At 37.3% G+C, this 72,089-nt stretch overlaps 1 protein-coding gene across 1 annotated transcript; it reads right to left on the reverse strand.

Moving 5' to 3' along the window:
• Positions 1–22,047: 22,047 nt before the first annotated feature.
• LOC121415172 (elongation factor-like GTPase 1) lies at positions 22,048–60,199 on the reverse strand. Its single transcript, XM_041608318.1, has 19 exons — positions 60,073–60,199; positions 56,537–56,646; positions 55,891–56,049; positions 53,767–53,897; positions 52,537–52,731; positions 51,086–51,264; positions 49,625–49,748; positions 47,831–47,910; positions 45,743–45,879; positions 44,465–44,587; positions 43,533–43,632; positions 42,334–42,479; positions 41,034–41,200; positions 40,521–40,659; positions 39,024–39,155; positions 27,539–27,686; positions 24,722–25,935; positions 23,285–23,469; positions 22,048–22,305 (listed from the first exon to the last, which is right to left on the reverse strand). Exons 2-19 carry the CDS (start codon positions 56,625–56,627, stop codon positions 22,117–22,119), a joined length of 3,639 nt encoding a protein of 1,212 aa, XP_041464252.1. The 5' UTR covers positions 56,628–56,646; positions 60,073–60,199; the 3' UTR covers positions 22,048–22,116.
• Positions 60,200–72,089: the final 11,890 nt, after the last annotated feature.

The following is a 72,089-nucleotide window of genomic DNA, read 5'->3' on the forward strand; positions in this document are numbered from 1 at the left end:
ACGATAAAAACATTAACAAAGATAAAAAGCTATTTGCAATCGGGCCCTGTAAATCAAAATGCATACAAATTATAAAGTACATAATATGCATTTCACTAAATCTAATGATGCTTTCACTAAATCTAATGCTTTTCACTAAATCTAAATCTTTTCACTAAATCTAATGCAATTTGTAATGATAAGTAATTTTTTATCTAATTACTTTGATGAAACTGAACATGATGCTTATGACCTGAATTCAGAAAAAGATCCTTCAAGACAGAGCTTTGGAAATAGTTCTCCAGCTTTACAGTAATCGTTATCACTGTTTTTAACTTCTTCCTGAGTGATCACATGAATGATATTTAATTTAATGGAAAATGAAAATAAATCGTTAATGAAATAATAATCGTTAAAACAAAGGTACAGTGTATTGACAAACTGCATTTATACATCGAAAATGATATTCAGTGGTTTAAGGTCTAACGAATATACGTCTGGTTGCGTAATTATACACTCCCGGTATTAGCAACGGGTTTTAGCAAAGTTTTGGACTTAAATATCGAATCATCTTCATGAAACACTGTAGTAGCTTTCTTACACTAAAGGCCAAAGAGGTAGCACAATGTGGAATGTGTAAAGAAGAAAAGTGACTGACATTTTTTTTTATTAAAACATTGAAAAATAAGATCAAAATTAAAGGATTTGCTTGACGCTTTTGTATGATTCTGGGATCTTTAAAATAACAAATTAACGATTTCATGACATCTGTGGGCAACTGCCCCGCCCCAGTCCACTCTGTAAGGGCATGCGATAAGCTTTGTTATGACCATTTAACAATAAAATGTATAACCAGGTGCCGCTGATCATTCTTGACCGGCACCGATTTAGATTTGGTTGGCAATCGCAATTAGGGCCTTCTTCATTATTCTACCGGCGCCTATTTATTGGAAACAGGGGACGCTGATTATTCTTGACCGGCGCCGATTTAGAACAAGTAGTGCTGATTATTTTTACCGACGTCACGTAAGATTCAGGCAGCGGCAATTCATAATCGACTGGCGCCAATTTAGAACCAGGAGGCGCCGATTATTCTTGACTGGCGCCGATTTTTATCCAGGTGGTGCTGATTATTCTTGTCCGGCGCCGATTTAGATTTAGGTGGCGCTGATTGTCCTTGATCGGCGCCGGTTACGAACTCAGGCAGCGTCGATTTTTCTTTACCGGCGCCAATTTATAACCAGATGGAGCCGATTTAGGTAGCGCAGATTATCTTTGATTGTCGCCGGTTAAGACTCTGGCAGTGCCGATTTTTCTTGACTGGCGCCGATTTATAACCAAGTGGCACTGATTATTCTTGTCCGGCGCCGATTTAGATTAAGGTGGCGCTGATTATTCCTGATTGGCGCCTGCAGGCAGCGCACTGCTGATTATTTCTAACCGGCGAAGTTGTTAGGGGAATATGGTAGTTAAAAGCAAAGATAAGGAAGATGATATGATTGTGCTTTGCTGGGTGATAGTCTCTCCTTTACTGTTGCTATATATCAGAGTATATTTTTTTAAGCGGCGCCTTTTCTTTCCTTTCCTTTATCTTTTCAAGCAGCGCCTTTTCTTTCTCTTACTTTTACTTTTTTTGAGCGGCGCCGAAGGGGGGGGGGGCCCTGCGCCACCCCCTGGATCCGCCAATGGTAGGTACAATTTTATCCACGGCACTGCGTGGAAATTTGTTCATCCGCCACCCTTTTTGCATACCCAACTTCTGAAATGCGACCAAATGCATAACGTAAATTTACGAGAAATGGATTTTAGTGAGAAAATAAATTTTTGATTCTCATAATATCGTTTATATAGAATTTAGGTAACTCCTTGCTGTGATAAACGACATGCAAACGCACATGCATGGTTACGCACTTGGGCGAAACGATCGAGAGCACAATGGCGGGAACATTTTGAATAGCTGATAGGCATGCAGGTGAATGTGGATGTATTTTGCCGGAAGGAATGCAAGCAGGACGCCTCTGGAAACAACAATGGCATTTTGAATGTCCGACCAAAGCGGCACACGACAACAAATTTTAACACCGGAAATTTGTTCTCAAACTGTATACCAGCCAGGATTTCTTCTCCCGAAATTGTGCCCATATTTCAAGAGGGAAGATGAAAAGTGCACTTTTGAATACCAGGTAAGTGAAACGTGTGAAATACGGTTACTTTCTAACAATTATAACAAAGTTTTTATCACAAAAATCGTACAATATCTTATTTTTAACCTGTTGGTTTAGTGACTACACAATCCAACATAAGTTGGTGAAGTACAGCAAGTCTGACTACAGGCTGACCGAACGCAAGATAAAGACGAGAGTTGGACATTTTGCATGGAAGGTTTAAATTGGCTAAAAAATGAAAGTCTGTAAACGGCCTTTTGCCAACACCAAGTACCAATAAATCAAAACAAAAGGGCAGCCATAATTGTCAGTTATATACGGACATATGGAACTTGTGAGGAGGAAAATCCATGATATATGGATGATGATCTTATAAGATCATCATTTCGGAGGTATAAGATGAACTTAGAAAAGCACAGAGGGGTACAAGGGTAAAGGAACTTACGGCCCAAAAAAAACTATGAAATGGTTAAGCTTCTTCGAAATAATTTCCTTTTCTCATTAGATGCAAGGTAAATATAAGGGCAGAGGGAAAGGTGGCAAGGGTAAAAATGACAGAGATAAATGGACAAAGATAAAAATGGCAGAGGTAAATTGGCAGAGGTAAAAATTGCGGAGGTGAGAATGGCAGAGGTGAAAATGACAGGTGAAATGGCAGAGGTAAAAATGACAAAGGTAAAAATGACAGAGGTAGTAATGACAGAGGTAAAATGGCTGAGGTAAAAATGGCAGAGGTAAAAATGGGAGAGGTAAAAATGACGAAGGTAAAAATGACAGAGGTAAAAATGACAGAGGTAAAAATGGGAGAGGTAAAAATGACAGAGGTAAAAATGACAGAGGTAAAAATTACAGAGGTAAAAATGACAGAAGTAGTAATGGCAGAGGTAATAGTGGCAGATGTGAAATGGATGGAATATTATATTTTTTGTATATATGATCAAACCTATCACAAAATCAGATTTTTGTATGTCAAAGGTCGACATTTTTGCTCACTTTAAATTTAAAGCAGCTTTCAGAAATCTTGCTCCGTTGCCCCCCCCCCCTCATTTTTAGGGGGGAGGATGGGGGCTCATATCTCTATTTTGTATAGGTTTGACCATAGTACACAAAGTTTATACGGTAGGAAAAACAAAATGACTTCACTCGTATCCATATTGTGTCCACATGAAAACATTTTACAATATTTGTAGTCGTTTATTTATCTCATGATTCATGTAATGATAATTTCTAGTCGATATCACAATGAAAATACTTTTTAAGGTTAAATAGACTCAATGATATTATAGGGGCGTCGATCCATGTTTTGGATGACGGGAGGGGCAGAAGCGAGAAATCGTCCGAATTTTCGGCGCACTTTGCGCGCTAAATTATGTAACAGAATTTTCACAAAATAATGGTAAGTTTATAATTAAATGTTTGATTGTATTTTAATGTCAGGTTTACTGGTTCTATAGCAGTGGATAATGCTTTCCCATGCTGTTTAAAACGTACATTTGCATTGCATTTTGTAAACATTTATAGTTATCAAAATAAATTATTGGGGGAAATATCCCCATATTCTCCCCCACCAGGCCAGGATCGACACATCCATATCGCTAAGATATTAGGCCCCATTCATAACTGAAATCACGATTTATTTCAACATGACTTCTTTTACTCGACCAACCCTTCTGGTAACTTTACCATCGTAGCAAACTGTCATCACGATGGCAAAAGGGCAAATAAAATCACAGGCTTCCCATATTACCAATGTTATATTAAACTTATGAAACACACTCCTTGATTAATAATCCTCTTACAATGAATGCACTATTTCATTTATAAGGAGAACGATATTTTCACTTCCGAAAAAATCTCATTATCATCTTCATATCAAAGGAAATATATTTTGAGTGAGGCCGCCACTTCCCTTTGCCTCATAAAGACAACGAGGCTGTATGTGCCACAACCGCCACAACCAAATTCGGAGAAATCTTTATCTTTCTTCTTGTGAGATTCGCCCCCCCCCCCCACAAAAAAAAGATTGCATAGTATAACCAGTGACCTATTACAAATCACAAACATTGACAAAAGACATACTTTGAGAATAAATAATAAGACATGTTAGGTTTCGAACCCCATAGAATCAGAGCTTGTGAAAGGGGCCCATTGTATAGAACATTAACACAAGAATATTGATGACTAAATATTTACAATGCTAATCCAGAGAAAATACATAAAGAAATCCACACATACACACGCAGAATTTAACCAGTTATGTTTTCTAAATTTTCATAAATGCTTTGAGGCCGGTATGAGGGATTCTGCATAAGTGAATCTAAAATATGCAGTGCTTATCAAAAAAATTACACTTTGAAAAAATCCTGTAAAATTATACATTTGTAATATTCTGAAAATTTGTCCACATTTTAACATTGATACAGATCCATTTAAGTAAATGACGATATAACTGTCGAAAAATATTTCCGCTTGAGTGAGCACCACTTACTTTGGAAAGGTTAGTGAAAAATGATTTGCGCAGAACTCTGAAATATTTATGCGAATAAAAGTAGACCTTAATCATGAAGAACATGTGGAATTCCTCGAGTAAAATTGATCTGAAGATACATTTTTTACCTTTTAAAAAAAAAAATGTCTGTGCCCAAAACAAGAAGAGTGCATTTTGCCCCACCCAACTCCTCCATACACCGAGGCCATTATGACGATATTTGCTTTACACTGAGCTGTGATTTACATGGAATTCCTTAAGCCTGATTTTCATTTTGTTAATCATTGCCAAGCATGGGAAAAGTGTGGAGGAATATGTGAACCCACTTTCGATGATAAAGATTTATTGAAAAAAATGCTGGAGATGTCTGATATAAACTTTTGTTCAGATTTAGTTATGTCCTCAGATCCAGCTGGCACAAAAAGGGTAAAAGTTGTGCTTACTAAGTGCTGAAATTTCAATTTGGGTGGCAAAATTGTTACAAAATGCTTGAATATATCCGTTTTATTTCAATTGACTAAAAGTGCATGGGAAATGTATGAAAAATATTTCGCATGTTTAGTTTGATTTCGCCCTTTCCCCTTGACACAGCGTGAAAACAAGCATTTCTGATCCACAATGTGCTGCACTCAACCCAGGTGAGGTAAATGGGTACCTGGCAGGAATTTATTCCTTGAAACGCAGCGCGCGTAACAGCTGCACTGCTAAAGCCAGGGTAATTATGCTGCATATACTGTAGAGCGCTTAGAGACTTCTGACAAAGTAAGTATTAAGCGCTATATAAGCAAGTATAATTATTATTATTAGTTCTGCGCCGAACAGATTTCTGCGAGCTTTACAAAAATGGACAGTGCTCACTCAAGTGTAACATTCTGACAAAACTTTTACTTTCATTGGATAGATGAGACCCAAACCCAAGATTATATGTTGAAAAATTACCCACATGTTGTATAGTATTTATATTCCTTCTTTTTTCGATACGCACTGTATACCGGTAAACAACTTCAATAACTGCCAAATTGATTTTTTACAATTACTCAACATTTCACTGGATTTTTAATTTCATTTTCTATATCAAAGGGAAATATTTCAATTTATCAACTCTCCGGCAACTCTCCCAATACCATGTATATATATATTTGTAAAAGTTAACTTTATTGATCTAGCGTTTTATTTGCAGCGGCGTAACAGTGGTAGGTAGCTGTTGAGCTAAAGGTACAAGGGTGAGTAGATATACCAGAGACAAGAACCCTTTGGTAAAAACAAAAAAGCTGCAATGTCAGGCATATTGACGTATCACTATCGAGAGAAAATGTATATACAGTGCGTCCCCCAAAAAATAACGAAACCAAGATTTAGCGATGATTTATCATATCTTGATCATAAATACAATAGAGAAATGACATACCAATGTAAAGCGTAAAATCTCCTCTTTTTCTAAAATAATTTAGATTATTCCTCATTCACGCATGAGTGAGCAAAAAATAATTTGAAGAAAGGATACCAAAAACTCATTTGGTGGGGGGGGGGTATCTGAATTAAAAAAAAAATCACATGCCTGAAAAGTTCAATATCTGGGGCCCGTTTCATAAAACTTTTGACTTGCAACTGTAACAACTCCCATATCTATTGCAGTTGCAACTCGTCATAGTTGCAAGTATCCGTTTCATAGAAGCAATAACAAATTGTTACCCTTAATGAAAATAAATAAATGACAAATAGTTCGCGAACGAGCCTGATATGCAGCTCACGGCCGTCTTTTTTTTCGTCACGCACGTCGTCTGCAAGAAATTGCCTAAAAAGTTCAATATCTGCTCTTTTATTTGATACCTTTAAGCTCTACAATTTTTTTACTCATGCGTAAATGAGAAATAATCTAAGTAAATTATGATGAAAGAGGAGATTCTAAGCTTTACAATTATAGGTCATTTGTCTATTGTATTTGTGATTAAGTTTTGATAAATCATCGATGAATCTCGGTTTCATTTTTCGTGGGACACACTGTATTGTACAGATATAAAGCATGGAAATTTTTTTATAGCTTTTTAAGGATTCTGCGGTTATTTTATTTATAAAATGTTCTGATTGAAGACTGACATCAGTGTAGGATTGAGATCTGGAACTTTTTGGAAAGATCTCGTTTAGCAAGTTGATAAATAATCTTTTATGAATTATACAATTACGAAACAAATATTTTTTTTCAATAGGAATCAACTTTAATCGGACTGGATACTTGGGCCCCGTCGTACAAAGAATAACGATTGATCCGATCAATCACAACTATGGAAAGCCAGCAAAGTCAACATATTAAATGCATGTTTTAAACAATTTCTAGATATGAATGTATATCCATTAATTCATTGATTTCTTGACAACTTGGTGTGTTCTCCTTCGTTTACAAAGGACATTTTGCAAATTTCCTGTAGATAAAAATTATGACTTTATTGGATTTCCATAGAGTTACGATTGATTGGATCAATCCTAACTCTTTGTAAGACGGGACCCAGACGTCCTAATCATGTTTTCTTTTAATTTGGTATTATTGTAATTATCATTGAAACTTTGAGTGTGGTTGGCTGCAGATCCCTGTTACCTTAGAAGAATGGGCAATACATGGTCTGTTGTTTTGTTGGATAATATAAATTTAAAAGAGAAACGGAACATGATAATATAAGAATGTTTCGCTTGTTTTCTTTTCTTTGAGGTACATCGGCGCAAGTATTAACTGGTGTCGGCCTCCTTCGATCCTAACCTACAACTGAATGTGGAACCACCGATCGTGCATGCAATCTGGTCAGCGAGGAACTTGGGAAGCTTTCATCAGGAGGTGATGGCGGGTTGGGCGAATGTAGGAGAATGCTGTTTGGAAGGCATCCATTTCCATTGACGAGCGGATACCATGCGCGACCATGGTGTCTCGAAAAGCACCCTGAATAATTATTTTCCATATTCTGAAAATGCACCCCTTAACAAGTATTGACGTGTGAAACCATACCCTGAATAAGTATTGGAAACAAAACGATACCCTTGGCAAGTATTCCCTTAATTGAACCCCTAAACAAGTACAGCGATATTTCAATTGTTATATGTCAAGGACGTCGGTTTAACCTTGACCTACATTTTTTTAATACAAAAGGTAAATGCATCTTTTATAAAGTTTTAGGAGTTTCAAATTTCACCTTTTTTGGGCCCAATCTCCTTGCTCACTCGCAAGATTTTTTGTTTTTGTTTGGGGGTTTCAGGGTCTCATAAGATTAAATATTTGCTACCGTTACTAAAAAAAAACTGGCCTTTATTGCCAGTTTAATTTAATTGATTCTTCTCCAAATCTGTAAGCACAATAATGAAAAACGAAAACAACTTCTAAAATATTTTTACCGTCTCTACTCCATGAGCATAAAAGCGCAAAAATCGCGTTTTGCGAATCAAAAAATTTGGATTGTCACCTGGTAAGCTTTAAATTGACAAACAAAAATATTACAAAGAAATCATGCATAGAATTTGAGAAGTAAAAATGTTTCATTTTACATGTTTTATGTATTCAATTGCTGGTATCTTCCGCAACCTTATAAGACAGGTCTATTTTCTACACTTTGTAATTCGAATTAGTAGGACCTACAAGTTCCTGTAAAAAAAAAAAGATATTTGCGCTAAATTTTCAAATTCGTTATTTTTTTGTCTGGAGTGTTGTTGCACACAGCCTTTTGTAAGTTACGAAACTGGTGACCCTTTGTTGTGCTAAAATGATATATCTGAATCAGCTGACTTAGCACCTAAAAATGTGTTCCAGTCGTCCGTAACTTACACAGCAAAAAACTGTGGTGTTAACCGGCGTACATAGGGGACCACACCAGTTATCTTACACTGGTGTCAAAGGGATAGTCCAGGGGAGCGTTTCATCAATATTTTCATCCGACAAGTTGTCAGATCTGACATCTTTCCTTGATTCTGATTGGCCGAGAGGCACTGTTCCTATGGTAACTGTCGGATAAAATGGGACTTGTCGGATAAAACGTCCGACAAGTCCTTTCATGAAACGCCCCCAGGCTGGAGATATTTATATCTCAATGATTTGAGTAAAATTCACAAGGCAAAATGCTGAAAATTTGATCAAAATTGCATGACAAATAAATTTATTGAATTTTAAAGATTTGCATTATTCCGGAGATATAGTACTAGGCATGTCTTTATGAATATTCATTAGGTGGGGTGATGATGTCATATCTCCACTTGTTCATTTGTCTTTTACTATAGGAAATTCGGTTTATTCCGGGGGTTTATTAAAACATTTTCTACCAAGAACTAAAACAATTGGATTGACAACTGATTAAGTGCATTAGATATTTATTGCCGCAACTTATTTCATCATAATGGAGACAGATCAGTAACACATGTATGAAAAAATGAAACATTTATGATTTCATGGAATATCATGAGAAAGCGGAAAGTGGGGATGTGACATCATCAGCCCACCTAATGAATATTCATGACGATGTGCATTTACAAAATATTGCTAAACTTTAAAATTCAATAACTTCATTATTTGTTATCCGATTTTGATGAAATTTTCAGCATTTTGCTTTGTGAATTTTACTCTATTTATGTAGATATAAATATTTTCAGCCCGGACCATCCCTTTACATTTACGGTGTTAGTTTAACACCTATAGGTGTTATTACAACACCTTTGGCTGTTGCATTTACACTCTTTGGTGTTACGCTGAATCTCTAGGGTGTAATTTTAACACCTCAGGGTGTGGTCCTCTATTAACACCAACTGGTGTCAGTTTTAACACCACAGTGTTTACAGTGTACAAACAGCTTTATGCAACAACACCCAGGACGATTGATTAGTAAATGATCGTGTTACACCTTCTTTTGGCTACTTGTATTTATTCTTGTTCCTGTTCCTTATAAAACCTTTGTCCCTCTCTCACCCCTCCCACCGTCTCTCCCTCTCTCACGATATCTCTCTTCATATCTCTCTCACGATATCTCTCTTCATATCTCTCTCACGATATCTCTCTTCATATCTCTCTCACGATATCTCTCTTCATATCTCTCTCACGATATCTCTCTTCATATCTCTCTCACGATATCTCTCTTCATATCTCTCTTCATATCTCTCTCACGATATCTCTCTTCATATCTCTCTCACGATATCTCTCTTCATATCTCTCTTCATATTTGCTGTTTTTCATCACTAAAATATGCAATCTCTCATTTACTTCTATATTAATGATATTGCTCAAGAGTTTTCTTGAATCGTATTTCTTACCCTCTGTATCTATATACTTCCTCACATCTTATTAGCATTAATCTTTTCAATACTTCCCTTCCCTGTAAATCTTAATCTCAACTTTCTTTCCTGACCCATTAAAACTACCCCCTCCTCCCTCACTTCTTTACGTAAGATCATGGAGCTATTATCTTTCCGATCAACTTCTAAACAATAACCATTTATTCTTCTGCCCATCATTATTAATTCAAACTCAAACTTCATTTACTAATATCCCCCCTCAGGACCCCTCATCATTTACCCTTTATCCCTCTTCACATTCAGCGCCATTATCTTGAACGCCCTATTGTATTTCTCATCCCCTTTTTCATTTTGCATTTCAACTTCGGTAATCCTTCACCTCTTCCCACTTCAAATACTTGGAAATATTCTTACCCTTTTATATTGGTCCCAGTACACCAAACTTAAAGGGATGCTCCAGGCTGAAAATCATATGATTTCAACAGATTAAGGAAAATCAGACAAAACACTAAAAATTCGATGAAAATCGGACAAGGAATAATTCAGTTTGGCATTTTAAAGATTTGCATTTTAAAGATTTGCATTATTCCGATGAAACAATTCTAGGCATATCTTCATGAATATTCAATGGGCAAAGTGATGGCCAGTTGTTCTTTTGTATTTTAATATATGAAATTAGGTTTATTCAATTTTTTTCGACCAAGAACTGAAAAATTGGATTGACAAGTGATTTAGTGCATTAGATATTCATTGCTGTAACTTATTTCATTATAAAGGAGACGCATCATTCACACATGTATGAAAAAATGAAACCATTATGATTTCATAAGAAAAAGGAGAGGGGATTTGACATCATCAGCCCACCTAACAAATATTCATGATATTGTGTATATAATTGTTTTTACAACATATTACTAAACATTTTGAGCAAATTTTCAGCATTTTGCTCTATTATTCAGCCCGGAGTATCCCTTGAACTCATGGAATTGTTACTCTCCCGTGTAAAAAAAAATCCATCCCATTTACCTTCATTATGACAACTTTTCTTGATTTCTTTTCCTTCCATGTTTCTTTCCACTCACATCTTCATACCCCCCCTGTCTCTCTCTCACCTCTCTCCCTTCTTCCTCGGCAGTTCTGTTTTGCACATGAACAAAGAAGATGATGAGAGTGAACTTCATGAAATGAATGTTTACATTGATAAACCTGATCGAATAATAACTTCTGCAAAGGAATTGAACAAACTTCCGATTTATCCTCAGATCCAAACCCTATGATAAATGTAAACATAAACTATATAACATTGCTAATTTGAAATGATTATTCTTGCTTTGTATATTCCTTACAAAATAGAAATACAAATAAGAAGTGTAGTACAGCTCATTGTCAGAAAATACTATTTAAATATATCTAAATTGTTATCAAATTCAAAACTTTCAACAAAATCATGTTCATTTTCTGAAGTTCACTCTCGTGAAATAAAATAAGATGATGTACCCCATATTTTCAATTGTAATTATAGCTGGAATATTGCAAAGTGGTTTGTTATTGCGGCATTCACCTATGACTAAACAAAAAAACAAAAAAATTGGGATTTACTTTCATTTGGGTTGAGATATTTGATGATACAAAAATAAGGGGATAACGAAGTACTTACTAGAATCAAACTATCTTTTGTAATAAAAGTTTGCTATCAATTTCAATCCATTTTGCAACATTTTACAGAGACAAGAATCTGGATAAGAGGCGGATGGGGCTAGCTAATTGAAGGTCATTTGGCTTGTACAGTGCAGAAACAAATCGTGAGGGTCATTGAAAATAAAAGCAAATTTCTTAATAGTGATCACCAAAATATCACTCTGTGAAGGCATAAAAAATATATATTTCTTCTGAAAACTTGAAAAAGATAGAAAGTGTACCAGTAAAATACAGTCCTACTTAGGAATTTCCTTTGAAAAAAAAGGAAACCTATATTTTAACAATTTGAATATACATCAGCCTTCTACATTATGATTACCTTCTGCATATTTACAGCAGCCAAGACAACCTAAAAGCTGGCCGGTAATCTGAAATTTGTTTTATCTTTTGTATGACATTTTCTGTGTGATTTACCCAAACAAATTAAAAAAAAAGTTTGTGTGGTTGCTTAACAAATAAGACCTATTCACAGAATAAAGAACTTCACTGTGCGAGGAAATGACATAAGTGCTAACTAAAGGGTTGCTAAGATCACGAAATTTTCAGAATAATGGCCCTGGGCCCTGTTGCATAAAACTTAATATGAATTAGTAATATGGATCCTTATCATATCATTGGCCAGGAAAAATTGTTATGGAGTTTTGAGATGGTGATTGGACTTGGGGAAGTTTCGTCGTTATTAAAATGCCCGAGAGTCCTAAAAGATTCATCCGTTCACTGCGATGTTAAAGCTTGTCCAATGCTGCAGATTCAGGCAGTAGGTTGTGAAAAGTGGCCCCAAAAATACCACAAAAAAAACCTACTGAGATTAGAGTGGCTTATCAAATGACAAGGATCCACATCACTAAACAAATAATACACATCATTTTGCTTGAAATAATTACACACACTTGCGACCTATGAGACTGTCCTAATACCCTCACTCAGCTCTGCCTTGGGCATATTAGAACTCTCCCAAAGGTACACTGTGTTTGTAATTCTTACTAATGCCCTAGATGTGTAATGCCTTTGTACTATTGATGTAAATTTGCTATCCAATGGTATACCATGGACTCCCCCTCTAAAAAAAAATGACAAAAAGAGTTATATTGGAACGGTAAAAAACTTTACCCATACACCATTTCTGACCCCCCCCCCTTAAAATTTTTGGGGGTCATTACACCACTGGATGGCAAAATTACTGTAATAGTAGATTTCATGCAATTGGGCCCACCCAGGGGGTTTAAAGGGGAATGAAACCTTTGGAACAAATAGGCTTGTGTAGAAACAGAAAAATCAAAGAATAAGAAAGTTTGAGAAAAATCGGACAAATAATGAGAAAGTTATGAGCATTTGAATATTGCAATCACTAATGCTATGGAGATCCTCCCATTGGCAATGCGACAAGGATGTGTGATGTCACTGATGAACAACTTTCCCTCTGGTGGACTATAAAATACCCTCAAAATGTCTCTTTTTGCTTTTTCTAATGATGATACAAACTCTTTATCCATGATGTATTCTTAAAAAATATGTAATACATGCCCTCATGTAGAAAGAACACATGATCTATGGATAGATGTGATAAAAGAGGCAATTCAAGTGAAATATATACTAAAGTAATGGGGAGAGTTGTTCACAAGTGACATCACACATCTTTGTCGCATTGCCAATTTGCTATCTCCATAGCATTAGTGATCGCAATATTCAAATGCTCATAACTTTCTCATTATTTGTCCGATTTTTCTCAAACTTTCGTTGATCTGTTTCTTTGATTTTTCTGTTTTCACACAAGCTATCTTGTTCCAATGGTTTCATTCTCCTTTTAGGAACAAAGTTTGCATGGGGGGAAAGGGGGGGGGGGGTCATAATGGATGAAAAGGGGTAGGCGTGTAGATGATATTCACAGGCTACAGAGTAAGCATAGTTGAACAGCAATGAATTTTCATTTTCCAAAAACTTTTATTGAATCTTTCAAAGAAAAAACCGGCCAAAAAAAATGACCAGCAGCCCAGAAGATTCATTCAAGTATACAAGATACCATAGCAGCTAATGACCTCTTGATTCGATGGGGCAAACCCCAACCCTCACATGACCAGCAGCCTTGTCTGAGCTGGGGCTCTTCTTGACAAAATCACACAATATGTGACATTACTTTGAGACCTATTTTTTTGGTGCACAAAGAAGCAGATTGGATACTGTTGTGCATGGTATCAACTTTCCATAATGAAAGTGCTTTGTTAATATTTTGTGTAGCCAATAGTATGCAAGACAACTTTCCAATTGATTATGTTCTTAAGGGCAACAATTTTTTTCTTTATGGGGAACTTTCATTCACAAAAAGAAATCTCCCCATCCTCTTTTCCAACTACTCCCTCTTCCTTGCCGGAAGAATCTATCAATCTCCTTTGTAGTCTTTTCTTTTACCCTTGGACAAAACCACAACCTATTTTCTTTAATCCTTACAACCATCTTCCCCTCCCCCCTTCTCCACTGATTGTGCTTTCTTCCCATACCTCCCTGTACTATCCATCCATGGAAGCATTTCATGAAGACTGCCCCTTATTTTTCACCACCAATCCCTTGCATCTGATTGGCTAAGAGCCAATTAATGATAATCACTAACAAAACTTGTCATGAAATGCTCCCTGTATCTGCCCATTTTCAACTGTTTCACATCCTATCAACATTAACTATCCATGACTGACACTACAATGTTTAAATTTTTACATAATAATACATTTAAAGAGCGCTTACTACGGATGTTTCTGTTTATGGTTTATACTTGGGAGGAAAAAATATTTTTTAGTATTACAAATCATTTTTTCACATGTCATTTTTATTATTATCAAATTCATATCATTAAAAAAAATCTTCATTGGCTAGGTTTTATTTTTATTTTTTTTTTTGGGGGAGCTTTCGTTTTAAAAAGAGCAAGTGGAATATATTACGATTCTGCAAATAAATATACCTTTTTCTGTACAGATGCAATTTGGTTTCTATGAATTTCAGTGAATACTGTATTTCTATCAAAATAGAAACCAACAGGAAAAATAATTAAGTTTTCTCCTATCAAGCTAATTTATTCATTCACCATCATACATACAAGAACCAAATGTTTGCTTGCATAATGTATCCATCATGCCACCATGAACTCTGAGTGATCAGGCGAGGCACCGACAATGATAGATAGATCTAACGAGGTTAGGACTTCAAAATAGGCTTGTCCTGAGGGAGTCCAGTTCATATCCCACAATGGTTTATAATTCCCCATCAATCATTACAATACAATGCATGAACCATAGTAGTGAAGTGAAATGTCAAATTTCAGAGATGGCACCCAATAAAATTTCCCCAAAAAAAATGTTTTCATGGATATAAGAAACCATTTCTTCAGCCGAATGGTCATCAGGAACCAATGAGAACTCTCACAGACAGCACCCAATAAACTTGCCCAAAGTTGAGGAAACCACTTCTTTCGCCTAAAGGTCATGGAGCGTTAGGAAAATCTACCAAAACATGCACCGTCAAATCTGACAGACCGCACCCAACAAAATTTCTAAAACTTGTTCCATGCTGGATAGAGGAAACCATTTCTTTAGCCACAGGGACACTGTTGGAAAAATCTACCAATCACTGCCCTGCCCAGACCAGAAGATGGATAAATGAGCAGCCTAGCATCACTTCATGTCAAGCTTCAGGACCTGGCTGACAAACTTCTCTGACATGATCATTGGAACTACATAAGCAAGAAGGAACTAATTCTAGGATGGCCTGCAAATGCATTGTATGGTCACTGCAAAGAAGTGAAAGACTCACCAATTCGCATGAAGAGACTTTTAAATAGCACCATATCATACACAAATTGATCATTGAGTGGAGGCCCTTCTCCAAATATAACTGGCAATGTTATGCAAGTACCTTAACCATATCTAGCCCGGGTGGCGGGGTGTTGTTTTTTTAGCCCAACATATTTTTTTGTGATAAAGATCAGGACACAACATTTAATGAAATTTTTCTCATGCAAATTTTAAGACAAAATTCATAACGCGATGGTATGCAGTTACAAAGTTAGACAAAGTGCATTATCAGATCCAAAATTGCTAAAAACTGTGATTTCATTTGACAAATTTCAATGCAATTTATGGATGTAGCCAAGCCCCTGATTTCATGTATTTATGACTGAAAATAGAGATTACAACTTTTATTGAAAAAAAATATGAAAATCCACTGTCTATGTAATTTCAAAATAGCCTGGGCTATGTAGGGTTAAACACAGTGGCCCGTATTCTGAAGTCAGGTTTGACTTAGACCATGGTCTAACTCTATGCTAAAATTATGGGAAGCCAACATTTTGTATTATGTTATATGTTTCTTATGTTTTCTGATTTTTCAATGGTGAAGACAATCATCTATTTATACTTTCTAGACAATTATGAATGATTTGAGAGCCAAATGAGCTGAAATATATCATATCTCTACTATTAGTGATTTATGTAACAATTGGCTATCCATACTCAAACTACAACTTTAAACCCGAGTTTAAGTTAAACCCGACTTCAGAATACAGGCCAGAAAGTTCCCTTCACTTTTAGGGATTACATTTCTGAATGCCTGAACATGATGAAGATTCCTCTGAACAGGAAATCTATTCAAAATTCATTGCAAAGAAAGAGTTTTCTCCTGCATCGAAAATGAATGTTGACAAAGACTTAGAGAATCTGCCTTAATAGAATTCAAACAAATATCAAAATTGTGGTTTGAAAAGTAGAGTTACAGACAAAGCCAGAAATGTATCAGATGTATTCCCTTTTTGTGTCAAGATCGGCATGCATGAGGAGCAAAAAAAAGGGTCTTTACTAGGCTAGTCTTTACTGTCTCTGAATCTATAATACCAAGACTTCAGATTGCCTTTCGTTTCATCAGAGTCAAACGAATCCGGGACATTCCAATAAACAGGAAAAAATCAAATGGCTGGAAAAGACATAAAGGCAAAAGCGATTTTGTGTCTCGCCCACTTACAAAAATAACCAGAAATATTGTGATTTGTGAGGGCACGCAAAAGAATTGTATTGAAACTTTATTGTGAAACGACTGGGATGGAACAACACTTGTCATAAGAGCCTTGCACGAAAACTTAAATGTTGACCTGAAAATGACCTTTGACCTTACCATGTGACCTCCCACTGCAGCAAAACATGCAGGTTGCCTAAGTATATCTACCATCCAAGTTTTGTTGAAAAGTGACTTGCGGTTGTGGAGTTAGGTGTCATAAGAGAGCCCTTACATGGAAACTTTAACATTGACCTGAAAATGACCTTTGACCAAACCATGTGACATCCAACTGCAGCATAACATGCAGGTCCCCCAAGTCCATCTACCATCCAAGTTTGGTTGAAAAAGCAATTTATGGTTGCAGAGGTAGGTGCCATGAGAGAGTCTTGTAGGTAAACTTCAACATTAACCTGAAAATGACTTTTGACCTTACCATGTAACCTCAATTGCAGCATAAGATGGAGGTCCCCCAAGCCCATCTACCATTCAAGTTTGGTTGAAAAGCGACTTACGGTTGCGGAGTTAGGTGTCATAAGAGAGTCTTTCATGTAAACTTGAACGTTGACCTGAAAATGATCTTTGACCTTACCATGTGACCTCCAACTGCAGCATAAGATGGAGGTCCCCCAAGTCCATCTACCATCCAAGTTTGGTTGAAAAGCGACTAACAGTTGTGGAGTTATGTGTCATTAGATTTGTTACGGACAGACGACGGACAACATTTGGATCCCGAAGTCTCGCCGTCACATCTGGTGGGCGAGACAAAAATGACCAACTGGAACTATAGCCACTGGGAATTCCTCTAATGCCACCGGAAAGAGGCCAACACTCTCACAAGATAATAGCATTTGTGTGTCCAAGAGGCACATGAATCGCAAGAGGTTTTGAAGAGCTCTGGATATCATGCATAAGCTGAAAGGAACACCATTCCTTGTGGTCACACAGTACTTGAAGATTATCGCACTATTACCTGATTCCAAACACCAAATATAAAGATGACACATGCAACTGAAATAAATTTCTGAAAGTCAGCAGCACTCTTTTCATCACCAGTTCCTCTGTCTTCTCTTTGTGCAGAAAAAATGGTTACCTGCGTCCAAATGGAGAGCAAACCAGGTTTGGATCGATCTTAACAATGCCACTTAGCTCCAAAGCCACATTGGCTAAACTGCTCCGTCAATATTTCAAAATATCAATATGGATAATGGGTCAACTTGAAACACTACATTGGCAAGGCTCTAGAAGTAAAAATTTGACATTGCACTTCTGAAACAAGATTCATACATGTATATTGCTCTGATTGAAGGAGAATTTTCTTTTACACATCGTGGAAAAAACATTGAAGTGCACACCCTCATAAAAATTGTTGAAAATTTATATCCGAAGTTGAAGATTTGGGCAGACAAACCAATTTTTAGGTCCTACCATCTATCATCACATATCTAAACATTCGTGCAGTCCACATTATCTCTTCACATTCATGATGTCATGATGGATACACACTCAGCACTTGCACAAACATTGTTTTTTGGTGGTGCCTTAGGCATTAGCACAAACATGAGGTTTATGTAGGTACATGGTGAAATGACCGCAGTAAGTGTGGAATATTACTGTATTTCAAATTGAAATGACACATACAGAAAAGAATATATATATTGCAAAATAATTTACATTGCTCTTTCATTGCTCTGCTGCTAAAAAAGTGATCAATGTCTGTATATATAAATTTCTTATAAAAATTGTTTAACTTCTTAGCACATTAAATCAGTCATGGAATATACAATGTTGCAACAATGTGAAACAAAGATAAAGTTAGAGCAACAGCTGGAACAATTAGCACTGGGAGGTATATAAAGACAGAAATCCTGATATGGGTAAAATTGCCGCCCAATATTTTCTATTGCCCTCAATAAGTAATTACTGGGAAACCAATTGCATTGTCTCACATACTTAAGGCGACACAAAATCATAATTAAAGCACTTACATTGTGGTAAGTTGTATACCATGCACAACTGTGTCCAGTGCCCTTCTCTGCACACTGAAAAATAGATCTCTTGGTAGTGATGTCACTAATTGTGTGATTCTGGCAAGAAGACCTCAACTCAAACCAGACAGGAAGCCATGTTTGTGAGGTTCAGGGCTCACCATCATCGATCAACAAGGTCAACTGCTATGGTCCTGCAACTTGAATGAATCTTCCAGGCTACTGGTCTTACAATTTATAATTTTTTAAAGAGAAAAATACAAGTCATGAATACAAAGCAAGCATAGTACAGGGGCCGCAGAACCAGGGGGGGGGGGCTTCAGGCCCCCCTCCCCCACTTTTTGCCAAGACCGTGTACAAAAATGTAAAAATGACCATATGATTGTGATTCTTAGCATGGTTGGCCCCCCCACTTTGAAAATCGTTCTGCGGCTCCTGTAGTATATAGCATAGATAATTGTACACTGTAGGGCAGGTCCAAGCTATCTGACATAGATGTAAAGGTCACCACACACCTTTTGATTGTTCTGCAACCCGATTTCGAAGTAAAACGTTGTGTACATTGAGACATGTGACAGCTTGCTGTATAAAGTCATCCTACGAATACTCATTGAAATATGTGACTATACTAGCATCAAAGTTTGCATTGAAAAATGAACATCTAGTTGAAGTGATGTCACAGCAATCATACAATTTACTACAAATCAAAGTCAATTTGGTCTTTACTCATAAAAAATAAAGGTTTAAAATCAGCTAAAATTATTTAGTATACTCAGTTAATTTTGAGCCTCAAAAAAAAATACAATTCGTCGCACGCACCACGAACCATCCTCTCTGGAATAGATACAGTGTGCTATCGCGCCTCGCGATTTCACCACAAACCGTCCGCTCTATTACGATGCCCACTGTAGCGTAAATAAGTCACTTCAAGAAAATATAAAGAAACGGGATGAAACTTTAGAACCTGAACTATCAAACGAAGACACTGGTAAATAATTTTCTTTCCTTATAGGTGCACTTATTGCTGGTTTTAAAAAAGCTTTTCTTTCTTTAAATGCGTTTTCTTCCAAACTAATTTTCGCATCGAAGTGCGCAGAGAGGACGGTTCGTGGTGCGTGCGACGAATTGTTCATCACATTTCAGAAAGTTAACAATATGTGATTTGCTCTAAAACCAGATTGTGGACCATTTGAAAGGTGTGCGGAGGCCTTAAGAGACAAATTATAAAGAGGTGTTTCACAAAAAGTTAAGTGTGATTAAATTTCAACTTGCATGTGGAAAATAACAGGGCCCCATCGTACATAGAGTTGCGACTGATCCAATCAATCGCAACTATGGAAAGCCAGCAAAGTTAACATATAAAATCCATGTTTGTTCAAAAAAATTTGAGACATGAATGTAAACATGTATTGATTTCTTGAAGACTTGGTTGAGTTCTCCTTCAATTACTAAGGATATTTTGCAAATTTCCTGTAGAAAAAATTATGACACTTAAGGATTTCCATAGAGTCACATGATTGGATAAATCATAACTCTTTGTAAGACGGGGCCCAGATCATTATATTGTTTAAATCACTCTCAAAGGACGCACTCTAATGCAAATGAACTGATCAGACTGTGTATCAAATATCATGAGCATGTTAACGCTTCAGCATGACTTGACTTTAGGTCAGATTTTGTTTTGTGAAACATTCCTAGAATTGTTTTGCTGTACTTAACAAGTGGAATGCCTCTGGTGTCTCTCCTGCATTATTAAAGCGATTCAATATAGTAGCAGTGCTGACTTTGAAAATGGCTATTGAATAATTATACACAAAAGAAAACACTCATATGATAATAATAAAATACCATTGACCAAACATGACCTTTGACTATGATCATGTGACCTAAAACATATGCAAAACGATAATTCATACTTGATTACCCTTTAGAATATGTTTCATGAAATACATGTGTAGATCCATAAACTTTCTAAGTTCTGATGCTAATTTAACAAATACCACCAACACAAAGTTCATTGACCTTAAATTACCTTTGATCTTGGTCATGTGACCTGAAACATGCACAGGATGTTCAGTAATACCTGATTACCCTTATGTCCAATTTTCATGAACTAGGTCTGTATAGGGTACCAGTAGGAAATAATTCTCTAAAAAGCTGTGTGTGCTATGAACACCTAGCTTAGCCGGGTAATATAGGAGCGCCTTGAGCACTAACACAATAATTAATACCCTACATTATTATTATCTACTTTCTAAGTTATGTGGATATTTCAAAAACTTAACCTTGGTTAAGATTTCAATGGTGACGACACCATCGCCGCCACGAGACAATTAAAAGCAAAATATCAAATAATATGAAAGCACTTTCTAACTCAATTATAATACTAGACCTATCTAAAGTGGGTTTTTGTCTTAACCTGGCTTGAGTGACCCAGATTTAAAGGTGAGAACTGATCCCTAAAACAGTTTGAGGACAAGTCATTTAATTATGATGTTCAGTAATACTTCATCATCCTTATGTGTAGGCCTAAGTTTCATGAACTAGGTCTATACACCAAGTTATGTCATTAAAAAACTTAACCTTAGGTTATACATTTGCTATGTGATGAGACAAAAATAAATGGAAAGCAAGTAAAAAAACAAAGAAATAAAAAGGAAATTGCAGTACCAAACTAATTAAAAAAATCTTGTCTTGATACCACATTTTTCTTCAAGAAAATTTGAACAACACCAAGAACAGTTTCTACACCAAAAATTTTGACAATTGGACCTTTTTTAAAGGCAAAAAGTATACAAATGATGCATAAATTAGCATACAATATGAACATAAATTTTCAACAACAACAAATTATACAATATGCAGAATAACTCTAAGGCAATGTGCATGCAAACTATCAGCTCTCACATCTCTATAGTATGCATCCAATAATGAAACAACAGATAATTCAGAAACAATGAAATGCCAGCAAAGGGATAATAGCTTGGACCTGCTGCATGGAGCTACACAAAAGTCATCATAAGAAACATAACTACAGAGTCGCTAAGGCGAGCACAAAATAATACTCCCGCCCATAACACGGAAAATGGAGTTATTGGTCAAGCAAGAAAAAAGGAAGGTGGTGACTTCACCTTTTACGTTCTGACCTAAAAATCAATAGGCTTCCTGGGATTTCTTTGATTGTGACTATAGAATATATTTCTCATAAACCATGTTCTAAAATTAGATCTACCTCTAGTTGTTTGATGATTCTCATGTCTAACACTAGGTGATTTTTGGCTTGGTGGTGGTGGTGTTAGAAGCATGATTCAGATTGCCTTTCTCAACTCAAACACCCAATCTGAGCTTTAAAAAATGGTCAAAATCACATTCCGATACCTCTACACCGAATGAGACTCATCCTAAAACCACTGCTTTTCATATTGGTGCTGTGCTGGTGCAAATGACTCACATAGTCGTATAAAACACCATTTTCTTTCCAGCCACCAACAGAAAACATGAAATCCCATCATTTATTCTTGCTCAGTGTTCGCTGTTTTTCGGCATGTTCGACGATCTTCTCTTCCACGCGCAGCCCCTTTCGTCTGCGAACGCCGTTCATGTACTTCTTGGCCTGGTTCTCGTAGTCGGCTTTCTCTCCGAAGTGAAGGAGCTCTTCCTCTGTGGATGGCTCCCAGTATGGATCACTCGGTACCACCTGTGAGTGAGGTCACAGAAAGTTCAAATGTCATACTTAAATTGTAGGTAGGGTCAGTCATTAAAGTACTGTATTTTACCCGCGACATGGACATCACAAACTCAACTTCAGAAAGCACTTTTTTTCATTGAATTTATTTTTTTTACAGAATTTTTTTTATCTTTTCGCCCGTCCTGCTATTTTGGCACAGCACTTGTGCTACACACACAACTTTTTATTGCTAAGGAGACTCTACGACAATCGACCTGAACATGGAAACAAATTTATTGTTCGACTTTCCAGGTCCATTTGCTTTGTCCTCGGATAAAAAACGATAAAAGCGTACCCACACACATACTCAAGAATTGAATATGATTTGAGAAATGTTACATACATTCAGAAATAACCTGTTAAAAATACATATGAATAAGCTCATGACAGTGAATAATATTGTTTGAGTAGTTTTTCACTCTTTTGGAATGTGCCTCGTGTCCGAGCTTGAAGCGGTAATGCTAGGGGAAATAAGTTTCGGCTTCATAAATGCTGCCAAATTCAAATTTAAATTCAAATTCAATTCGGTTTTATTAAACAATACTCATCAAAAAGTCAGAAGACTAACAATGTGAGTTTACATTTAAAACATACATAACAAAGAAATAAATAAATACATATCATGCAGTGACCATTAAAGAAGAAGAAAATAAACATTATGTTTAAAATGCAATAATAGTATAAAAAGAAATAGAATGAGCAGACAAATGTCCTAAATGTTTCATTTGTCTTTGTAAAAAAAAAAAATCAATTAAGAAATGATGACAGTGGCAATTACGATTAGAAACTTGGGATTATGGGTGGAAATATCTCAACAGTATACAAATTTCACAGGAGTATAAATATGTCATGGCTATTTCCTTCTATGAATTATATTTAGGGTAAACAATGCAAATTCTTGTCCTTTTTGTCCAATAATGACCTACATGGAGGTCATAACATAACCTACCTCCCAATGGCTGAAGAAAAGTTGTGGACTTGCTAGACCGCTGGTCTTCTTCCGAATATCCTCTGCAAAGCCAAAGCTCTCAGCAACGGGAAGCACTGCCACAATCTCAAAGACATCAGAACCCTCTCTCATCTCCTCCTGCAGGATGCGACCATTTCGCTTGGACAACACACCGTACATCCGACCTGTCCAAGGAAAAAAATTTGAGTCTTTAATAAATTTCTAACATAAACTAGACAAAGAAAGAAGTATATGACATTGTTGTTATTATTTCTATCATTTCTTGTGAAAATGTGATGACAAGTACTCAAATAAATTTGATAATCGTAATAAAAAAAGGGATGAGTAAAATAAAGGAATAATATTAAAATGTGTTTTACTGAATTATATTTTCTTGATTTTACAGGGACTACTTATGACTGAATAAAGCAAAGTTATCAATTTCAAAAACATGAAAGCATCAACAATTACTTTACTGGGCTACCCATGATCGTGGCCATCGACCGCAGCATCGGGATGAAAATCGACAAGCACGTCACCTGCCACATACTCTACAAATTGCATTGATATTTGTGAAAACTTGTCATTTGATTGATTAAAGGTAAATGCCAGTTTTGGTAACGATATCAAAATGAGTTCGTACAGAATCTAATGAAATGACCACCAAAGTGTCTGTTTGTATAAATAAAGAATATGAGCCAAAGGATTCTGGAAGAAATTGTGTAATTGATGAGAAATTAGCAAATAAGCACAGGATTCGGGTCGAGCGTCGGCAAGACATTCAAAGCAATAATAATACACTGTCCCACTTGTGCTTATCTGTGTTTGTGATCTTCAGTGTGGATATTTTTCAGCGTAGATTTCAAGATTTCACAAAGTTTAGTTTATGTAACTGTACCAGATCTAGATCCTCGATGATATACTGACATTAAGCCTTGTTTTACAGACTTTCTCATGAAATCAGTGTTTACTGCAACTACTAGAATTTCTCTTTAAGCGAATTTTGGTCTTTTTGGTCTAAATCACACAATAATGCTCCATATGTAGCAATTTTGGTCTGAATACTCTTTGTAGTGTTTTCAGCAAATGTACCTCAAAAAAATTATCGAAATCTAAACTTATACCTGTTGTATTTTTTTTACAATATCTTATGTATTGCTTGGGTTTTCGACCATTGGTTTCCAATTTTTTCCAGAGAAATTTGTTGATGACACAGTTGCAATCTAGATAGCATGAAATTAATTAATTCGAAGGTGTAATTGCAAAAATATTCATACATTTATGATAATGCAATGAGCACCTTGCAAAAGGACGCAACTGTTGCAGTGGGATTTGAACCCGAACCTTGTGGTTCAAAGTCCAGAGACTTGTCCTCTGTGCCACAACACCTTACTGCTTTTATCAAGCAAAGTCATTATCAGGGTGGGTTTGCCTTACCTAGCACCTCGGCTGTGGCTTGGATGTCACACTTGTACATGGCTGCCATCAGTCTCTGGGGCTGCGTCTGGAAGGCTACGCGACACCCTTCCTTGATGGTAGAGATCACCTGCCCCGAGAGGGGGCCATATACCACCTGTTGTTGCGGCTGGTGGTAGGGGTGCAAACCCCGGGTGGGGCTATGCGGTAAGGGGGAGCCAAATAGGGGTGGAGAGCCTAGAGGTGGAGATGAGAGGATCGGCGATGAGAGGGGGGAGTGGATTGTCAAGGATCCGATCTTTGGCTCTTGGGGGTTGTTCATATTTTCTGTAGAAGTCCCTTGGGGTATGGATATAGTTCTAGGCTGGGAGGTCACTTTACTACTAATATTGCACTGCGTCATGTTGCTGTCATCTAAATGAGATTCTGTTATTCTGTCATTCTCTGTGGCGTCACACACACTTTGTTCTAAGGACACTACACTGAGGTCAGATTTTTTTTTAGTCCGAAGATTAGTGTTGTCTGCGAGACCTTTGCTCATCAAGGTCTTGTCCATTTCCCACTTCTCTATAACAAAGCACACTCCCATCATAGGTTCCTCACAGATCGGCCCCGCAAGGGTCGCCAGCTGGAAACCGCTCACAACGCTGTTATCAAACTCCCTCAGGACACCTTCCTCCTGAGTGCCACCCTCTTCCAAGCAGTCCCACATGGACAGCCTCCTGTAGTCTTCGATCTTGTTCACCAGAATGTTCGGACCGCATCGGCGTGGTCCAAACGCCCATATCCCATCCAGGCACCCCCTCCACTTCTTCCCAGCTGCATCGAAAGCTTCCTCCAGTTTGGATCTGAGATCCTGCAAACTAGCTATCACTGTGGGAGACAGACCTATGCTTCCTGCTTGATCATTCGCCTTCCCTGATAAAACCGATGAAACATAATGGTCCAGTAACCTGATCAACTCCGTGCTCTCCTCAAGTAAACTTGTCACCGCTTCTGGAAGAGGGACTGCCCTGATGCGAAAGGTGCATGCATCATTGGAGGTCTTGATCTCCACCAGACCATTCTTCAATATCCTGAGGTCATCATCATCGATGTTCATAGAACGCACCTCTCTATGTACCTGGTTGATGTCGTCTATAACCTCGTTCACCATGTCAATCTTGGGACGCGGGATGATGGTCTCACGGAATGGAATGATTGGAGGGGAAACATCAATCTCTACTTTGGCAAACCTATAAAAATAAGACAAGCAAAAGAGGAAAGCTTAGTTAAAAAAGATTCTCATTTCATAAATATTATCTTAAAGAACTCCACTTGTTGAAGGAGCAGTCATGCATTCATTGATAGGCCCATATTCTGATGTTGGGTTTACCTTAGACCTTAGTCTAACTCTGTACTAATAATATAACATGCATAACATAACATGTCAAAATCTTTACTAACATGATATGTTTATGTTCACTGAGCTCTTTCATTGACAGAGAAGGCTGATTAATTATTATTCTCAGACAGTTATTAATGACCTGACCTGACTGAGATTTTAGCTGATATGGTGTAGAGGTGTTATGGCTCAGTGGATAAGTCTCTGGACTTTAAACCACAAGGTCCAGGGTTCAAATCCCACTGCAGCACTCACGTCCTTTTTCAAGGCATTTATCTACATTTGCCACTCTTTCACCCAGGTGTAGTAAATGGGTACCCGGTATGAAGGAATTCCTTGGATGCTCGAGCATCCGATTAGGGTAGCCGTGCTAAAGCAGGGGTAATAGTATGCAGCACTTAGAAACATTTGTATCAAGCGCTACATGTATATAGATGTTGAAAATCATTATTACTATAAGAGTAAGATATGAGCTGATAAATCAAACCTTAAAGGTCAAGTCCACCTCAGAAAAATGTTGATTTGAATCAATATAGAAAAATCAGACAAGCACAATGCTGAAGATTTCATCAAAATCGGATTTAAAATAAGTTATGACATTACAAAGTTTCGCTTATTTTTAACAAAATAGTTATATGAACGAGCCAGTTACATCCAAATGAGAGAGTCGATGATGTCACTCACTCACTATTTCTTTTTTTTTTTTTTTGAATTATACAATATTTCAATTTTTACGAATTTGACAATTAGGACCTCCTTGCCTGAAGCACAATGTTAAAATAATGGAATTCCACGTGTTCAGGGAGGAATGAAACTTCATTTCACATGACAATGACGAGAAAATCAAAATATTTCATATTTCAAACAATAAAAAACAAAAGAAATAGTGAGTGAATGACATCATCATCTCTCTCATTTGGATTTAGCTGGCTCGTTCATATAACTGCTTTTGTGAAATGAAGCGAAACTTTGAAATGTCATAACTTTCTTATTTTACATCCGATTTTGATGAAATTTTCAGTGTTATGCTTGTTGAATTTTTCTCTTTTTATTCAAATCAAGTTTTTGTTGGGGTGGACTTGTCCTTTAAATATCAAAGATTTATCTCACTATTAGTTATCCAAAGTTTAACCACAACTTTAGATCAGAGTTTGACTTAAACCCGACTTCAGAATACAGACCATAAGAGTTGTGTGTAACTATACAAACAGCTTGTTGAAACACCACCCTTGGGACCATTTCATCAACCTTTTTCATACCACAGATCTGGCAACTTTCCTTGATTCTGATTGGCCAAGAAGTGCAGTTCCTATGGTAACTGTGAGATAAAACATCTGACAAATCCTTCATGAACCCTATCCACAGGTCACAGCCATACTTCCAACCAATCGCTTGATTAGGGTTCCCTTCAGCCATCTTATAAAAGACAATCAAGTTCAGGATCCTGAACCTACCTCTTCCTGAGGTCATCCAAGCATCTCTCTAGATGGACTTCCCCGGCGGCCACTATGACATGTTCCCCCGTCTCCTGTACATACACCTCCACGCACGGATCAGCCTGGTTTAACAGCTTCATGCCTTTCATCAATGCCTGCATATCAGCTAAAAAACAAATAAAACAAATAATACACAGTTTATTAGTTTAAAGTATGTACGTCCCGCCCTCTAGGTATGGGAGTGGGAGCTTCCTGAAATGACTTGTCACAGTTTTCTAGTTTATAGTGCTATCAAATTGGGTGATTTCAAGTTCAGGGTTGACCTTTTGGTGTTGGTGTTAGGTCAATTTTTACAGGAGTATAAACCAAACATAAAATGAACATGGTCCTGAAAAGCCACTCACTAGTTGCCGAGATGTCAATAGTGTGATCTGGATCAGTTTTACAAACTCAGAATCGGTTTTGGAGCTAAGAGAAGCAATCCAAATTCCAACACCAACACCAATGCCAAGACCGGACTTGAAATCACCCACTATCATGGCTTGAGTAGTTCATGGAGTGAATTAAAATGATTAAGATCAGTATGCTCGATCTGTATTGAAAATCATAAGATCAGTATGCTCGATCTGTAATGAAAATCATATGATCATAAGTCAGAATTTTTTTTTCTGACTTATGATCTTACGATTTTCATTACAGATCGAGCATACTGATCTTATGATTTTTATTACAGATCGAGCATACTGATCTTAAAAAAATAGGAGTAATGCCGAAGGTTTGTTAACAAATTATAATTTCCTCCTATAAAAAAGCCTCTTCATTTTATTTACTACCTGTTGTCCACGGCGGACGGCATTTGAATATTAATGAGTAAGAAAGAGGATCGAGGGTATTTGAATTCCAGTTCATCGAGGCTTAGCCATGAACCAGAATAGCCTGGTGGTTGAGTCGCTGCCTGGAAAAGCAGTAGATGGCATGTTCGAATCCCACTGGTTCCAATTTTTTTTGACTGAGTATACTGATCTCATGATTTTCATTACAGATCGATCATACTGATCTTAAACAAATAGGAGTATTGCAGAAGGTTTGTTAACAAATTATAATTTCCTCCTATAAAAAGCCTCTTAATTTACTGAAGAAAATATGAATAAGAAAAATTGGGGATCTACAAAAAAAATTTGATGATTTTACAAAACTACCACGTTCTTGCATTCTGTTGCTGCAGCAACAAAAATCTCACATCTCGAAAAGTCAAATATTTAAAAACAAGTGGCGCACGTCTGACTGTCTCGCCTGCATTAGGGATTCAACATAGAAGCAGTTCTGACTTTGATAACGAATACAGAATTATCATTTGCAAAAACCACCATTCATACATGTATGAAGATAAAATACTATGTTCGTTGACCCTAAATGACCTTGATTGTATGACCAAAGACTTGCGTAAGACGATCAGTGATACTTGTGTAACAGGCCAAAAAGAACTTTTTAATGGAAATTCATATTTCATAACTCTTGATTATGTGTCTGTAAGTTATACATGCCTTCACAGGAAGTGCACAGGAGGTAGAAGAAAGTAGAAATGATTAACAATCTTCATGCTTTTCAAGAAGTATGATTCACACCCTTTGAGTATTGAGTGATGCTCAATGGTCTTTGGGGTCAAAACATCAAATTGGAGGGTCTATGGTATGACGTAGGTAAATGGTCAACACTGTGAACAGAGAGTGATAACTGCATAAAAGGGGAGAGAGGATTTTTCTTCAATTCACTCCTGCACTGCACCCCATTCATGGGGCAGGCAGAGAGGCTTCTTCATTTTCGGGTCAGAATTATAGGTAAATGTATTTGACACAACTTTCGTGTAAGATGCGGGTGAGGCTATCACCAGAGGAAAGGGTCCTCTAGGCCAGACTGCCAGGGTTTTCACATGTACTCCGAGATTTTGGAATCATCTATCATTGGTTGTATATAATAAGTCATCGATTAATAAACGAAAAGAAACAAGGAATAGTGTCATGTGTCATCTCTCTGCATCAGTTTCCGCATAATCTACGTTGATTGACCCTGACCTTTGACCTTGGTCATGTGACCTGAAACTCACAAAGGATGTTCAGTGATACTTGATTACTCTTATGTCCAAGTTTCATGAAGCAGATCACTAAACTTTTAAAGTTATGATGGAAATCAACAAATACCACCAACATGGCCAAAGTTCATTCACCCTAAATGACCTTTGACATTGGTCATGTGACCTGAAACTCAGGCAGGATTTCCAGTAATACTTGATTACCCTTATGTCCAATTTTAATGAACTTTTTAAGTTATGATGACATAGTTTAGGAGCCAGGGGGCTTTATTCAGAATTTTTGGTGGGGAAGGTTTGACAAGCTTATCCGGGGTAAAATTGTGCGCTGATTCCAAAAATGCCACTCTTATTGACCGTACTCACGCCATTTTGGTCATTTTGGCCAAATTTTGGCCAAAAATGACCATTTTGACCACTCTTTGGAAAATGGTCCCTTAACAGACTGCTTTTGTAGCCACATGCAATTAAAAGGGTTTATCTTAAGTAGAAATGCACACATATTCCAGATAAAGTGCTTTCATTTGCCAAAATCACAATAGCAGTGGTCATTTTGGCCATAATTGACATTTTTCATGATTTTTTGGCCGAAATGTGTTACAAATATTGATCAGAGCTTCGACTGGATGTTTTTAGAAATCCACATTTATTTTCAAAATGTGCGCTGGATCATAACCATCAACCTCATGTAATTTATTCCATCAGTTTTTACCTATGAGGGTCATTTTGGGTACTTTAGACATAACTGACCATTCGCGCAATTTGCATTATTAACCCTTCAAATAGGCAGGAAATTGAGGTCTTCAGCATGTTTTTTCTTATTCCCTTATAAAATGAGAATGCATTTAAATGTCCTTCATGTGTAAAATTTTATGCTGATTCCAAATATATCAGTCTAAATGACCCTATTTAACAGTTTAAGGTCATTTTGGCCACTTATGACCCTTAAAATGACCAATGACATCAGTTCAATTTATCCAAAAATACTTTGAATGTTACCAGAATCGTTACAAGGGCATACTGTGACACCTAACATTGGTGTATTAATCCTTGAAATTGAACATCTCAAAAGTATTTTGACCTAATGCAGTTTATTCCATCAGTTTTGACCTATGAGGGTTACTTGGCGTACTTTAGCCACAACTGACCATTCACGCAGTTTTGCATATAATAAACTGCACATAAAATGGCCAATAACATCAGTTCAATTTATCCAGAAATATTTCGAATGTTACCAGAATCTTAACAAGGGTGTGCTGTAATACCCAACACTGGTGAATGAATCCTTAAAATTGAGCATCCCCAAAGTTGACTACCTTGGTCATTTTGGCCACCTTGACCCCCCGGCCAGCCCTGCTCATTGTGTATGTTAATTCAGGTGATATCGAACATGGTGAGGAGAAATTTTGGATTGCGTTAATATTAGCATCAATTATTGTTAAATGGGGAAGTTTGAAAGCTTCTTGGTGGAAATCAATGAAATTATTCCACACAGACCATAACTATTGGACCCTGTGGTCATTTTGACCACGTTTCCCTCAATATTGACCAGTGACCATGGACCCTAGGAATCTCCAATTAGTGGAGAGATCAGCTAAGAGAGAGACCTTGCATTCTTTGATGAGTCAAAAAGGGCTCAAATGCTGGTCAGTATCATTATCAGCATGAGTTACCAATAATCGGTGAAGAGTGTCATAATTATGATACAATCCTTTACATCGTGCATACATAAGGTTGTTTGACCATGGCACTGTGGTCATTTACATAATTTTAGCCACCATGACCACACAGTAAATGTTTGTGGAAACCTCACATATATGGGGCAGTAAATTCAGGAATGAGACGCTTTAGCATCATTTACATGTTATTTTAAGACACTTTTCTAGATTAATGTAGATTAATGATTCCAAATATATTAGTCTTAATGACCATTTATGAGCTAGTGGTCATTTTGGTCGCTTTTGGTCCCGACAATGACCAATCACATTTGCATGTATCAAAGAGGATTCAAATGTTGTTGTCGCTCCGTATTGTTAATAAGATGTATTTTATCAATTATTGATTTCAATATGATATGACTAATAGCACATTATCAAAATTTTGAAACCAATTTGGCCATTTTGACTATCTATTGCATTCAATCCCTTTCGATTGGAAATATTAAAAGCTCACCTTGAGTAAAAAAAATTGTGCCAAATACCTCACCATTTGGTCATTGTGTGGTCATTGAGTAGCCATAACATCATTCCCTCATTTTTTATTTAAATTATACAGATAACTATATTCTAGAGGAAGGCACTAATCCTGAACTCAAAGGTGCGTCATTACAAAGCTATTGGTCAAAGTGGATTTCACGAATAGATTTAACCATGGTGCATTTTTATTACCTTTGCCATTTTGTGTAATGTTTCACAAACCTCACATTGGCATGATTGGTGAAGTTGAAAGTGGAAAACTTGCCCTAAATTGTTAAAGAGTGACCTAAATTCGGCACAGAGAATAATTTCATATAGAGAATGTATTTTTTTACCCAGTACGTCTTCAAAAGAATTAAGGATAAGTTTGCTGCTCACCAATCATGCCAATGTGAGCTTTGTGAATCACTGTACAAGAAGAAACAAAGATTGTAAAAATGAATGATAGTTAAAACTCTTTGTGAACTTCACTGTGACCTATTTTGCTTTGTAATGATTCTCAGTACAATTTGACTTTAAAGAAGGAAAATAATTCTGGCTATTTAGGAACATACAGTGATCAAAGGGGCCACAGTAGACAGTCACATGGTATTTGGCACAATTTTTACTCAAGGTGAGCCTTTAATATTTCCCATGAAAAGGGATTACGCATTTCATCATGTTCATAGACCTACAGTTGCTGCTAAGTCAATTTTATTTCAAAATTCACACATTGGATAAACGGTCAAAGTGGCCAAAGTGGTCACATTTTGATTATGTACTATTAGTAATATCATATTGAATTAAATAATTTGTCATTTATTATGACTGATACAACAAATCTTACAAAAATATAGAGCAAGAACATTGGAATACTTTTGATACATGTAATTGTCATTGCTAATTATAGGGACCAAAATGACCACTAAGTAGTCATTAAGACTGATATATTCTAAATCATTGTATTAATCTGGTGCAGAAAGTTTTTGTAATATGTCTTATCTAACATCATTCTTGAATTCGTTTCCATGAATTACAAAATGGTTAATGTGCATAAAATCATGAAAATTACCAAAGTGCATGGTCAAACAACCTTATGTGTACTTGATGTAAAGGTTTTTATCACATTAATTAAACTCTTGATTATTGGTGTAGTAGCTCAAGCTGAAAATAATATTAAGCAACATTTGAGCTCTTTTTAAATCAAATAATGTGTGGTGACGAGAAATTATTGAGGAAAGGTGATCAAAATTACCACAAAGTCCAATAGTTCGGCCAATAACACTGATTTATATGAAATCCTTGCATTGATTTTCACCCCAAAGCTTTCAAACTTTTCCAATTTAACAATAATTGATGCTAATATTAACACAATCCTGAATTGTCTCCTCACTATGTTCACTATAGGCTAATTTAGTATACACATTGGGCAGGGGACAATCTGGCCAAAATGACCAAGGTTGTCAAAAATATTTTTGGGACACTCAATTTAAATGATTATACACCAGTGTTAGGTGTCACAGCACACCCTTGTAACGATTATAGTAACATTCAAAGTACTTTTGGATAAATTGAAGTATTGAACAGATGGTATTGGTCATTTGGGGCCAAAAAGTGGCCGAAATGACCATAATCTGTTAAATGGGGTCATTATTAATGACATATTGGGAATCAGCTTGAAATTCTACACAAGAACGACATATGCATCATTCCCATTTTATAAAGGAGGAAGATAAAGCACACTGAAGACCTCAAATTCCTGCCGATTTGCACAGTTATTATGCAAAATTGCACGAATGGTCAGTTACCCAAAATGGTCAAAAGTCAAAACTAATGATATAAATTACATGAGGTCAAAATACTTTTGAAATGTTCATTTTAAAGGATTAATACACCAATGTTTGATGTCACAGCACATCCTGGTAACGATTCTGGTAACATTGAGGTATTTTGGATAAATTGAACTGATGTTATTGGTCATTTTTATGGCCATAAGTGGCCAAAATGACCATTAGGTGTTCAATAGGGTCATTAAGACTGATATATTTAGAATCAGCATAATATTCTATACAAGATGGACATTTAAATGTATTCCCATTTTATAAGGGAAGAAGATAAAACACACTGATAACCTCAAATTCCTGCCTATGTGCGAATGGTCAGTTATGTCTAAAGTACCCAAAATGACCCTCATAGGTCAAAACTGATGGAATGAGGTCAAAATAATTTTGAGATGTTCAATTTAAAGGATTAACACACCCCAATGTTAGGTGTCGCAACACACCCTTGTAACGATTCTGGTAACGTTCGAAGTATTTGGGGGTAAAATGATCTAATGTCATTGGTCATTTTTAGGGCCATAAGTGGCCAAAATAACCATAAGCTATTGAATAGGGTCAATAAGACTGATATATTTGGAATCTGCATAAAATTCTACACAAGATGGATTTTTGAACGCATTTGCATTTTATATTGGGAAGAAGATAAAACACGCTATGAGACCTCAAATTCCTGCCTACATGTATATGTGCACTTTATTATGCAAAACTTCGTAAAGGGTCAGTTATGTATAAAGTACCCCAAATGACCCTCATAGGTCAAAACTGATGGAATAAATTACACAAGGTCAAAATACTTTGTGAGATGTTCAATTTAAAGGATTAACACACCAATGTTAGGTGTCGCAGCACACCTTGTAATGGTTCTGGTAACGTTCGAAGTATTTGGGGGTAAAATGAACTGATGTCATTGGCCATTTTAAGGGCCATAAGTGGTCAAAATTACCACAAGCTATTAAATAGGGTTATTATGAATGATATATTTGGAATCGGCATAAATTTTACACTTGAAGGACATTTAAATGCAATCTCATTTTATCAGGGAAGAAGAAAAAACATGCTGAAGACCTCAATTTCCTGCCTATTTGAACAGTTAATAATGCAAATTGCGCGAATTTACTGCCCCATATATGTGAGGTTTCCATAAACATTTACTGTGTGTTCATGGTGGCTAAAATCATGTAAATGACCACAGTGCCATGGTCAAACAACCTTATGTATGCACGATGTAAAGGATTTTATCACAATTATGACACTCTTCACCGATTATTGGTAGCTCATGCTGATAATGATACTGACCAGCATTTGAGCCCTTTTTGACTCATCAAAGCATGCAAGGTCTCTCTCTTAGCTGATCTCTCCACTAATTGGAGATTCCTAGGGTCCATGGTCACTGGTCAATATTGAGGGAAACGTGGTCAAAATGACCACAGGGTCCAATAGTTATGGTCTGTGTGGAATAATTTCATTGATTTCCACCAAGAAGCTTTCAAACTTCCCCATTTAACAATAATTGATGCTAATATTAACGCAATCCAAAATTTCTCCTCACCATGTTCGATATCACCTGAATTAACATACACAATGAGCAGGGCTGGCCGGGGGGGTCAAGGTGGCCAAAATGACCAAGGTAGTCAACTTTGGGGATGCTCAATTTTAAGGATTCATTCACCAGTGTTGGGTATTACAGCACACCCTTGTTAAGATTCTGGTAACATTCGAAGTATTTCTGGATAAATTGAACTGATGTTATTGGCCATTTTATGTGCAGTTTATTATATGCAAAACTGCGTGAATGGTCAGTTGTGGCTAAAGTACGCCAAGTAACCCTCATAGGTCAAAACTGATGGAATAAACTGCATTAGGTCAAAATACTTTTGAGATGTTCAATTTCAAGGATTAATACACCAATGTTAGGTGTCACAGTATGCCCTTGTAACGATTCTGGTAACATTCAAAGTATTTTTGGATAAATTGAACTGATGTCATTGGTCATTTTAAGGGTCATAAGTGGCCAAAATGACCTTAAACTGTTAAATAGGGTCATTTAGACTGATATATTTGGAATCAGCATAAAATTTTACACATGAAGGACATTTAAATGCATTCTCATTTTATAAGGGAATAAGAAAAAACATGCTGAAGACCTCAATTTCCTGCCTATTTGAAGGGTTAATAATGCAAATTGCGCGAATGGTCAGTTATGTCTAAAGTACCCAAAATGACCCTCATAGGTAAAAACTGATGGAATAAATTACATGAGGTTGATGGTTATGATCCAGCGCACATTTTGAAAATAAATGTGGATTTCTAAAAACATCCAGTCGAAGCTCTGATCAATATTTGTAACACATTTCGGCCAAAAAATCATGAAAATTGTCATTTTTGGCCAAATTATGGCCAAAATGACCACTGCTATTGTGATTTTGGCAAATGAAAGCACTTTATCTGGAATCTGTGTGCATTTTTACTTAAGATAGACCCTTTTAATTGCATGTGGCTACAAAAGCAGTCTGTTAAGGGACCATTTTCCAAAGAGTGGTCAAAATGGTCATTTTTGGCCAAAATGACCAAAATGGCGTGAGTACGGTCAATAAGAGTGGCATTTTTGGAATCAGCGCACAATTTTACCCCGGATAAGCTTGTCAAACCTTCCCCACCAAAAATTCTGAATAAAGCCCCCTGGCTCCTAGACTAACAGTGATCTACCGCGTAATTATGAGACTTTCGAAGAGCATTACAGTGTTTGCGAGGATGAAATTACACGAGGATGAAATATCAACCTCACCACCAATCTATGGCTCAAGCAGAACAGCTGTTACAGAAAGAACCTGATCTCCAAGACAACTGGGATGAAATTGCTCCAAATAGTGCACATCTTGATGCTGACAATCATGATGAATATGCCGGTAAATCCAGTCAAGCACCAGCACAAGAACAGTATGAAATCTCACAGGATCTCAGCATGGCTGTTACTACTGATGACATGAACCTCCGTCATGAGATGCCTGATGAACAGTACCGTGCTCAACTCCGATCTCTTAACCAGGAGCAGATCCAATGCCTTTACAGCATCTTCCACCAATCAAAGACATCGACCCATCCAGTCTATCACTTCCTCATTGGAGGAGCGGGAGTTGGGAAAAGCTATGTTGTAGAAGCTCTATACCAAATGGCCATCAGATACTACAACAGGAGAGTTGGTGAAGACTTCACCTCATCAAGAGTACTGCTCATGGCTCCGACAGGCAAAGAAGCACACCATATTCATGGTAATATGATACAACCGACATTGAAAATTCCTGCAAACCAGAAGTTGGAATATAATAAACTTAATTCCAGCACACTGAATACCTTGCAAAACCGAATTGGAGAAGTGAAACTGATCATCTTGGATAAAGTATCCATGATTGGCTTCAGGATGATCAATTTCATAAACCAGAGACTCATTGAGATCAAGAAATCTGGTAAGTAATTTGGAGGTCTCCATAGGAATGGTTGGGGATTTCTATCAGCTGAAGCCAGTCAAAGACTGGAAAATCTTTGTCAATCCAGACAATGGTTATGGCCCCCTTGCAACATCGTTCCAAGAACTGTTCTTGACAGAACTGAAGCAGATCACGAGGCAAAAGGAAAAAAAGAAGTTTGCTGAATTGTTGAACAGACTGAGGGAGGGAAACCAGACCTCAGAAGACATTGCCACTTTGGAGTCCAGGAACATTAATCCAGGTGAGGACCAGTATCTACATCACGCCACTCACCACTTCATCACCAATGCCGGGGTGGATGCCCATAATAACAAGGTGTTCAGCAATGCTCAAACAACAAAGCTGAATATAGAAGCTAAAGATTGTGTCATGGGAACTTTTAGTCCAGAAGTCAAGGAGAAAGTTCTTGCATCATTCCTAAAGAATAATCAATGTGCACATCAGCTATTACGTGTCATTAAAATTGGCGTAAGCCTTTTCGATGAACTGACAATAAATGTCAACACAGAGGATGGGCTTACTAATGGAATCACTTGTCAACTAATGATGGTTGCTACAACTGACAAGGACCAAATCCAAAGGCTTCAGGCATTCTCTGGGTCCAATTCCTGGACAACAAAACTGACATTCAGACAAGAACGGAGAACAAACATCATTATTATCACTGATGTTCTTTACGGTACACCATGTTCAGTGTTGTAGAAACAGTGGATAGAAGAAGAAAAAAGGAAATGGATAGGCGAGAAAGTGGTGATTTGAGAGTAGAGTATGAGAGTAGAGTATCCTTTCTTGAATGTAGTCCTGAAAAGGACTGTAAACCAGAAGAGATTGACGAGTTGAAAAAACAGCTTGAGTAGTAGGGCAGATGAGGAGATGCTGGCTTGAGTCGGCAAGTAGAGATGATGAGTAGAAGCAGTAGAGAGATTCGACATTTCGGGCAGGTTGAGTCTCCGCTGTGGTCAATACAATTCCTCACCAACATCAAGGATAAATTCAAGATAGTTTTTTTTTAAATGCCAACTCCCTCCACAGTCACCTGGTAGATGTCAAACAAGATGTGGATCTCATAACAGCTGATGTACTTGCCTACTTGTGAGACAAGATTCCAATCGTCCGATCTACCAGAACGGACATCACTTCAGGATTATGGTTAAGATTTGATGTTAATGATGCCGCCGCCGTCGAAAAAACGGCGCCTATAGTCTCGCTATGCTATGCAGGTTAGACAATCACCCTGCTTTGACAAACCACTGTAATTTATAACAGATACTCTCTTTCACATGACTACAGACCTGTGGGGTATTTATCATCTCTTTTCGATCTGCGGTAGACTGATTCACTGCCAAGGTTTTAATGACGATATCAATACAGATGTGTGTCATAATAGTGTCAAACAGGTGTTCTAAAAAGATTCACACGCAACAAATTTGCTCTTGCTTATCACAATATCTGGGATACAATTAAAATTTCAACTTGCATTTCAGGGTAACAGCAGATGATAAATGCATACAAGTTCGATTATAGGGTTTGATAAGCTCTGTTGATTCATACAATTTTTAAAGATATATCAACTAAATTTCTGAATTTGAGCCAGAAACACCTCTTTGCAAGAGAGACAAACAAAAACCTTTCGTGAAAGGCATTTGCAAGGTGATCAGGCAGGGGAATTAGAAAACTTCAAGGTATAGATCTAATAAATGAAAAACACTGTAACTCACATTGGCCATAGCTAGGGGACTCCAAGTAAAAGAAGAACAAAATAAACACACACACATGAGATGACCAATGTGTCTGGTGTGCTGTCATTCCACATCATAAATGATCTCCAGTAAACGTATACATGAAGATCCTAGATAGAATTTCCATAAAAAGCAGCATTTAAACCTATTTGTCCTATTCTTTAATTTATTTTCTTACATAAGTGTTTGGGTTCCACTGCTACTCTGACTATGGGTGGAGCTGCAAAGGTCATGTCTGTGAATGCCGGACAGGCAAGGCTGCTCGAAATGGTCGCTGACTTCAGCACTATCTCATCAAGGCCACCAATACCTAGGTAGGAATGAAAAAAGCAATCAATTTAAAGAATATATTTATGGGGAATAACACTTATGGAAAATGAATTGAGGAGATTATACATTGGCTTAGATACAAACCTACCAATCACTAAAATATTTGATATCTTACTTTAAACTTGTCTAAGTTGTCTTGTCTTGTTTTACTTTTAAGTTGTCTTGTAATTACGTTTCAATCACACTATATTGGATTGTTCTTATACATATCAATTTCAGTATGCTTTTTCTATATGAATTATTGTTTGTATATATATAATAATCTATATACATGTTTTTATTCTTGGGGTGTTTACATACAAGTCCAGGTCGGGGAGGATAGCCTGCGGGGTACAGTTATTTATTTAACTTTTTCCTTTTCCTAGCAACCTGGACTTGTTCTGTAAACATCCCTTTTCACTTTGTAATGGTATATTCTCCTGTAAATTGATCGTAATTTTTTTTTGTTGAAATGCCGAATAAAATAATAATAATAATAATAATAAACAGTTCCTTGCCGTAAAGTGACATAAACGATGTCAACATTTGCAGAGAAGTATTCAACAATGTTGATTTCATTTGTTTTTTTATTTGGTCAGTCATACTATAAATGAAACATCACAATATTCCTCAGGCAATGTCCACCCTAGCAGCAAGTTTATTTGTATAATTAGAGGAAATCAAATACGCAAACCCTGAAGAAAAAAACTTGGAGTACTAACACAGTGTTTTCAAGTTCCCAATATTTTATTTCAAATCATCTTCAGGATTTTATCATCTTTTATTTCAAACAATAATCTGGATATGATTTGAAATAAAAAGATTAATAAAAAATGAATTCAACATGAACAGTAAAAAAAAACTGAACAGCTGAAAACACTGCATGAATCCACTAATGAATCTATTAATTTCTTCTTCATATAAAAAGATGATAGTGGACATCAAAAAGTGCATTTTATGTAAATGATGATGTAATAGTTTTATATGTTTCACTTAGCATCCACCCCCCCCCCCCCCCCCCGGTAAAAGGTCTGCAATTGGCATGATATATCAATGAGAGAGATGACAGTGTCAAACATTCAGGGGCGGAAATCTCTCCCAAAAGGTGGGGGGGGGGACAAGGGTCTGGAAAATTTGACAAGCAAAATTTGGTATTGTGTCCCCCCTACTATTTCCGCCCATGCACACATTCATTAAATACTTTGCATTTTAGAAACAGGGGTACCCTTCACAGCACTTGTTAACCAAAAATAACAGATATCATTCAAAAATTTGCACTTGCTGAAGGATCTCAGAAGCTTAAATCAGTAGCTTGTAACCACCTGCAGACGACATGAAATACAGAATAAGGACAAGATTATCTTACCCAATATGTTTCCAGCAGGAACTTTCTCAAGGAGTTCTAATTCTCTACCCATCAAAAGATATAGACTATCAACTGTAAACTCTGCTATGTATCGACTGCACTCCATGTCTGGTGATAAACAGCATCCATGTTCTGATGTCTGAAACAAAAGCAATAATCAGAATGTGTCAAAAGGTTGAGTTTTGTTGAAATTATTTTTTTTCACAAACAAAAATCATCCCGTACAAACAAAAGGTTAATAATTTAACCTATTTCTAAGCTCATTACACATTACACATATACAGTGAAGATGCGAATGTATATATTGAGAATAAAAAAACAGAAACCCTAAACAAAACTGAGTCAATTTCTGATAATTTGGGCTTTTTTAGAACTTACTGCATATACCAAATGATATGTGCATTAAAAGTATTATTTTAATATCCAAGTGAGGGAGGTGCTTCCACAATCTAATCTCCAATCACTTTTGAAGAAATGTTGATAAAATACTGAAGGCAAATAGATAAGACCTACCTCAGCCAACGCCTTTTGAGGATCATGCCTCGGTCCAAGAACAAAGAGTTTCTGTCCTTTATGAATGGTCCCACTGAAGACCCGCCCAAATGCAAGGAACGTCTCTCCAGACTTCTTTTCCTCCTCGGCTTCTGGTTCCACTGTCAAGTCTGTTGATTCTACCATGTCTATTTAAAAAAAAACATGAACAAAAAGAATGAATAGGTAAATTGGAGTAATAATGATATTTGCCTTTTTTGAGGGGGGGGGGGGTGATTTCATGTTGAAGAAAAAATAGGAAAAATGTATTTCTTGTGTTTGTCACAATTGCATGTTTTATTCCTACATGATATCAAATTATTTAGTCTCCTAACAATTCAGTAATGTTATTCCATTGAAACAATGTTAAAATGGAGGCCAAATAATTACACACTTTCCACGGCTGCTCTTATCATTTTTAGTTTTAAAACAAAATAAATAATCTACTGCAAAAATGTAAGGCCGAATGGCAAAGAATCATAAGGTTCCCAAGTTTTGATAACTCAAAAATGAATTTATTGAATGCAATATTTTATCACCTGACTTCGCGCCGGCGCTCCTAAAAAAAATAAGGAGAGCAGAAAATCGTGCTCCTAAAAAAAAAAAAAAAATGCTAAAATTTCACATTTCAGATGTTTAAATCCATGAAATGGCCTTCTTTTTTTCCATACTTCCTTGAAATTACTTTTAGTTGAAAACTAAATTTTAATTTAAACTCGGTCAATATTGTAGTCCCATGTAGTCCCATATGTAGATTTTCATGGCAACACCATAGAAGTCTACATGTGGGACTACAATATTTACCGAGGTAAGTTCAAATCAGAGTCGGGAAAGAGGTGAATATTCTTCATTTTTCTGATAGTTTTCAACTAAATCAAAGTAATTTCAAGGAATTATGGAAGAAATAAGGCCATTTCATGGATTTAAAGATGTAAAATGTGAAATTTTAGCAATTTTTTTTCCTTTTTTTTAGCAGGAGCGCGTACGACATCTTGTAAACGTACGTGACCCAGGCCTAGTTTCACCACAGATTAATTAATAGCTAACACAGCTATTGCATATATACAATGTTAAGAAAAATCTAGAAAAATAAGGAGAGCGATTTATTGAGCTCCACGAAATTATAAACGTGAAGGACTGCTGACTTCACAATTCAATATCTAAAACATGGCAGAACCGTAACACTTTAAATATGATCATTTTCCGGTGGGATCCACTAACTTTTGAGCACCACTGTACAAGGTTTTGTCACCCAAGCTTGATGACATACAAATGCACTTGCCTGTTGATGATGTTTCTTCCTGAGAAGTCAACATGTCTCCTCCTCCTCCAACCCCTCCTTTGTCCTGCTCTGCTGCAGCTCTTCTCTCAGCATGCCTCTTTCTTGCTTCCTCTCTCCTCTGTTGTATCTCAGCACAAGTCAACGGTCTGTGAATTCAAATGGGTGACACGACATTTGCACTTGCGACATTTGCTCTGGTCTTAATATCTCAGAGGGCATAGGGTTTGAGTTAAGATTGTAATAAAAGTTTTTGGTTCAGAATAATGTAAACAATAATTATTTAGGGTTTTGGAGGTTAGATTTTGTGATTGGCTTAATGTTCGGATTTTGTATCGGGGCAATCGTCGCCGGAGCAAATGTCATGAAACCTTCAAATCAATCATAATCAAAGTGAAGTATTCATCAGGCAACCTCCTTCTTTAAGTCCAATCAAATCTTAATAAGGAGAGAAATCCTAGCTTGCAATAACTTTGTACTCAAATTCACATTTTTGGGCTGTTTTAGGTCTGATAGGCACGTATAAAATTGAAATAAAATGTGATTTAAAAAAAAAACATTTGAAAATATTCAGGAGACTTTGAATGTAAAATTCAGTGATGGACGCAACAAAAAAATCTGAACAGTGGAATGTTTAAAGAGTAAGAGGTGCCACTTTTCTCACTCATTTTTCCCTGCATAAGACACACTGACCCTGCAGATTAATATTATTATTCAAGGTACTAACAAATGCCCCCCCCCCAATTATTGTAACAAATAAGATGAGAAACAGGCACTCTTCTTAATAATATCACAAAAACCTTTGCGGACAACTTTTGCCTCTATATTCCTGTCATCATACCGGTGTGTTGGCTCAGTTGGTAGAGCGTCCGTCTCACAACCGGGAGGTCGGGGTTCAAACCCCGGCATCGTCAGACCAAAAGACGTTAAAAGATGGGAGTTGCTGCCACCCTGTTTGGCGTTCAACGATTAAAGGGATAGAGCCTCGTCGATCTGGCGCTGCACAGCGGCTGCCAGGCCCACGATCAATTGGGCAAAGAAAATTTTCGGAGTATTTCATTTCATGTCTATTTCGCACAATAAATAATGGATTGGATTTCTAGGGCATGTGCAGCGGATGAATGATAAGTGAAGTCAAAACAAGATAAATGAATGACTTTGCAGTAAGATTCTCTCGTTAAAAAATGTCAAAACACACATACCTTTGTCTGTTTTGTGGTAGCATACTATGATCAACAGCTACCATTTTGGAGATATAAACAATGACTGGGGCATCCGAGTCAGAGGTAGACATCTGGAAAGCTGAAATATGAAAAAATATATATACATGTATTTTTACTGGTCATTTTCGGACCAGTAAATCTGGCTATTTCTGAAAATTTACTAGCCTAACAGCAATATTTACTGGTCTGGGACCGTCGGACCAGTGCCAGTGTCGTGCACTGCAGTGTTCTAACAATGCATCAAATTTGCATATTTTGGCCTGCATTAACTGCCTGTTCAATACGAGAGCATATTGAACAAAGTTCCATAGGCTACTGTACAAAAATTACTACTAATTACAAGACCATATTGAACAGTCTAATGTGCATGGACGAAAAATACAAAAAGTACAATGGAACTTGATAAGGGAAAAAAAATTACTTTTTTTTTCCTCGGGCTACTTTTGAGCTCCCCAAACCAAATTTGCCACATTGTATTAAAGTTTATATTGGATCCTATGTGAATTTTAGGGGCTTTTTTTTTAGTTTTCCAGGGCTCCATAGGGCATTTCGAGGGCAAATTTGCCTGGCCCCCGTATAATTTTTTTCCTGAACTTGATGATGTCTTAATGAACTACATGTTAATCACATTTTTATGATCAAATTTGATCTTATGAAGGCCATATTAACTGATTGTGGTATTCAGTCACATGACTTGATCCATCTCAATTTTCCCTCTTTTCTGGGGTGGGGTGAGGGGGAGGGTAGATAATAATCATTGTATGGCTTTCATTCATGGAATACCAGAAACATTCCACTTGTTGGGGCCAATATTCCTCTCGAAAGAATATTGACCCTAACCCATAGAATATTTCTGGTATTCCGTTCTGAGTCATCTAATACAATATGATTACATGTATACCAAACCTTACCTTGTTTGAGTTGTTGAGATTCTGGATGAAGCGAGTCAAACCTCTGCCCACTGCTGCACATGAGTTTCTCTATTCTCTCTTCATTTACATTAGTGGGACTAGGCAGCTTACTACATACCATGGCTTTAATATAGTATTATCAAGGTCAAGAAGAATGTGACAAGTCATTTAGCATTAAATCATTCCGACAATATAATATTTATAATATTATAATAATATGTCCATTTATAAAGAGCAGTTACAATGTGCATATACTCAACTGTGCTTTGATTCTTGGTATCATATTATTACCCCGGCTGTAGCTGAGCCGCCATATTAGTAGGCGCTAAAAGCCTTCAAAGAATAAATCCTACCGGGTACCCATTCACCTCACCTGGGTCGAGTGCAGCACAATGTGGATAAATTTCTTGCCAAGGGAAATGACGCCATGGCTAGGATTCGAACCTTGAATTCAAACCTTCAAACGTTAGTGGATCTAGGCAGCTTACTACATACCATGGCTCATAGTATTATCATGGTCGAGGAAAATGTGATAACACATGCAGCATATTTTATCTGACAATGAAATATTTGAACCTTTATCAATCAGATTTCCTAACATTGGCATCAATGAGGAGGTGCCGTGGCCGAGTGGTCTAAGGCGCCTGACTATACATGGAAAGTCCGGGGTTCGATCCCCGGCCGCGGCACCTATGCCCATGAGCAAGGCAGCTAATCTACAATGCTCTTTTATCCTGTTTTCAAATAAATGGAAATGCTATATGCATTATTGGTATTACTAGGTGTGTACTTGTTTAAAAAAAAAAAAAAAAAATTGGCATCAATCATTTCATTCATTGAGGCCTATCATATTTCAATGCTTAGTCAACTGAAATTTTGACTGGTATAGAAAAAGTTAACTAAAGTGAGCTACAGGTACCAGCAGAATGGAAAAGGAGGGTTTTTATTCATATAATATTCGTAATTCAATTCAACTAACACTTATGATAATATCCCCTCACAAGGTAATGATTTCAAGACAGTAAACAGGATTTTCATTCTTTGTACATAAAGACTACTTTTTAATAATAATTTTCAATTTTTTTTCTTATTCTGAACTGATTTTTATATCTTTTATACATACACTGTATGTCTTATCCCTTAAGAGACTAAGCCTGTGTACATGCTGACTGGGGTCTATGGAAAACATGTGTTACAGCAAAATCAGTCTCAAACGGATTAAGCACCCTATCAATAATCAAATTATAATGAATGTGAGACTTGTTTCATAAAGGATACACAGAACAGCCTTTGACACTGGCAGCCATTGCGTGCAGATCGCCTGTAGACAGATCCTGGTATCGTTGTGTCGAAGGTCGCGGGGAGCAAGCTTCAATCCAAGAGATTTGACAATCTTCTCCATCTTCTCTTTATCTCTACAATGATATCACACATTATACAACTCCCAATAATGTTCTGTAATCTGATTGGTCCAAATGGGATCACATGATATTCAGCGAATTGCACTACTGCATCCAAAATGCACTATCCTGCACTCTTGACGTCATACCAAAAGTACTATCCTGCACTCTGACGTCAGAGTGCAGGATAGTGCGAGGTCTTGAATTATCTAGAATTTAGATCAAATATAGCATAAAGCATTCAGGGCAACTCAGTAACATGGGGGAGGGGGGTGTATAAAAACAATGCACGCATTCTTGTGCATAGAGGACCTTAAAGGAGAATGAAACCATTGGAACAAGATAGCTTGTGTGAAAACAGAAAAATTAAAGAAACAGATCAGCAAAAGTTTGAGAAAAATTGGACAATAAATGAGAAAGTTATGAGCATTTAAATATTGCAATCACTAATGCTATGGAGATCCTCCGATTGGCAATGCGACAAGGATGTGTGATGTCACTGATGAACAACTCTCCCAATTACTTTAGTATATATTTCACTTGAATTGCCTCTTTTATCACATCTATCCATAGATCATGTGTTCTTTCTACATGAGGGCAAGTAATACATATTTTTTAAAAATACGTCATGGATAAAGAGTTTGTATCATCATAAGAAAAATCAAAAAGAGACATTTTGAGGGTATTTTATAGTCCACCAAAAGGAAAATTGTTCATCAGTGACATCACACATCCTTGTCACATTGCCAATGGGAGGATCTCCATAGCATTAGTGATTGCAATATTTAAATGCTCATTACTTTCTCATTTATTGTCCGATTTTTCTCAAACTTTCTTTATTCTTATTCTTTGATTTTTCTGTTTCTACACAAGCCTATTTGTTCTCAAGGTTTCATTCCCCTTTAATATTAAACTGTGCTCAAAACGCTAAATGGATATACCGCACTCGGTCCTGCAGACCTCGGTGCAGTATATCCATTGACTCTTCTCGCACATTGTTCATTATTTGATCCTGCATGCACGTGCTTACGTGCATTCTTTATATAATGATGATTATATAATTATGACATCCTCTTATTTGACAATAAAAAACTATTTCAAATAGAAATGATTATCATACTATTAAGGAGATATTTGAAGACCACTTGACAGGATTATCAGTCCATTTTTTAAATTAAATATCATTAATGATAAAAACAAAAATACCAACATGCTTATATAGCGCTTATCACTGCCAAATGCATCCCTGTGCGCTCAATTGGATATCATTACTCTGGCTTTAACCCCGCATCATTTTACAGCACGGTGGCATTTCAAGGAATAAATTCCTGCGAGGTACCCATTTACCTGACCTGGGTTGAGTGCAGCACAATGTGGATAAATTTCTTGCCGAATGAAATATTATACTACGGCTGGGATTCTAGCCCACGACTCTGTTTCTAAGTCAGAAGACTGACCCACTGGGCCACAACGTTCCATGATTTCATGGGAGTGTCGAGGTCTAGTGGTTTTGACTCTCGCCTTTCAATCAAGCACTCATGGGTTCAAATCCAAGCCATGTCGTTATTTTTTTCATCAAGAAACTGATCCACACTGTGCTTCACTCGACCCAGGTGAGGTGACTGGGGACCTGGGCCTTGCAGGAACCCATTCCTTGAAATGTACACAATGGTGCTGCATTATTGTTGAGAGCTTAGAGACTTAAGTGAGTTTATTTATATCAAACTGACAAGTTCACACATCAAGGTCATCTCTCTCACATTTCATTCAACTCTGTAAACATACTTCAACATCATAATAAGCAAAAAGAAAAAAAAGAACCCTGCATGACACCCTGCATTGACTAGCATGTCAATGTCTTGGTGCTTCATTTTGTTGTATTTAAATGTAATTCACATACAAAATGGCACTGGGACTATATTCTTAACAGGATGCTGTGTATTTCATTGTCTGATGTTATACTTACTTCCTGACTATTACTGTGTTATAAAGCGACCATATGTTCTCCAATACAAACTGCACAAATAGAGGCTTCTTGGCTTTAGCCTGGATGGGTAAAGAAAGATAGAGGGATTGACAGACAAATGAGGATGGGAGGGAGGGATGGAGGGAATGAACAAAAGGGGGAAGGAAAACAGAATTAACAATAAATGAAGTTGTAGTAAATGCTGATTTCATGAAAACGTCTGTAAAATCAAGTTAAATTGTCATTACATCATTAAATCATTAAATCTAAGCTGAACAAGTGGAATGCCTATGGCAGTCTCGCCTGCATTACGTGGTTCGATATAGCAGCAGTGCTGACTTTGAAAACAGCTATTGAATAACTATTTACAAAAGAAAACATTCAAATGATTATAAAATACTATGTCAATTGACCCAAAATGACCTTTGACCATGATCATGTGATCTAAGATGTATGCAAAACAAACATTTATACTTGATTACCCTTATGTCTATGTTTCATGAACTAGATCCATAAACTTTCTCAGTTATGATACCATCAACAAATACCCCCAACATGACTAAAGTTCATTGACCCTAAATGGCCTTTGACCTTGGTCATGTGACCTAAAACTCAGACAGGCTGTTCAGTAATACTTCATTACCTTTATGTGTAAGTTTCATGAACTAGGTCCACATACTTCCTACGTTATGATGACAAATCAAAAACTTAACCTTAGGTTAAGATTTTGATATTGATTCCCCAAGATGGTCAAAGTTCATTGACCTTAAATGACCTTTAACCTTAGTCATGTGACCTGAAACTTGGGCATGATGTTCAGTAATACTTCATTACCCTTATGTTTAAGATTCATGAACTAGGTCCATATTCTTTCTAATTTATAAAGTCATTTAAAAAACTTAACCCTAGGTTAAGATATGACGTTGACAGTCTTCGGAAGTCTTCGGAAAAGCTATGTCAAGATATGAAGCATAGAAAACTTCATGTCTCAATAGTGCACAACCAAACTATTATTTCTGTACTATATTTCTTCTGGTTGGCATAGCTCTCCATGTGTCGCAGCCCACTGCTCTTGCCCACACACACATGCTCTTCTCACAGGGTTATTTGTGGTAACTCCCGTAGGAACTCGGTAGGACAGCATTTTGCTGGTAAACGCCAAGCTGGTATATAACCAATTACCTAGGAAATATTTTACATCTAAGTTAATCAGTCATAGTGGCTGACATTATAGATGACAGATATCACTCTCGGGCCTTTTTATCAAAGTGGAGACAATGGCAGAGTTGGGATTTGAACTCACAACCTTGTGATTGTGAGTCCAATGCTCTAAGCACTGGACCACACGACCTGTGTGGCACAGTGTGCGACCAACCACATTCATTTGTCACTTTATGTAGATAGATTATGACTACTGTTTTGTCTGGAACTTTCAGGTGCCACTAATAATATCTAGGGAAAAGATAAGACTATACCTCTCATTTGTGTAAAAACCAATTTTTTTTTGTCTATCGACAATGTTAATTAATCCATTTAAAACATTGGGTGGATTAAAGATGGGGCAGGATGAGAGGAAGAGGAAAACTTAATAAATAACAGAAAAAGGCAAAATGTGATCAACTGCTCATGACACAGTTTCTCATTTGGAAGATGATTTTGTTTTATTAGGGAAGCTTCCATCTCTGAAGTGAATGATTATGTAAAGACATTACACAAAGGCAGCCCATGTGAGCAAATGCATTATACACAATGAAATAAGAAATCATCAATAATTCTTTTTCAAAAAATAGATACCTGAGCTCCTTTCATGATCCTCTTTGATTTAGTGTGGAGGTAAAAATCTCCCCAGAGAGTCTTGCGTAGAACATCTGCCCTCACACCGAGTTTGCTGGCATACATTTCAGCAAAGTGGTTAATACTGGAGGAAAATGAAGATATAGAACATAATAATAATAATAAAGGTATATTTACCCAGGGTAGCCACTTCAGTTCCGAAAACTGTTCTCCCAGCAGGCCCTGCTATTATTATCCAGCTAAGCTAGGCTAACTATTCAGTGCACACAGCTTTTTGAGGAATTACTTCCTGTCGGTACCCATTTACCTCACCTGGGTCGAGTGAAGCACACTGTGGATGAATTCCTTGCTGAAGGAAATTATGCCATGGCTGGGATTTGAACCCGCGACCCTCTGTTTCAAAGTCCGGAGACTAATCCACTGGGCCACGACACTACATAAAGGTATAGTTTATCTCTACCACATATGATTGGTGTATGCTATCCCAATAAACCTCAGACACACTAAACATAAAATGAAATTGTATTTGCCTATTTATGTAATCTTTAGAATTTGGGGTTTTAAGTTCTTAAACTGTATCCTCATACTGTAAAACATCCATGAATGTACATACATTCATGTTCCTCCTACATGTACATGGGGGGGGGTGTTTAACAAAGAGTTAAGTACGACTTAGGGGGTGTTTCAAGAAAATATTTTGCGATCAATTGCAAATATTCTGTTGCAACTTTACAACTGATAGATCAATGTTAGCTGTAGCAGACTAAACTTCTTGTTTCAAGGAGCAGATTAGCAATCAATCACTAATTTGTAATTAACTACAAGACATGTGATTGATTTAGAGACCAAAAATAGACTTGCAATTGGTCGCAAGTTTCTTGCAATGCCCCATTAGAGTCTTACTTAACTTTCCAGTTGCATGCTGTATAAAAAGCATCACCGCATTGGTCAGATCATACTAAGAGGAGGCGCTGAACTGCTTATTGATCAATAAGATTGCACATCACATATACTACATAAGCATGTGAGAACTAAGAACAATCTTCTTTATTAAAGTCATACTAAACTTTTTGTGAAACATCCCCAAGTCTTGGAATTATGGGATGGATGAAGCAAAAAAACAAATAATTTATTTATTATGGGATTTCAGGGTTGGGGTTTTGACCATAGGGCAGTGGGGGGGTAAGAAGATTCCAGGTCATGTGCTAGATAGCAACCTCTAAAGCTAGGGTTACACCGGAACCAAATCAGCTGCGAATTCATCAAAATATGGTTTCGAGAGTATTCTGTTCTCCCTCCGCGAATGCGAGAAAAATTGTGAGGAATTTCAGAAATTTGAATCCACCAAAACTATACGAATCAGTCTGTATTTGGGAAGAATCAGTCTGAATTTATTTGGGAGAATTTGGTTTTGGTGTAACCCGGCCTTAAATCTGCCTAATAATGCAAGTCAGTTCATACCTGAAACCCCATCCGTCCAATGCACTTGCAAAGATCACATTTCCTTGATCCGGCGAAAAGTATATATGAGAGTCGTCGGTGTCCTCCAAACCATCGCTCCAATCATACACCTGCTCTTCTCCATCCTTGCTCTCTCCAACACTCACTTTTTCTTTAGTCTGAATGGGGTCTTCACTTTTCTGAAACATGAGAGACAAATGACCATCATTAATTTCAGTGCAAATGTAAATCACATTTCCTCCATTTTAATCAGGGGGCCGTTTCATTAAGCTGTTCGTAAGTTAAGAGCGACTTTAAGAACGACTGGTGAACCTTTCTTACGTGCTTAAGCACCGCCAATTAATATATCGTTACTACAAGAATGGATCACCAGTCGTTCTTAAAGTCGCTCTTAACTTACGAACAGCTTTATAAAACACCCACCAGGGCTATCATTTCTACAGAACTACACGCATTAACCCTTTGTTTTTTTTTCTATAGGATGAGGTCTAATTACACTAATGAACAAAAATATTGTTCTTTAGCCTCATGGGGTATATCCTGCGAGCAGAGTGAGATAATATAGCAGCGCCTTGAGCATCTAACAAGGGTGGATACGTGTGCTATATAAATCCTATATTATTATTACTATTATGAAAAAAAATATTATTCTTGTACAATACAATCAACCTGATAATCACCACAACAATCTTAAAACAACCAGACTATTAATGTGAAAAAAATTTGTCTATTTAAACAGGAAAATGTAAAATGTAATCGTTATCATCAAATATGCCAAACATATAGAATTTGCTCTAAATTACATTTGGTTACAACAAACTGAAAGGCAGAGAGACTGTTGCAAGAAACTGACATGCAATCTATTGCAAATTTGTACCTAACTAGCTGATATTGAATATTAATTTTAGTTTGAGGGACACATTGCATAAAAGTTTCCATTATGGTATCTTTCAGGGAATCTTTGAATTTGAATGGCTGCTGAGACATGTTACCATTAGATGGCAAAGTTCCATAATAGTAACTTTTATTAAACAGGTCCCAGCAAATCAATTCAGACCATTTGGTAACCAAACAGACCATCAAATCCACTTCAAATCCACAATTGAGTGAAAAAACTCATCAATTTAGGACCTAACATTGACTTGCAGAGATCTTCAGGGGAGGGGGGGGTGTTTCACATAGATTTAAGTATGACTTAAGTCGCACTTAAATGCCGACGTGTACATGATATGCAACGCGGGATCTTTTTGATAGATACGCAGTAGTGCATGTCCTCATGACACGATCTGACCAATGCAGTCAAGCCTTTCATACCGCACGCAACTCGATATTTAAGTGCGACTCTAAGTCATATTTAAATCTTTGTGAAAAACCCCCCTGCACAGGTACAAAGGCAAAATGCCTATTAATAAAGCCATTACAGAAGTGGCACGGTCAACGTGAACACCTACACTTGAAGCCTTCTCTAGGACATGTGAAGCGTACAGGTTTCCTACGACAGCATTGACTTGCTCCAGGACCTGCTGAAGATGAAGATGTGCTTCCATGGGTGTGTACTTGAGCTCACTGATCAACCGATCTATCTTGTTCAGCACCAGGCACGGTTTGATGTGCTCCAGCCAGGCCTGCCTTAAGACGACATGAGTCTGGTGGGGGTGATAATACCAAGGCATTGGTGAATTGTATCTCGGCGATTGCAAAATTTACTAGCAGAATTGCACCAACAGCTTACTGTGAAATATCTGCCAAAGTGACTCCTATAAAAATTGCTTATCATGTGACAGTTTTGTGATGGTAGGGTAGGACTGGATTTGGATCCCAAAGTCATGTCTTCATACTTGGTGGGCGGGACAATAAAAACAACACTTATAAAGAGCAAAATTATCCACCAAAATGGTGGGTGTTTAAGACCCTCACGATGAACACATTTCATTAACTACACTTACAAGAATATACAAGATACAATTATAATATTTGTAATCATAATTACAGTAAAATACATGTATACATAATCTCTGATTTCTTTGATTTACATAAATAAAAGCAACAAGCTATATACTATCATTAAGCATTCAATGGAAGAGCAACAATACATGATATTGTGGTCTGCAACTATATGCTAAGCTCATGAGGTTAAAAACATAAACTGGAAAAGCTCTAGTCTTCAAAAACCTCAACAGGCGATCAGACACCTTTATGTGTGTACAGTAACTACAGCCAAACCTGTGTTATCGGCCACCTGATAGCAGTCACCTACCTATAGTGACCACCAAATCTGATTCCCATGGAGGCACACCGTGTGTGTAAGAAGTTGTGTGTTTCAGTCACCTGTCTATAAAGGCCAATTTATGTGCTTCCCCTTGGTGGCCACTATAGGCAGGTTTCACTGTAAATATTGGCTTTATTATTCATTTCTATGAGAAGCTGCAAATGGGTATACATAGGTCCAATTGGCCAAGAGGCTTCCAATTATCATTTACAAATCACCTGGGGAGCGTTTCATCAATATTTTCGTCCGACAAGTTGTCAGATCTGACAACTTTCCATGATTTTGATTGGTTGAGAGGCACTGTTCCTATGGTAACTGTCGGATAAAATGGGACTTGTCGGATAAAACGTCCGACAAGTCCTTTCATGAAACGCTCCCCAGAATTTGGAAAGAGAAAGGCAAGGAATCTGACCTGTGGGCAGACTCCTTCTACGACATCGACGACTACTAGGGCTCCCTCGCACAGCCTGACAGCGGTAGAAACTTCACTGGAAAAATCCACATGCCCCGGGGAGTCAATCAGATTCACCAGATACTCCTCTTCTGTGGAGGGGATAAGAAAATTCAAAACTGACCTCATTGACAATGGAATAACAACAACAGCAATATGGATTTCTAAGACACTATGGCCCGTATTCTGAAGTCTGGTTTAATTAAACTCAGGTTAAAGTTGTGCTTCAAGTATGGATAGCCACTTGTTACATAAATCACTAACAGTAGAGATATCATATTTCAGCTCAATTGGCTCTTAAATCATTCATAACTGTCTAGGAAGTATAAATAGATGATTGTCTTCACCATGAATGAATCAGGAAAGAGCACAGCAAAAATAACATACAACTTAATAAAAATTTTGACACTTGGCTTCCCATAATTTTAGCACAGAGTTATACCATGGTCTAAGATAACCCACCATAAGCAAGCTATCAATTACAACAATATTGGCCATGATGAACAATTAGGTGGTGAAAAGACCTATCATGGTTTTATGAATATCGGCCCTTGACTCTAGTCTCCTTGACTCTATAGTCTTTAGGCACAGACCCTTGGTTTTTGCAATTTCGCAAAGTGCATATTGCAGAGTCTGAAGTAGTGAGACTAGATTCACTATGCACCGAAAGAAGAAAGAATTTGGCCTTTATTGAAACTACATTTTAACACTTTTCCGATTGTTTGCGGCGAATGAAAATTTCAAATGTGGTCGGTGGAATATTGTTGTTCATTACTGTATAAGCCAGATGAGTGCACATGCCCAGACGAGCAAATTTGAGTCATATTTCAGGACATATTGCATAGTTTATTTTCGCATGCCCTCAAATTATGTACTACACACATAACCAGACTAAAATGAAGTGAAAAAGTAATTATCACAAAGCATATTTCCCTTTATGTATGACCTATAGCTGCGGAGTCATGCGGGAATAATCTGTCTACACAATTGCAAGAGATGTTGAGCAAAGTGCATGCCTGACATACTTTCTGCTGGCGGCTTTCAACCTTGTTCAAACAGATTTTATTTGCTGTTACTCCATCTCATTTGAAACCTCCTTGCTCTGACAGAGAGAGAGAGACTTTGGAGTCTAGTCTTCACTCTAAACCTGGTTTTATTTAAAGTGTCAAATATGAGTCTGTTCTTGCAGACTAACTTGACTCAATGGCTAAGGCACATTATGTCAGGAAAACAAATAGGCATAACTTAAAGCAAAGTAATGTCATTTTCAAATACCTATGCACATGTGATGTGTAACCAGCCATCTTCTAATAATAATAATTAGACTTATATCGCGCCAAATCCACTCTGTACAGTGCTCAAGGCGCTTTTTAGGAAATTATAAAAGAAATTAAGAAGAATTGAAGAGAAATGTTTTAAGGTAATGTTTGAAAGTTTCAGAGTTCAAGCACTGTTTGATCTTATTAACTAATATGCAGTAGCATGCATCCTCTTCGCATGATTTGATCAATGCAGTGATACCTCTAATGCCACACACAACTTGGGATCTTAATTCGAACTTAAGCCACCCTTTACAATTTTGAAAACAGCCAAATGATCAAATGGCAAGAGCAAGAAGTGCCATTTATTGCCTGCCATTATGTAGTTACACTCAATCTTAATTTTGTGAAACAGCCCCCTGGATGTAATGTTTGCAAGCATGGAACAAACCTGGTGGGTGTTTCATAAAGCTGTTCTTAAGATACGAATGACTTTATGGACGACTGGTGATCCTTTCTTGTGTTACGTGATATCCCTATATAATTGATTTACGACCTAAGAACATGTTCCAGTCGTGCGTAAGGTTGTGCGTAACTTTACGAACAGCTTTATGAAACACCCACCTGCAAGCCAAAAATTAATATTTCCATCCTCGGGGGCTACTTTTCACAATCTACTGGCTAAACCTGCTACAACATTGGATAAGCTTTACCATTGCAGTGAATGGGGGATTCCAACGCCCTTTTTAAAATTTTCCACGGCTCTTTTGAGCATTTTGGGGGGCGAAATCACCTCTAGCCCCCATGGTACTTTCCCCCCGCATACCTGGACTAGTGCTATAGAGAAGGGAGATGGCACTGGATTTCATGGTGATGCCTCGCAGCTGTTCATCTTCGCGGCTGTCCATGTACCTCAGCTTGCCGGCCATACGGGTGGAGATGATCCCATTACTGGAGATGAGAGCATCCGCCAAGGTAGTCTTACCTGAACAAAATAACAAAGAAAAAAAATTGAATAGAGTATTCAAGCTTGATAATATTCTGTTTAAAGGTAAAAGAATGTTCTTGCAGCAAGCAATTTTTTTCATAAGAAAGCCTTTAAAAATAAAATCAAGATTGATTTTCATCATATTACTATAGATCTAGATCTGGTATTTTAACATTATCTTAATTTTGTGATATCATGAAATAGTTGTTATTATACTAGTTATTATAACATTTCAAAACTTAAACTTGTTCAAAATTTCAATGTTGACAAGGTCGTCAGAAAAGCAGCACCTATAGTCTTGCTCTGCTATGCAGACAAGATACAAAAATAATCTCATATTTCTAACCAAAAAAATTAACAATAAAAAAACAACAACCACAAATCCCTGTAAAACATCTTGTAATTCAACTTCCAGGTAATATTGTGCATGTTTATGGAATTGTATATTGTGAAAAAAAACAGCTTTAATGTTCATCCATCTCACCATGATCAACGTGTGCTAGGATACAAATGTTTCTGATCTTGTCAACATCACTCTGTAATTGGGCAAGCTTCTGGATGGAGACAGATCTCATGATTCTTTGTCACTATCAGCTGTAGAAGGAAAGACAAAAGAAATGCTTGAAGTTAACGTGAAGTCCATCCCAACAAGAAATTGATTTGAATGAGAGAACATTAAACAAGCAGAGCACAGAAAATTGATTATAAATGAAACATGAAACAAGAAAGTTATGGCATTTGATTTACCACTTGATTATCACAAATCTGTTTTACACAGCATTTGGTCAGGCTACATACTAGTTAGGCCTATTCTTCTATTACAAAGGAAAATAAGTTTATTTGCCGTAACCAGAATGACCCAGGCTGTGAACCTTGCAGATTTAATTTTTATTATGATTTGAATAAAAGACATATGCTGACCAACCCAAATTGGAACATGAGGTCATCAAGATAGATAATTATGACTACCGTCAATTCTAAAGAGTAAAGAGGGAACGATCACCAACGTATGGACAAACTCTTTTCCGTCCGCATCTCAAATATTGTACTGTGTCTTGGAATCCACGCTTTGTAACTGATGATCGTGAAATTGAGGCAGTGCAGAGGAGAGCTACAAAAATGGTTGCTAGTAGGTCTTCTCTAACCTACACTAAAAGGTTGAAAAAGCTTCAACTCTTCTCTCTTCACTACCGCCGTGAAAGGGCTGATATGATTGAAGTTTACAAGATACTTAATGGCTTAGACAGACTTGCCCCAGATTACTTTTTCAAAAGGTCCCATTATAATACAACTTGTGGTCACTCTGAAACTTTTTAGCACACATAGACTTCCTTAATGTTAGTAGTTACTTCAGCATACGTATTATTACTTCATGGAATGCCTTGCCGGAATCACTTATATCTGCACACAATCTTGTCGCATTCAAGACTGGCTTGGATAAACTCTGGCAAAGCAAACAGTTCTATGTACCATGACGACATCCATGCACACACGCATCGTGTATCAGTTTGCAATTTGTTATCCATTACGACTTCGTTGACGACCGGGAGATCTACAGGATTACCTCACTACCGTACACCAGATGATGATGAATAATGTACATGTAGGAGCGCAGAAGGAAAGCCTGGCCTGAACACGGACCGCAAGGTTTAGCAAAAAATATATTTCCGAGTCAAGCACCCACCTGGAACTCAGAACCACTGCACACTGCCACTGCATTTAAACCTAATTAGCTAATATATATTATAAAATATTATATTTATTGGCTCATGCAAGTATTTTACAATTCATTATTTTTATCGGCCGATTGAGGCATTTTTTTATAATTTATATTGGCACTGCTCATGATATCATCGCCCTCTCTTATACGCGTTTTGTAACTAGCCTACGAACAAAGATGGACATATGGCGACAAGATCATCTGCGAGTATCTGCTCATCTTCTTACATGATTTTTCTTAATTTTTGTATTATTTTTCGTGTAAAAATAAGGTTACAAGTGCCTAATGGGGGGAAATTAACTTCTTTTCCATTTACAAAATTGTGTGATAAGTTAAACAAATCAAGTATTTTGGAGCAACATTGTTGTCTCCAAAATACTTGGTGCATGTGGCCCTATGCCCTGCCGTCCCAGGCTTCATGGGGAGTAAGCCTACGTAAAGTATAAATAATTTTACTCCCCAGAAGCCTCCAGGCTTAGTGTGAGTTAGTCATGGCCTGCCATGGGAAGCAAGGTGCTGGATAGACAGGAATAACCATCGTTTCTATGGATTTATTTAACAATTTCTAATATTTTACTATCATCCCCATTCACCGACGGTAGTGTGTGAGTGCGAGCCTGCATGTGTAATCATTTCTTCCAATCCAGGCGACCAGGTTTTGACTAGATCTTTCTTTTTTTATTCTAAATGACATTATATTGTCTTGAACAAATGCCCACTATTTTCATTAGACTCTCATCTTTCTTTTGATACTATATATAATGCAAGAAAATATAAAAAATATACGTTACCGATGATTCCTTATTTTTTGCTGAAGAGGACAAAATGGCAGCCGTGTGTTGCTGCCCTCTACGAGTTGTGCTTTTATCAAGGCTTTCTGATTAAATTTTCGATATCCTGGCGAATCAATGCGATTGACAAGTTCCGAACGCACGCATATCTACAAGCACAAAGCAGCGGCACAAATCGCGATATATAGCGACTGGTAAATACGTCTGTACGAATGATGACGTCATCCAAGATGGCAACGAAAGGATCGAAGATGACTATCATATGTTTTGATCATCACTGGAAAGGAATCAGCGGTAACTGCGGTCTAAGTTACGATATTTCTGAATTTTATATATTTTCTCGTAAATTTTGGTGTAATTTCTTTTTTATTTTATGTACAAAAAACGATCCGAATTTCTGGTTTCCGCTGAATGTTAGATCTAAATTACTGCTACTAGTACGTTGTCTGTACGTATGTACCTTGAGCGAAGTTCGTGCAGGGTCCACTCCACTTCACTACCGCTACACTACGCTCCACTTCCTGAACTTCGAGACCATGATGAACTCAATCGGATATCCAGAGTTGCAAAGGTGGGATTTTATGGGAAGAAAATATAAAATTCATGCGACATCACGGTCTTTAATAAAAAGTTTAAAAACAAGTGAAATTAAAGGTAAATTCCAGTATTGGTAACGATCTCAAAATTACTTTTTACAGAATCTAATATAATGACCACCCAAGTGTCTGTTTGTATGAATAAAAAATATGTGCCAAAGGATTCTGGAAGAAATTGTGTAATTGCTGAGAAATAAGCGCGGATTTGGTCACTTCCATCGGGTCTTTATTCCAGCAATAATAATATACTGTCCCACGTGCGCCTATCTGTGTCGGTGATCTTCAGTGTGAATATTTTTCGGCGTAGATTTCAAGATTTCACAAAGTTCAGTTTATGTAACTGTACCAGATCTAGATCCTCGATGATATACTGACAATTAAGCCTGGTTTTACAGACTTTCTCATGAAATCAGTGTTTATTGCAACTACTGGCATTTCTCTTTAATATTCTTAGTCTTACTTTACACAAAGTTTCACTTCTTTTCATGCTTCTAGCTTCTATCAGTCTCAAAATTGGTGATTTAGATTCTAGACTTAGAAGTTAGAGCCAACATGAAGTTCCTCACACATTAAATGCGCTGCTGATTTCAAAACATCGCATGCGGATGCGATATGCACGAGGCACCGGGTACGGTCCGAGCTCGGACCATCGCGCATGCGATGTTTTGAAATTGGCAGCGCAGTACTGCAGTGGAGTGGAGCCTGCAACAAAATAGAGACTGAAGCTTCTGCTGGTCTAGGCGCTGGAGTGCGGCTTCGCGCTCGCCTTCGTTCCCGGAGCGTCGCCGGCCACTCACTCCCATCCACTGCGCCTGCGGTGCACATCCTGGCTTTGGCTTTGCAACCGCTGCACAGTACCTGGTCCGTTTGTTAATGCCTGTATAAAAAAAATTAAATCATTATGCATTCTCACCTATTCAGTTCAGTTTGCAGTTCTAGGTACAATACCAAAACCAGCAAATTGGAGTTAAAAACAGGATTCAGCTCAGGAAACTCGACTTAATTATTACCCAATGTGGTGAAATGTGTGGTGCCATTGACGAGACAAATCAAACGGGGAAAAATTCCTGAGTGTCCATAGGCAATGGATTTGAAAATAATCATTAAACATGTTTTTATACTCTAATTAAAAGGAAACACTACTTAACGATGATTTTGAGCTATTTCTGATAAAATTAACCTCCCTTAACCTTGCTATCTCCTTTTTCAGTGCTGCACCCAAACTCTGGAATAGTCTCCCTTACTCAATAAGAAATGCATCCTCTGTCAACTTATTTAAAACCAAACTGAAATCCCACCTCTTTCAAGAGTTTTTTATAAATAAGTCACTTTTCATGTTTTTTTTTGTTATGTATTTTGTAAAAATAATTAATCTTTACTTATTTTTCTTCGATTAATTTAGCGAACATAAACTTACTTTTAAAATGTTTGCGTATCCTGTTAATAATTGTTTTATCCAAATAGAAATTACGCAATATGAATTTACAATTATCATTATTATAAAACAAACAAAGTTTGTTTGACATATGACTCGCTTTTTAAAGGAGATCGTTCACCCTGAAGAAAAGTTTGTTGTAAAAATAGCAGAAAAACCTATAAAAATATTGATGAAGGTTGAGAACAATCCATTTAATATAAAAAATATTGTTAGGATTTGAAGTTTTGGATATGTGACGTCATTAACAAACAGCTGCCCTATACGTTAATAAATAATGCACAAATTTCCATTCTTTTAAGGGTTTGTGATGACTTTTTTTGTTTTCTTTTCAGAAACGGGTGTGAAACAGTTTGTCTATTGATATACTGAACGTACAGTGAAAAAAATCAATTTCTTTAGAAAATGATATTTCATTCGATATTTTACCATAAGTTATGTAAGGAAGGTGCTCGCATATGACGTCACAAATCAAATAATTAAAATTCTAATAACTTTTTTTATTCTTCAATGGATTTTTCTCAAACCTGCGGCAATTTTTATAATAATTATTTTTTTTACAATAAACTTTTTGTTAGGGTGAAATTCCCCTTTAACACGTGATGAAACTACATAGCCACATGCCTATATCACAATTCAGGATACATTTTGCAATTGAGTATATCTTTAGTTAAATGAGACATTAAAAAAAATAAATGAATAAAAAGCATATCAACAAACACCTTGTGAAGAATCAAAGACCCCTCTCTAGGCCTTTTCTCCCCTTTCTCTACTTTTTGACCCCCCCTCCCACCTCCCAACAACCACCCCACCTTCTCTCTCTCTCTTCCTTCTCCTTCTATGGGCCTATCTCATCCTACATATCCTTCTCTTCCCATCCCCCCTCTCTCTCTCTAAATATATATTTCCATTTTTATTTTTCCTTCGCCCCCGTTGACCCCAGTGGCGCCAGGTCAAAATGGTAGAGCTAGTAATTGCAGAGATCAAAATGGCAGAGGTGATAATGGCAGAGTTTAAAATGGCAGACATCAAAATGGTAGAACTAATAATGGCAGAGGTCAAAATGGCAGAGGTAAAATGGCGAAGGTAAAATGGCAGAGGCAAAAGTGGCAGAAGTAAGATGGCAGAGGTAAAAGTGGCAGAGGTAAAATGGCAGAGGTAATAATGGCAGAGGTCAAAATGGCAGAGGTCAAATGGCGAAGGTAAAATGGCAGAGGTAAAAGTGGCAGAGGTAAGATGGCAGAGGTAAAAGTGGCAGAGGTAAAATGGCAGAGGTCAAAATGGCAGAGGTAAAATGGCAGAGGTAATAATGGCAGAGGTCAAAATGGTAGAGGTCAAAATGGCAGAGGTAAAATTGCGAAGGTAAAATGGCAGAGGTAAGATGACAGAGGTAAAACGCAGAGGTAATAATGGCAGAGGTTAAAACGGCAGGGGTCAAAACGGCGAAGGTAAAAATGGCAATGGCATTGGCGGCGGAAGCCACAAATTTTAGGAGGGGACAACCCAAAAAAAAAAAATTTAAGGGGGCGGGACGTAGGAAAATAAATTAACAAGCAAAAAAAAAAAAAAAACAAAACAACAACATCAACAACAAATTTAGGTCATCAACAACAAATCCCCCCTCCTCAAATTTAGGGGGACACGTCCCCCCTGTCCCCCCCGCTTCCGCCGCCTATGGGCAATGGTAAATATAGCAGACGTAAATATAGTGCACCATTTTTAATACTGACAATATACTTTCAAACATAGTTATCGTAAACGTGGAATGAGAGGGGGTGTCGCCTTACATATTCAAAATGATTTACATTTCAAATAAGACATGATAATTCAACTTGAAGGTATATAATCTTTATTCATAGAAATTATTGATGATTACAATAAAAAGAAATTAGTAATTGGTGTAGTCTATAGACCACCAATAACATCGCCAACATATCTTCGATAAATTGGAATCCTGTCTTGAAACAATATCACACGAAAATAAGGATATTTATGTCATGGGTGTGTGCAGGCGCGGATCCAGGATTTCGTAGGGAGGGGGGCCCAAATTCGACCTGATTTTGGCGCCCCTGTGTACTTTTCGGAAAAATGGCGGCCCCTCCCTCCCCCAGGCAATCATAAGTGCGTTAAATGCATGTTAAATTATCTTATTTCATAGGCACATGAATCAGGGGCGGATCCAGCCTTCGCCAATAAAGGGGCCCGGAATTTTTGTTTAGCCATAATTTCCCCGATCGGCCGCTCGAAGATGTTTTTTTTTCGTTTGTTTATTTGAAGGGGGTAGTCTTATAAGTCATTTCTTAGCTTTATTATTTAAATCAACATAAATGTATAATATCATAATCCTTATTTTATAATGCCTGCGCAAAGCGCGAGCAATTTTTTTTGAAATTGTACGTATTTTTTCCTAAAATTTGAAAATTCTGAAAAAAAGATGTGCCTGCAATAATTACTGCGAACGCAAAGCGCGAGTAGAAATTTTTTATACACGTTTTGAACCGATCGGAAAGGTAGGCCTACCAGTCCTGTTAAAGATTGCATACAGTTAGCTATGAAGACGTTATAAATTTCAACAATCAAATAATGCGAGCGCGAAGCGCGAGCTGAAAAATTTTGACATTTCTACATAAAGAATGGAAAATCTTTAATTATTTTTGTAATCATGAACAGGATAGCTATACAGTATAACTTAACAATTGATGCGAGCGCGAAGTGCAAGCGGAAAAATTCTAGATTTAGACCTAAAACGGGACACTCTATTCATGTTTCCTAAATCATGAAAAAGATGAGTAAGAGGGGATCTTCCTTAATGCGAGCGCAAAGCGCGAGCAGAAAATGTTTGTATACGTTTTGAACTGATCAAAAGTGCCTTTTAAGGACTGCTTGCATTTAGCCATGAAGACATTAGATATTTCATCGATCAAATAATGCGAGCGCGAAGCGCGAGCTAAAAATTTTTGACATTTCTACATAAAGAATGGAAAACTTTGATACAATATACTTAACTGCAGAAAAAAAAATCGAATCTGTACTGATTCCCAATATTTATCACACACAAATCCATTATCCCATAAACTATTAAAAGTACACTTCAATGTTTACTACTTATGTTTAAGTACAGTAGCGGAACGTGACCCGGAGGAGACAAAGCATTGGGGGGGGGGTACTGCATTGTTTGTGAACAATGCCGTGCCCCCCAATGCTTTGTCTCCTCGGGGTCACGGTCCGCCACTGTTTAAGTACGTAAATAACATGCTCCCACCTACCTTCATTCCACAATTTTTATTATCTGAATACATCTATTCATTCATACCCTGCCCGTAACTCTTCAAATTTCCATTTAATCAACCCCAAACTGCTTATTGCGCAGAGATCCATAAGACACCATGGTCCAGATTTGTGGAACTCTCTACCAGCAGAGTCTGTAAAACAATCTTCGTCTCTTCACTCATTTAAGACAAACGTTAAATCTATGTTATTTTCAGAATATTTGAAGTAAAATTTCTGTGTCGTATCCTTTTTATCGTGAGTTTATTCCTCCTTCGATTTAGTTATTACCATTATCTTCATCATGACCACCATCATCTCCATGGCCTTCATCATCATCATCATCATCATCATAATCATCATCATCATCAACATCATCATCATCATATCACTGTCACCCTCAGCTTTATCATCCATTATGCTATAATATTGCATGAATTCATGTTTCGTATTTGAAAGTATATGCCAATTCTGCTTTATAAATGTATTAATTCAATTAGTATAAGTTTGGGATTGTCGTTTTTTCAAGCAATTTGCTTATGATGACAATCCTTCTCCTGCAAATTGTGAATATCATATAGTTTATCATTTTTGTCTGGAATTTTTTTTTTCAGTACTCTTTATTTATGAATGATGCCAAAAATGCTAACATATTATGTTTATTATGTTGTGAAAAATGTATTATACGAATGTTATGGATGCAGAAGAAAATAATAAATCAAATCAATTGATGCGAGCGCGAAGTGCGAGCGGAAAAATTCTAGATTTAGACCTAGAACGGGACACTCTATTCATGTTTCCTAAATCATGAAAAAGATGAGTAAGAGGGGATCTTCCTACATTAATAATGCAAGCGCAAAGCGCGAGCAGAAAATGTTTGTATACGTTTTGAACTGATCGGAAAGTGCCTTTTAAGGACTGCTTGCATTTAGCCATGAAGACATTAGATATTTCACAATCAAATAATACGAGCGCGAAGCGCGAGCTGAAAATTTTTGACATTTCTACATAAAGAATGGAAAACTTTGATAAGTTTTTGTAATCATGAACAAGATAGCTATATAACTAAACAATTGATGCGAGCGGAAAAATTCTAGATTTAGACCTATAACGGGACACTATTCATGTTCCTAAATCATGAAAAAGATGAGTAAGAGGGGATCTTCCTACATTAATAATGCGAGCGCAAAGCGCGAGCAGAAAACGTTTGCATACGTTTAGAACTGATCGAAAAGTGCCTTTTAAGGACTGCTTGCATTTAGCCATGAAGACATTACATATTTCACAATCAATTTATGCGAGCGCGAAACGTGAGCGTAAAAAAATCGAGATTTCAACCTCGTACGGGATACTCTATTCATGTTTTGTAAATCATGAAAGGGATGAGAAAGGGGATCTTCTTACATTAATAATACGAGCACAAAGGGCAATGATCTGAAACTGGATAACTGAATGAAAATGCCCGGGCGTGTTTCAGATTAAGACCTAGAATCTAGGCATTCTAAACAATCTTTTATCATGAAAATAAAAGCGAGCGCGAAACGCGAGCTTGAAATATTTGATATTCCGATCTGATATTTCAAACACTTTGTAGGAAACTTGTAAGGTGGATATAAATCGCATTTGATAAAGAGCTGATATGATTTATTATTACTTTAATTTTGAGACATAGGACCTTGACATCCTTAGGACATGTTATCATATGAATATAATGACTATATATCTTCCTATTCATCTTGCTAAGCGCGAGATAAAACAAAAGTGACAATTTCATTATTAAATTGATATCTTAGTATTAATGCATAATGAGGGCGCGGAATCTGATGATATTATGGCCTGAACACTGAACATTTCAAGCACCTTTTTATAATGAATAGGATGCATCATTAATTAGTTGATATATTTTTAACCATTAATGCGAGCACAAATCGCGAGCCGAAAATTTTGATAAACTGTCATGAAAAGGGGATTTTAAGAAGTTTGTTATACAATACGGGTTCAAAACTGCACCCCTAAATTTCAAATTGAACCCCTAGGGATGCAATTTTGAACCCGCATGGTGCAAAAATGAACCCCAAGCGCAGGATTCAATTTTTGAACCCCAAATCAGGGGTTCAATATTTGAACCCATATAGGGTGCTGATTTTGCATCAACCTTTCGGGGTTAAATTCTGAACCCTTTTTTCTCAGTGTGTGCAAGTAAACTTCAAAATTTCTGTAAATAATATCTATCAATATATCCATCAGTGTTGTAGTCAAGGCTGAAACCTCCAAGGCCAAGGCTTTAATACCCAAGACCAAGGCTTCAATCCCCAAGGCCAAGGCATGGAAACCCAAGGCCTAAAAACCTTAAGACCAAGGCATTTCAAACTTTCAATAAATGGAACAATGAGCCAACAACAAGGCGGCAGTTCGAATATCAGTTTCGCGCCACTACATGTAGGTCGATCATCAATTTGCCCCCCCCCCCCGTTCGAACATCGATTCGGCCCCCAGTTCGAACATCATTTTGGCATCCCTTCGAACTCGATTTGCCTTCCCTAGTTTGAATATCATTTCGCCCCCCTAGCTCGAATATCAATTTTGCGCCCCCTAGTTTGAACATCAATTCGGCGCCCCCTAGTTTGAGTATCAATTTGGCGCCCCCAACCTCGAACCTCGATTCGGCCTCCCTCCCTAGTTCGAGTATCATTTCGGCGCCCTCCTAGTTCGAATATATCAATTCGGCGCCCCTATGTAGGTCCAACATTAATTTGGCGCCCCTACATGTAGGTCGATCATCAATTCGCCCCCCCCCCCGTTCGAACATAAATTCGGCCCCCAGTTGGAACATCATTTTGGCATCCCTTCGAACTCAATTTGCCTTCCCTAGTTCGAATCGGCCCCCCCCCTAGCTCGAGTATCAAGTTTGCGCCCCCCTAGTTCGAACATTAATTCGGCGCCCCCTAGTTTGAGTATCAATTGGCGCCCCCCTAGCTCGAACATCGATTCGGCCCCCCTCCCCAGTTCGAGTATTAATTTGGCGCCACAAGTTCGAACATCATTTTAACATCCCTTCGAACATCATTTCGGCGCCCTCCAAGTTCGAATATCAATTCGGCGCCCCTACATGTAGGTCCAACATCAATTTGGCGCCCCTAGTTCGAACATCAATTCGGCGCCCCTACATGTAGGTCCAACATTAATTTGGCGCCCCTACATGTAGGTCGATCATCAATTTGCCCCCCCCCCCCGTTCGAACATCGATTCGGCCCCCAGTTCGAACATCATTTTGGCATCCCTTCGAACTCGATTTGCCTTCCCTAGTTTGAATATCATTTCGCCCCCCTAGCTCGAATATCAATTTTGCGCCCCCTAGTTTGAACATCGATTCGACCCCCCCAGAGCTCGAACATCGATTCGGCCCCCTCCCTGTTCGAACATCATTTCGGCGCCCTAGCTCGAGTATCAATTTGGCGCCCCTACATGTAGGTCCAACATCAATTTGGCGCCCCTAGTTCCAATATCAATTCGGCGCCCCTACATGTAGGTCCAACATTAATTTGGCGCCCCTACATGTAGGTCGATCATCAATTCGCCCCCCCCCCCCCTCGTTCGAACATTAATTCGGCCCCCAGTTGGAACATCATTTTGGCATCCCTTCGAACTCAATTTGCCTTCCCTAGTTCAAATATCACCCCCCCCCTAGCTCGAGTATCAATTTTGCGCCCCCTAGTTTGAACATCGATTGGGCCCCCCCCAGAGCTCGAACATCGATTCGGCCCCCTCCCAGTTCAAACATCATTTCGGCGCCCTAGCTCGAGTATCAATTTGGCGCCCCTACATGTAGGTCCAACATCAATTTGGCGACCTAGTTCGAATACCATTTCGCCCCCCTCGCTCGAGTATCAATTTGGCGCCCCCTTGCTCCTACATCAATTTGGCGACCCTACGTCGAACATCAATTCGCCCCCCCCCCCCGTTCAAACATCAATTCTGCCCCCAGTTCGAACGGCATTTTGACATTCCTTCGAACATCATTTCAGCGCCCTTTTGGTTCGAACATCATTTTCTTTCCTCCTCTTCCTCTTCTTTTCTTTTCGTCCTTCCCCTCTTCCTCTCCCCTTTCTTCTCTTCTTTCCCCCTTTCTCTCTTTCTTTTTTTTCTTCTCTTCTTTCTTCCATCTTCCTCTTTCTTCTTTTTTCTCCTTTTCCCCTCTTCCTCTCTCTTTTCCCCCTCTTCCTTTTTTTTTCTCCCCCTCCCCTCCCTTTTCTTCTCTTCCTTCCCCCTTTTCCTCTTTTTTCTCTTTCTTTCCCCTCTTCTTTCCCCCCCTTTTTTTTCTTTTCTTTCCCCTTTTCTTCCCCCTTCTCTCTCTTTTTTCCTCTTCTTTCTTCCCTCTTCCTCTCTTTCCTTTTTCTCCTTTTCCCCTCTTCCTCTCTCTCTTTTTTAGCCAAAGGGGGGGGGGGGGCCAAGGCCCCCTCGGCCCCCCCATGGATCCGCGCCTGGGTGTGTGTGTGTGTATTTGAGTTTTGTCAGACGTGTATCAATCAGATATGATTATTTACGTCTTGGACCGACCTTTTAACGTCACCATCCGAAAGACGTGACCAGGGCTCGAGCCTCTGCATCAATTTGTAACTTCCCCACAGCTTGGATTACAGGCGCACGCCACAAAGCCCAGTTGTGATTTCAACATAGATATATCAATGCCTTCCTCTCCTCTGGGCCAACACTTAATTTTTTTCATAATTTTCTTTTGAACCTCTCATAAATAAATCAACATGGATAACAAGTACACCACACACAACCATAGACAATATATTTTGCAATGCAAGTCTATGATAATAACAACAGAAACGGAATGATTCATTACAAAATTTCTGACCATCTACCAATCTTTACGATATGCCGAGATATCAGACAGTTACATAAACATCAAGAAAAAGTAAAGTCACATGGCGAAAGAAACGTAACATACCATAAAGTGTCCTAAAACTGATTTGAGTGCAGAGTGTTGGGAAGATGCTTTTAGAGAAGATAATGTTAACAGATCGTATGATATATTTCGAAATAAAATTCAATAATATGACAAAAATATACCTCTGACTAGAATCAAGCCAAGTAAAAAGAAGATTGAATAACCATGTATCACCCAAGGTACAATTAGACCAATATTCACTCGTAATCGATTATACAAGATATCACTTAAATCTCCCACTCAAGAGCATAAAAACAAATACAAAAATATCGTAATATATTAACATCAATAATCCGTTTAGCTCGTAAATCGTATTTTTCTAACAAAACAGATGATAAAATATTGTGGAACGCAATTAATTAAATGTTAGGTAAAAACACATGATCTTAATAATGTTGATTTCCTTCTACACGGGCATAAAACGCAAGATCCTAAAAAAAAACCTTAAAAGGACTGAGCCCACTGCCTCTTTCACTGTACCTACACTGAAACAGATACAAAAGTTTGGCAAGATTTATCATCATCATCATCATCGTCACCGTCGTCATCATCATCATCATCTTCAATATCACTGATAATTGAAAAATAGGGATAGCATGTATGTAGTTTTCTAATGAGACATTTTGTCCTCTATAGTCTGATATTATTTCATCATTGTGATACGTGCTATATATCTAAGTTGATTATCACTACTACAATCAATTTCAAAAGACATGTTTTTCTGTTTTAATTTCCATATGTTTTCAATTTCGTGAAAATTTATGAAAATATTTCAAACAATTTTATAGGCTGTGTATAAAAGTATATAAAAGGGAATTTCTCTTTCAATAGCTCGATTCACGTGACCTGTGGACATTTGAAACATCAGAGAAAAGTGTAGTGTGGTAGAGGAACTAAAGATGCATCATCTTTTATAGCCATATCTAACGTCATTCCATATTTATTTCGACAGGTGAAAATAATTCAAAATCATGCTTAGTATATCAGTGAAGCTCTACAGTGCGTATCAAAAAAAGATCACACTTCAAAAAGATCCTGTAAAATTATACATTTGTAATATCCTGAAGATTTTTCTACATTTTAACATTGGTACAGATCCATTTAGGCAAATGACGATATAAATATCAAAAAATATTTCCGCTTGAGTGAGCACCACTTACTTTTGAAAAGTTAGTGAAAAATGATTTGCGCAGAACTTTGAAATAGTTATGCGAATAAAAGAAGACCTTAATCTTGAATAACACGTGGAATTTAGCTAGTAGAATTTATTTGAATATATCTTTTACATTTTTTAACTTGTTTCCTCGCACAAAATACTTCGAAGAGTGCATTGCACCCACCCCACCCCCCCCCCCACAAACCGAGGCCATCAAGACGATATTTGCTTTACACTGAGCTGTGATTTACATGAAATTGCTTAGGATTGATTTTCATTTTGTTAATCACGGTAAAGCTTGGAAAAACTGTGGAGAAGCAAGTATTAAAGGAAAAATGAAATGTAAACCCACTTTAAATGATAAAAACTTAGTGAAAAAATGCTGGAGATGTCTGATGTAAACTTTTGTTCAGATGCAGTTATGTCCTCAGATCCAGCTGGCACGAAAAGGGTAATGGTTGTGCTCTCTAAGAGTTGAAATTTCAATTTGGGTGGCAAAATTTTTTACAAAATGCTTAAATGTATCTGTTTTATCTAACTTTACTAAAAATGCAAGGGAAATGTATGAAAAATGTTTCGCAGGGTAAGTTTGATTTAGCCCGTTCAAGTTGACACAGCGTGAAAACAAGCATTTCTGCGCAAACAGATTTCAGCGAGCTTTACAAAAATGGACACTGCGGACTCAAGTGTAACATTCTGTCAAAACTTTTACTTTCATTTGATAAATGAGACCCAAACCCAAGATTATATGTAAAAAAATTACCCAAATGTGGTATCTTCCTGGACTTCTCCAAGGCCTTCGACACTATAAATCATGAAATTCTCCTTCATAAACTGTGTCATTACGGAGTTAGAGGGAAGGCCTTGGAGTGGTTCAGGAGTTACCTCACTGATAGGACCCAATTTGTATCAGTGAATAATTGCAATTCGACTACTCTTCCAATTACTTGCGGTGTCCCCCAGGGTAGCCTACTAGGCCCACTTCTTTTTATTACTTACATCAATGATATTAAAAATACATCAAATTTACTTTCATTTATACTTTTTGCTGACGATTCCAATATTTTCTTTTCCCATGATGATATTAACCAACTCGTTAGAACCTTAAACTTTGAACTAACAAATGTTACAGATTGGATCAAGGCCAACAAACTTTCACTTAATCACCAGAAGACAAACTACATGCTTTTCAGTAATAAAGTCAATACTCTAACTGACAGGATTTTCTTTGATAATTTTGTTCTTAATAATGTTTCCACTACTAGATTCTTGGGTGTCCTTATTGACGACAAATTATCCTGGAAGCCTCATATCGATAGTATATGTAAAACAATTTCTAGAAACATTGGAATTATTAATAAACTTAAACATTTTCTCCCTTCCCGCACTTTGTTAACATTATATTACACACTTATTCTACCATATATTAATTATGGAATTATTGCGTGGGGATGTGCAATACAAACACAAATAAATAGAATATTACTTCTCCAGAAAAAAGCTCTAAGAATAATTTTTCAAACACACTTTAGATCACATACTGATGTCTTATTTTTTGAAAATAACATTCTTAAAGTAAATGACATATATCTTTTCGAACTTAGTCAATTTATGTTTAAATTAAGCAGGGACGATCTCCCCGCCATTTTCTTTAATATGTTCCGTAAAAATGCTTCCGTACACTGTTAGAAAAAATAAAAGAAGTTCCTGCAGCAGAGTCTCGAGAACACCTGTAATCTTACCGAATTGCGTAATAATCATTCTGTAAATTCATAAAACAAGAATTTTTCTGCAATTTAACAGAACAGGTCTGTTTAAAAAGGGGAAAAGGGTGTTTTATTCAAGGAAATTTGTAAGATTCCATACATCAAATACCAATTTCCTGTAAGATTACGCAATTCGGTAAGATTACAGGTGTTCTCGAGACTCTGCTGCAGGAACTTCTTTTATTTTTTCTAGCAGTGTACACAGCTACCCAACAAGGCAACGTCAATGTTATCATCTTCCTTTAACAAGAACTTTATTTGCAAAAAACTCGTTTGTCTTCTCCGGGCCTGCCTACTGGAACTCTCTGCCTCAAGATTTCAAAGAATCCCCTAATGTAAATATTTTTAA

The sequence above is a fragment of the Lytechinus variegatus genome, chromosome 5 (genome assembly GCF_018143015.1).
Source record: "Lytechinus variegatus isolate NC3 chromosome 5, Lvar_3.0, whole genome shotgun sequence".
In the NCBI taxonomy this organism is placed as follows: domain Eukaryota; kingdom Metazoa; phylum Echinodermata; class Echinoidea; order Temnopleuroida; family Toxopneustidae; genus Lytechinus; species Lytechinus variegatus.

What these genes read in the sequence shown, in the direction of transcription:
- LOC121415172 (XM_041608318.1), bottom strand. Translation starts at nt 56,627, where the DNA reads ATGAGATCTGTCTCCATCCAGAAGCTTGCCCAATTACAGAGTGATGTT. An exon ending in TAGAAGGAGTCTGCCCACAG is followed by an intron (nt 52,732 to 53,766) that starts GTCAGATTCCTT and finishes CACCCCCACCAG; the next exon opens with ACTCATGTCGTCTTAAGGCA. An exon ending in AGTGGAACCCAAACACTTAT is followed by an intron (nt 27,687 to 39,023) that starts GTAAGAAAATAA and finishes TTTGTTTTTTAG; the next exon opens with CTGATATGCAGGCATTGATG.